Source organism: Euprymna scolopes, chromosome 10 (assembly GCF_053919585.1).
Source record: "Euprymna scolopes isolate OS-2025 chromosome 10, ASM5391958v1, whole genome shotgun sequence".
NCBI lineage: Eukaryota > Metazoa > Mollusca > Cephalopoda > Sepiida > Sepiolidae > Euprymna > Euprymna scolopes.
The window spans coordinates 16,338,485-16,410,573 of record NC_136491.1 but is presented as its reverse complement, the minus strand read 5'-3'; the positions used below and the strand labels follow the sequence as shown (position 1 = coordinate 16,410,573).

At 33.7% G+C, this 72,089-nt stretch overlaps 1 protein-coding gene across 1 annotated transcript; it reads right to left on the bottom strand.

Moving 5' to 3' along the window:
• Positions 1-26,548: 26,548 nt before the first annotated feature.
• LOC145285820 (NADH dehydrogenase [ubiquinone] 1 beta subcomplex subunit 8, mitochondrial-like) lies at positions 26,549-59,039 on the bottom strand. Its single transcript, XM_080134239.1, has 5 exons — positions 58,883-59,039; positions 50,576-50,796; positions 44,769-44,842; positions 30,110-30,200; positions 26,549-26,754 (listed from the first exon to the last, which is right to left on the bottom strand). The coding sequence occupies exons 1-5, from the start codon at positions 58,980-58,982 to the stop codon at positions 26,656-26,658; spliced, it is 585 nt and encodes a 194-aa protein (XP_079990365.1). The 5' UTR covers positions 58,983-59,039; the 3' UTR covers positions 26,549-26,655.
• Positions 59,040-72,089: the final 13,050 nt, after the last annotated feature.

Genomic DNA, 72,089 nt, shown 5'->3' with positions numbered 1-72,089 from the left:
CCATACACGCGCGGCTTGTTTTGTTCAGAAACTAATGAGTGCAACGTCTATTTTTAATTAACTTACACAGGGGGACAGATCTGCAAATGTCGTGATGGTAGATGTCAATGCTGCAAAAGTTAAATAATTCACAGGTGGACTTATGAACGACATTGCTGCTTAAAAAGACTTTTTTTTCTTTATAAACTTCCATGTGTCATTGGCCCTTATTGGTGGCAATACATCTTTATTATGCTGAGATATGTTTTGAATATCTCCAATGCAAATATGTCGTTTGCTTCCCTACAAGATGTTCAAATAAATCTTTCATATTTGGCTCAGTTCTATGCTGTTATTGGTATATCTGTTAAACGGGCATCCTTTCTCGTTAGCTTCAGTTGCCTCTGCGGGATTCTACTTATCTTACAAGCTTTATTTTGCCAAAACATAATTGCTACTTGCTGTTGTAGGGTCCTAGAATATAACACATGTATACGAATTTGATTGTGCAGTTATTCTAGACAAGTTCAGTGAACCTGAACGAATCCTTGTGTTACTAATGTTTACTTTGATAATCAAGTGATGATTACGACACAAGACTTATCAAATAAATGGATATGTTAATAACCAGAAAATACATCTACAAATAAAAACAAACTAAAAATTGTTTACAGACAAACGAAAATTTACTGTACTGTATCTTGGATGTTGAAATGAAATGTAAAGTTACCCAGAATAGTTGGATCAGAAGATCTTAGTAATTCGGAAGATGTACCTAGTAGCTTTGGGATAAAACGGGAACTTTGTACTTTCATCAAACCTTAAAATATTCTTGAAAATTGTAGTGGTTGGTTTCAGTAATAAAAAAGGTGTACCTAGAGATTTAGAGATAAACTTAGTCTTAAAAATGTGAATTGAGAGATGCAGACATGCAAAATTTCTAGGTAACATTCTACTTAGATTTCGTCAGTGAACTATGAAAAATAAATCATTGTCGAACGCATTTTGTCTGTATCGCTCTCCGACTGACACCGACTAGAAAATCTCTCTCTTTGAATACGTGACGTAATCTCCTCATATAATTAAAAACCTATTTTATTTAAGTAATCTAACCTTTGACATCCGTTTCAATCATGCCACGTTACTTCCTGTCGTAAGGTTCTAAAATATAATACATGCATATGAATTTGATTATGCATTGTTGAGCAGGTTATTGAATCTGAACTAATCTTTATGTTGCTGATGTATACTTTGAATTATAAAGTGCTGATTCCGACACAAGACTTATTGAATAGCCGGAACTAATATTAACCAGAAAATACCCCTAAAAATTTAAAAGATAAAAGAATAAAAATGGTTTTCAAAAAACAAAGAAAAACTTACTGAACTGTAACTTGGACTTTGAGATGAAATGTAAAGTTACCCATAGTTGGAGCAGAAGATCTTGGTAATTTGGAAGGTGTACCTAGAGACTTGAAAATTTGGCATGTCAATGACTTTTCTGGTTGAGGCGTTTTAGACCATTCTATTAAAGTTGAAAGTTTCAGTTTCTGATCGTCCGACAAATTTTCCATATTTTTATCTTCTAATGTTTTCACTTCCAAATTCGTAGTTCCGTTCTCACGATTATCACTGGCGCTACCCAGTTAAGAGTTCAAATTAAGATGAATCTTTTCTTTTCTCCTCATCTTCTACCATGATTAAATAGATGGCGGTCACGTATGTGACATGGGATTCCATTAGACAGGACAGATTGTTAAATAACCACGTCATTTGAATTTGAAGCTCTGGTATAAAACGGGAACTTTGTACTTTCGTCAAACCTGAAAATACCTGGAGTAATTGTAGCGGTAGATATCAGTAATAAAAATGGTGTACCTAGATATATTGAGATAAAACATGTTTTTGCTCACAAAACATGAAGGTATCCAGTGTAATTATTTGACGTGTTCATGATTTTTCTGGTCGGGGCATTTCAGGCTATTCTATTGGAGCTGAAAGATGATTACTAAAAGAAAACTTGGAAACTCATAAAGGAATTTTCGGATTCTAAATTTTTGGACAAAATTTCTGCTTTCGAATTTGCAGTTCAGTTCTCAATACGATCATTGGCACTACCCAATAGTCCAGCGTAAAATCTCTCACTTTTTCTCATTATCTTCTCCAATATTTAAATGGACGGCGATTTTTTTTACTTTTGTAACATTTTCAAAATTACACAAATAGTTTCCACATGCCATTACCAATAAACACGTAAGGTGCACATGCGTGTTTTTGTCAGTGAGCTATCAAGAAATAAATCAGTAAAACAAAGTCTTATTACATACGTGCACGGTTACTGGTCTTCATTCTTCGATCATCGTTTTTTCCATGTGTGGACTGTTAATTCCCTCGTTATCTCCTGATATTGTGTTTAACTGAAGACGAATCTATTCACGCATGGAAACAGAATGGAGATTCGTAGGTTTTCAAAGGTTTCATTTAGAGAAAGGTTGCTTATGGAAGAAGAGACCAATATCAAATTCTGATTACTTTTTTTCTAACTTAGTCTTAGTATAATCGATGCATAAGCAGAGTCTGGAGACAACATTCACTTAGATTCCCCCTATGTTGTTAGATGCATGTTGCTCAGTTTGCTGCCCGATTTTGCCGAACTATAAACTTTGTTCTTTTTTCTGAACATGTGACGTCCCTTCCATGAAATATCATTTGACACATGCATTTCTAGCACGTTTTGTCTAAGGAGCTAACCCTTTACTGCTTCCCTCTACTTCGATCATGTCAACTGCACAGGGTTTATTTCTGTTTATCCCACCCCCATCCGCTTCAATCACGTCAACTGTATCAGGTTTATTTCCATTTGTCGGCAGGTTATCCTGATATGTACTAATGTGACCTTCACCAAAATCCATACTAGTTAACAAAATCTTTAATTACTGGCGTAGGATCCACCTATATAACACCCTTTCTATACGAGAATTTGTTTTTTTTACAACACCCATGAATAAAATTTTGTTTATATTTCGAAATCCTGGGGATAAAGATTGGTTATTTGAATTATTTGGACTAGCGTCTACATCTTGGATGTTATTGTCAACCGATAACACGACAAGGGTTCACATCTTGGATATTATAATCGGCCAATAACATTAGAACAATCGTCTGATGCAAATAAAAGACAATTGTTTTGTTTTAGTAATGGCGGATGGCCGATGGCGAATGGCGGATGGCGGATGGCGGATGGCGAATGGCGGATGGCGGATGGCGAATGGCGGATGGCGGATGGCGAATGGTGGATGGCGCATGGTGAATGGCGAATGGCGAATGGCGGATGGCAAATGGTGGATAGCTTATGAGAAATATCTTTGAAAAAAAAAAAAATTCTCTGAAGATTGAATGTTAAATTAAGATTAAAGATTTTATGAAAGACTTTATTAATTTTTATTTGTGCCATTCGTTTGGTTTGGTTGTTTTTGTTTTACGGCATATCAACCCTTTTCAGGTTATTTAATGCCGAATCCAAAGATTTTGAAGAAAAATTTTTTAATAGAATATATTTGTTGTTTTCAATTCGGTTTCTATTTAACCCATAGTTGGGACCCTAACAGGTACTATCACTCCGGATCAGAGTGGACCTGGGAGCAATGGCAATTAAAGGGTGGCTCCACACTCCCCAAAGCCCACAAGCTGGGGCCTCACCACTGGGTATAGTTTAAGGTCATATCCAGGACCTATGCCATTCGTGTTAAATGCTTTGTATTATTATTATTATTATTATTATTATTATTATTATTATTATTATTATTATTATTATTATTATTATTATTATTATTATTTTTATTTATTTATTTTTATTTTTTTTTACTTGGAGGTCACCCCTTATCAAGGCCCAGTATTGGAGATTTGATAGAGTGTCTTACTTAAGAGGGTGGTTTGTCAGAAATTTGTTTATATTGGACTTGAAGACATCCAAGTTGTAGTCAGGAGGGAAACAGGCAACGGAAGAGAGTTCCACAGTCGTGCACTTCTGAGAAAGAAGCTCTGCTCATGGAATCTACGTTTGGATTTAGGCACAGATAAAGAGTGAGGAAAATTATTGACAGTAGTTTCAGCAAGATGGGTGTTTCTCATGAAAGATTGGCAAGGGGGGATGAGAGATTGGAGCTCAGACGAGCACTTGCCATGGAAATAACGATAAAACAAAGACAGGCTCGCAATGTCTCTTCTTTGGGGGAGAGGCTACAGGGAAGAGAAAAGGGCATCCCCCACTAAGCTACGAAGTCTATTTTGTACTATGTCAAGGCAGGATAGGCTGTTTTTAGCAGCTCCTGCCCAGATGTGGTAGCAGTACTCCATCCTTGGAGGTACTTGGCTTTTATACAGATATTATTATTATTATTATTATTATTATTATTATTATTATTATTATTATTATTATTATTATATGAAAATACAAGGCAAAATAGAAATATAAAATATACAATTAAATAAAAATACCTTTATTTTTTTGTTTTTTAGTTGTTATGAACTGCCATATTTTCATGTTATTTGTTTCAAGCTTATGACGGATTTTCATTCAGACAAAACTCTGTGAATTCAAGGCAAAATGAAGTCCATCATTAACACATGGAACCGTAAAAATATTATCAAAAGTTATTACTCGGAAATTGCATACCAGGTCTGTCTCGTTCTTGTGTTTCCATCTGAGAACTCACAGTCATTTGATCGATTTCTTTTGTTCAGAAACTAATGAGCGCAACGTCTGTTTTTAATTAAATTACACAACGAGGAAAGATCTGCAAATGTGATGACGGTAGATGTCAATGCTGTGTAGCTTGATTGCCATATATTTTCATACCCTCACTGTTTAGTTCTACTCAGCGTTAAATTAATTACTGAAAATCTATACATAAAATATTATATCTTATAAAATTTTATGTAGAAACATGAAATTATATAAACACAAACCGATTTAATATTCAAAGATATATTCTTATTATTATAACAGAACATGGGAAATAGTTTGATAATGGTCAATTAAATGTGTGTCAAAAAAGGTGATGATATGATCAATTACTGACAAGCTTAGTATTCTCTGTGCCATTTTTTTTGTGGACTCAGAATGATCAGGTTCCTGTACAGATCCGCGCTTTCTAGAACTTTCAAGAACAACAGTAAAATTGGCCATCATTGAAGGAATACAACATGGCAGAAAATGTGAAAAATGGACAAAAAACTTTTCAAAACTTTTCATTGAATTTTATTTTTCTTGTTTTGGATGAACTTTTAAATATATATTTTAATCACAAATTCATTTTTTATGAAAGAACTGCGAGGAACAATGCCATAAAAAATTTTTACAAATGAACTGCGAGGAACAATGCCAGAAAAATTTTTACGAAACAACTGCGAGGGACAATGCCAGAAAAATTTTTACAGAAGAACTGCGAAGAAAATTGCTAGAAAAAAATTTATAAAAAGACATGCGAGGAACATTGCTAGATAAATTTTTATAAAAGAACTGCGATGAACATTGCTAGAAAGAATTTTATAAAAGAACTGCAAGGAACAATCCCCGAAAAAATTTTATAAAAGGACTGCGAGGAACAATGCCAGAAAATTTTTTATGAAAGAACTGCGAGGAACAATAGCAGAAAAATCTTTATAAAAGAACGGCAAGGAACAATGGCAGATAAATTTTTATAAAAGAACTGCGAGTAACGATGACAGAAAAAATTTTACAAAAGAACTGCAAGGAATAATACCAGAAAAATTTTTATAAAAGAACTGCGAGGAACAATGCCAGAAAGAATTTTACAAAAGAACTGCGAGGAACAATGCTAGAAAAACTTTATAAAATAACTGCAAGGAACATTGCTAGAAAAATTTTGACAAAAGAACGTCGAGGAACAATGCCAGAAAATTTTTTAGGAAAGAACTGCGAGGAACAATGCCAGAAACAATTTTATAAAAGAACTGCGAGGAACAATGTCAGTAAAAATTTTACAAAAGAACTGCAAGGAACATTGCTAGAAAAAAATTTTATAAAAGAATTGCGAGGAACAATGCCAGATAAATTTTTACAAAAGAACTGCGAGGAACAATGCCAGAAATATGTTTATGAAAGAACTGCGAGGAACAATGCCAGAAAAATCTTTACAAAAGAACTGCGAGGAACATTGCTAGAAAAAAATATTACAAAAGAACTGCTAGGAACAATGCCAGAAAATGTTTTATAAAAGAACTGCGAGGAACAATGCCGGAAAATTTTTTACAAAAGAACTGCGAGGAACAATGGCAGAAAAATCTTTACAAAAGAACTGTGAGGAACAATGCCATAAAAATTTTTACAGAAGAACTGCGAGGAACATTGCTAGAAAAATTTTTGTAAAAGAATTGCGAGGAACAATGCCAGAAGAATCTTTACAAAAGAACTGCGAGGAACAATGCCAGAAATATGTTTATGAAAGAACTGCGAGGAACAATGACAGAAAAATCTTTACAAAAGAACTGCGAGGAACAATGTCAGTAAAAATTTTACAAAAGAACTGCAAGGAACATTGCTAGAAAAAAAATTTTATAAAAGAATTGCGAGGAACAATGCCAGAAAAATTTTTACAAAAGAACTGCGAGGAACAATGCCAGAAATATGTTTATGTAAGAACTTCGAGGAACAATGCCAGAAAAATCTTTACAAAAGAACTGCGAGGAACATTGCTAGAAAAAAATATTACAAAAGAACTGCTAGGAACAATGCCAGAAAATGTTTTATAAAAGAACTGCGAGGAACAATGGCAGAAAATTTTTTACAAAAGAACTGCGAGGAACAATGGCAGAAAAATCTTTACAAAAGAACTGTGAGGAACAATGTCATAAAAAATTTTACAGAAGAACTGCGAGGAACATTGCTAGAAAATTTTATGTAAAAGAATTGCGAGGAACAATGCCAGAAAAATCTTTACAAAAGAACTGCGAGGAAAAATGCCAGAAATATGTTTATGAAAGAACTGCGAGTAACAATGACAGAAAAATCTTTACAAAAGAACTGCGAGGAACATTGCTAGAAAATATTTACGAAAGAACTGCGAGGAACATTGCTGTAAAAAATTTTACAAAAGATCTGCGAGGAACATTGCTAGAAAAAAAATTTACAAAAGAACTGCGAGGAACAATGCCAGAAAGTTTTTATAAAAGAACTGCGAGGAACAATGGCAGAAAAATCTTTACAAAAGAACTGTGAGGAACAATGGCAGAAAACATTTTACAAAAGACCTGCCAGTGACAATGCCAGACAAAATTATACAAAAGAACTGCAAGGAACATTGCTAGAAAAAATTTTATAAAGTACTGTGAGGAACAATGCCAGAAAAATTTTTACAAAAGAACTGCGAGGAACAATGCCAGAAAAAATTTTACGAAACAACTGCGAGGGACAATGCCAGAAAAATTTTTATAAAAGAACTGCGAGGAGCATTGCTAGGAAAAATTTTATAAATGAACTGCGAGGGACAATGGCAGAGAAATTTTTATAAAAGAACTGCGAGGAACACTGTCAGAAAAAATTTTACAAAAGAACTGCGAGGAAAAATGCCAGAAAACATTTTACAAAAGAACTGCCAGGAACAATGCCAGAAAAATTTTTACAAAAGAACTGCGAGGGACATTGCTAGAAAAATTTTTATAAAAGAACCCCAAGGAACATTGCTAGAAAACTTTTACAAAATAACGTCGAGGAACAATGCAAGAAAATCTTTTAGGAAAGAACTGCGAAGAACAATGCCAGGAACAATTTTATAAAAGAACTGCTAGGAACAATGCCAGAAAAACTTTACTAAAGAACTGCAAGGAACATTGCTAGAAATATGTTTATGAAAGAACTGCGAGGAACAATGCCAGAAAAATCTTTACAAAGAACTGCGAGGAGCATTGCTAGAAAACATTTACGAAAGAACTGTGAGGAACAATGCCAGAAAAGTTTTTACAAAAGAACTGCGAAGAACAATGCCAGAAAAAATTTTATAAAAGAACTGCGAGGAACAATGCCAGAAAAATCTTTACAAAAGAACTGCGCGAAACAATGCCAGAAAAGTTTTTACAAAAGATTTGCGTTGAACAATGCCAGAAAAATATTTATAAAAGAACTGCGAGGAACAATGCCAGAAAAATTTTACAAAAGAACTGCTTTGAACAATGCCAGAAAAATTCTTACAAAAGAACTGTGAAGTACAATGCCAGAAAGATTTTTACAAAAGAACTGCGAGGGACAATGCCAGAAAAATTTTTATAAAAGAACTGCGAGGAACAATGCCAGAAAAAATTTTATTAAAGAACTGCGAGAAACAATGCCAGAAATATGTTTATGAAAGAACTGCGAGGAACAAAGCCAGATAATTTTTTTAAAAGAACTGCGAGGAACAATGCCAGAAAAATTTTTATAAAAGAACTGCGAGGAACAATGCCAGGAAAATCTTTACAAAAGAACTGCGAGGAACAATGCCAGAAAAATTCTTACAAAAGAACTGTGAGGAACAATGCCAGAAAAATTTTCACAAAAGAACTGCGATGAACAATGTCAGAAAAAAATTTATAAAAGAACTGCGAGGAACAATGCCAGAAAAATCTTTACAAAAGAACTGCGCGGTACAATGCCAGAAAAATTTTTACAAAAGAACAGCGAGGAACAATGCCAGAAAAATATTTATAAAAGAACTGCGAGGAACAATGCCAAACAAAATTTACAAAAGAACTGCATTGAACAATGCCAGAAAAATTCTTACAAAAGAACTGTGAAGTACAATGCCAGATAAATTTTTATAAAAGAACTGCGAGGGACAATGCCAGAAAATGTTTTATAAAAGAACTGCTAGGAACAATGCCAGAAAAAATTTTATTAAAGAACTGCGAGGAATAATGCTAGAAAAATCTTTACAAAAGAACTGCCAGGAACAATGCCAGAAAAATATTTACAAAAGTACTGTGAGGAAAAATGCCAGAAAAATCTTTACAAAAGAACGGCGAGGAACAATGCCAGAAAAAAATTTATAAAAGAACTGCTTTGAACAATGCCAGAAAATTTTTTATAAAAGAACTGCGAGGAACAATTGCAGAAACATTTTTACAAAAGAACTGCGAGGAACAATGCCAGAAAAATCTTAATAAAAGAACTGCGAGGACCAATGTCAGAAAAATCTTTACAAAAGAACTGCTTTGAACAATGCCAGAAAAATTCTTACAAAAGAACTGTTAATTACATTGCTTGAAAAAATTTTACAAAAGAACTGCAAGGGACAATGCCAGAAAAATTTTTATAAATGAACTGCGAGGAACAATGCCAGAAAAATTTTTACGAAACAACTGCGAGGGACAATGCCAGAAAAATTTTTACAGAAGAACTGCGAAGAAAATTGCTAGAAAAAATTTTATAAAAAGACATGCGAGGAACATTGCTAGATAAATTTTTATAAAAGAACTGCGATGAACATTGCTAGAAAGATTTTTATAAAAGAACTGCAAGGAACAATCCCCGAAAAAATTTTATAAAAGGACTGCGAGGAACAATGCCAGAAAATTTTTTATGAAAGAACTGCGAGGAACAATAGCAGAAAAATCTTTATAAAAGAACGGCAAGGAACAATGGCAGATAAACTTTTATAAAAGAACTGCGAGTAACGATGACAGAAAAAATTTTACAAAAGAACTGCAAGGAAGAATACCAGAAAAATTTTTATAAAAGAACTGCGAGGAACAATGCCAGAAAGAATTTTACAAAAGAACTGCGAGGAACAATGCTAGAAAAACTTTATAAAATAACTGCAAGGAACATTGCTAGAAAAATTTTGACAAAAGAACGTCGAGGAACAATGCCAGAAAATTTTTTAGGAAAGAACTGCGAGGAACAATGCCAGAAACAATTTTATAAAAGAACTGCGAGGAACAATGTCAGTAAAAATTTTACAAAAGAACTGCAAGGAACATTGCTAGAAAAAATTTTTACAAAAGAATTGCGAGGAACAATGCCAGAAAAATCTTTACAAAAGAACTGCGCGGAACAATGCCAGAAATATGTTTATGAAAGAACTGCGAGGAACAATGCCAGAAAAATCTTTACAAAAGAACTGCGAGGAACATTGCTAGAAAAAGATATTACAAAAGAACTGCTAGGAACAATGCCAGAAAATGTTTTATAAAAGAACTGCGAGGAACAATGCCGGAAAATTTTTTACAAAAGAACTGCGAGGAACAATGGCAGAAAAATCTTTACAAAAGAACTGTGAGGAACAATGCCATAAAAATCTTTACAGAAGAACTGCGAGGAACATTGCTAGAAAAATTTTTGTAAAAGAATTGCGAGGAACAATGCCAGAAAAATCTTTACAAAAGAACTGCGAGGAACAATGCCAGAAATATGTTTATAAAAGAACTGCGAGGAACAATGACAGAAAAATCTTTACAAAAGAACTGCGAGGAACAATGTCAGTAAAAATTTTACAAAAGAACTACAAGGAACATTGCTAGAAAAAATTTTTATAAAAGAATTGCGAGGAACAATGCCAGACAAATTTTTCCAAAAGAACTGCGAGGAACAATGCCAGAAATATGTTTATGTAAGAACTTCGAGGAACAATGCCAGAAAAATCTTTACAAAAGAACTGCGAGGAACATTGCTAGAAAAAATATTACAAAAGAACTGCTAGGACAATGCCAGAAAATGTTTTATAAAAGAACTGCGAGGAACAATGCCGGAAAATTTTTTACAAAAGAACTGCGAGGAACAATGGCAGAAAAATCTTTACAAAAGAACTGTGAGGAACAATGCCATAAAAATTTTTACAGAAGAACTGCGAGGAACATTGCTAGAAAAATTTTTGTAAAAGAATTGCGAGGAACAATGCCAGAAAAATCTTTACAAAAGAACTGCGAGGAAAAATGCCAGAAATATGTTTATGAAAGAACTGCGAGTAACAATGACAGAAAAATCTTTACAAAAGAACTGCGAGGAACATTGCTAGAAAAAATTTACGAAACAACTGCGAGGAGCATTGCTGTAAAAAATTTTACAAATGATCTGCGAGGAACATTGCTAGAAAAAACATTTACAAAAGAACTGCGAGGAACAATGCCAGAAAGTTTTTATAAAAGAACTGCGAGGAACAATGGCAGAAAAATCTTTACAAAAGAACTGTGAGGAACAATGGCAGAAAACATTTTACAAAAGACCTGCCAGTGACAATGCCAGAAAAAATTTTACAAAAGAACTGCAAGGAACATTGCTATAAAAAATTTTATAAAGTACTGGAGGGAACAATGCCAGAAAAATTTTTACAAAAGAACTGCGAGGAACAATGCCAGAAAAAATTTTACGAAACAACTGCGAGGGACAATGCCAGAAAAAATTTTATAAAAGAACTGCGAGGAGACATTGCTAGGAAAAATTTTATAAAAGAACTGCGAGGGACAATGGCAGAGAAATTTTTATAAAAGAACTGCGAGGAACAATGGCAGAATATTTTTTATAAAAGAACTGTGAGGAACAATGTCAGAAAATTTTTTATAAAAGAACTGCGAGGAGCATTGCTAGGAAAAATTTTCTAAAAGAACTGCGAGGGACAATGGCAGAGAAATTTTTATAAAAGAACTGGTAGGAACAATGGAAGAAAAGATTTTTATAAAAGAACTGCGAGGAACAATGTCAGAAAAATTTTTACAAAAGAACTGCGAGGAAAAATGCCAGAAAAATTTTTACAAAAGAACTGCTAGGAACAATGCCAGAAAAATTTTTACAAAAGAACTGCGACGAACATTGCTAGAAATATTTTTATAAAAGAACCCCAAGGAACATTGCTATAAAAAATTTTACAAAATAACGTCGAGGAACAATGCCAGAAAATCTTTTAGGAAAGAACTGCGAAGAACAATGCCAAGAACAATTTTATAAAAGAACTGCGAGGAACAATGCCAGAAAAACTTTACAAAAGAACTGCAAGGAACATTGCTAGAAATATGTTTATGAAAGAACTGCGAGGAACAATGCCAGAAAAATCTTTACAAAGAACTGCGAGGAACATTGCTAGAAAAAATTTACGAAAGAACTGTGAGGAACAATGCCAGAAAAATTTTTACAAAAGAACTGCCGAAGAACAATGCCAGAAAAAAATTTATAAAAGAACTGCGAGGAACAATGCCAGAAAAATATTTATAAAAGAACTGCGAGGAACAATGCCAGAAAAATTTTACAAAAGAACTGCTTTGAACAATGCCAGAAAAATTTTTACAAAAGAACTGTGAAGTACAATGCCAGAAAAAAATTTACAAAAGAACTGCGAGGGACAATGCCAGAAAAATTTTTATAAAAGAACTGCTAGGAACAATGCCAGAAAAATTTTTATTAAAGAACTGCGAGAAACAATGCCAGAAATATGTTTATGAAAGAACTGCGAGGAACAATGCCAGATAATTTTTTTAAAAGAACTGCGAGGAACAATGCCAGAAAAATTTTTTTAAAGAACTGCGAGGAACAATGCCAGGAAAATCTTTACAAAAGAACTGCGAGGAAATATGCCAGAAAAATTCTTACAAAAGAACTGTGAGGAATTATGCCAGAAAAAATTTTACAAAAGAACTGCGATGAACAATGCCAGAAAAAATTTTATAAAAGAACTGCGAGGAACAATGCCAGAAAAATCTTTACAAAAGAACTGCGCGGAACAATGCCAGAAAAATTTTTACAAAAGAACAGCGAGGAACAATGCCAGAAAAATATTTAAAGAAGAACTGCGAGGAACAATGCCAAAAAATGTTTACAAAAAAACTGCATTGAACAATGCCAGAAAAATTCTTACAAAAGAACTGTGAAGTACAATGCCAGAAAAATTTTTATAAAAGAACTGCGAGGGACAATGCCTGAAAAATTTTTATAAAAGAACTGCTAGGAACAATGCCAGAAAAATTTTTATTAAAGAACTGCGAGGAAAAATGCCAGAAAAATCTTTACAAAAGAACGGCGAGGAACAATGCCAGAAAAAATTTTATAAAAGAACTGCTTTGAACAATGCCAGAAAATTTTTTATAAAAGAACTGCGAGGAACAATTGCAGAAACATTTTTACAAAAGAACTGCGAGGAACAATGCCAGAAAAATCTTAATAAAAGAACTGGGAGGACCAATGTCAGAAAAATCTTTACAAAAGAACTGCGCGGAACAATGCCAGAAAAATTTTTACAAAAGGACTGCTTTGAACAATGCCAGAAAAATTCTTACAAAAGAAATGTGAATTACATTGCTTGAAAAATTTTTACAAAAGAACTGCAAGGGACAATGCCAGAAAAAATTTTATAAAAGAACTGCTAGGAACAATGCCAGAAAAAATTTTATTAAAGAACTGCGAGGAACAATGCCAGATAATTTTTTTTAAAAGAACTGCGAGGAACAATGCCAGAAAAATTTTTATTAAAGAACTGCGAGGAACAATGCCAGAAATATGTTTACAAAAGAACTGCGAGGAACAATGCCAGATAATTTTTTTTAAAAGAACTGCGAGGAACAATGCCAGAAAAAATTTTATAAAAGAACTGCGAGGAACAATGGCAGGAAAATTTTTATAAAAGAACTGCGAGGAACAATGCCAGAAAATTTCTTACAAAAGAACTGTGAGGAACAATGCCAGAAAATTTTTTACAAAAGAACTGCGATGAACAATGCCAGAAAAAATTTTATAAAAGAACTGCGAGGAACAATGCCAGAAAAATCTTTACAAAAGAACTGCGCGGAACAATGGCAGAAAAGTTTTTACAAAAGAACTGCGAGGAACAATACCAGAAAAATATTTATAAAAGAACTGCGAGGAACAATGCCAAAAGTATTTTACAAAAGAACTGCTTTGAACAATGCCAGAAAAATTCTTACAAAAGAACTGTGAGGAACAATGCCAGAAAAATTTTTACAAAAGGACTGCGAGGGACAATGCCAGAAAAATTTTTATAAAAGATCTGCGAGGAACAATGCCAGAAAAATCTTTACAAAAGAACTGCGAGGAACAATGCCATAAAAATTTTTACAAAAGAATTGTGAGGAACAATGCCAGAAAAAATTTTAGAAAAGAACTGCGAGGAACAATGCCAGAAAAATGTTTATAAAAGAACTGCGAGGAACAATGCCAGAAAAATATTCATAAAAGAACTGCGAGAAACAATGCCAGAAAAATTTTTATAAAAGATCTGCGAGGAACAATGCCAGAAAAATCTTTACAAAAGAACTGCAAGGAACAATGCCAGAGAAATTTTTACAAAAGAACTGTGAGGAACAATGCCAGAAAAATCTTTACAAAAGAACTGCGAGGAACAATGACAGAGAAATTTTTACAAAAGAACTGCGAGGAGCAATGCCAGAAAATTTTTTATAAAAGAACTGCGAGGAACAATGCCAGAAAAATCCTTACAAAAGAACTGCGAGGAACAATGCCAGAAAAATCTTTACAAAAGAACTGTGCGGAACAATGCCAGAAAATCTTTTACAAAAGAACTGCGAGGAACAATGCCAGAAAAATGTTTATAAAAGAACTGCAAGGAACAATGTCAGAAAAATCTTTACAAAAGAACTGCGAGAAACAATGCCAGAAAAATTTTATAAAAGAACTGCGAGGAACAATGCCAGAAAAATTTTTACAAAAGAACTGCGAGGAACAATGCCAGAAAAATTTTTACAAAAGAACTGTGAGGAACAATGCCAGGAAAATTTTTTATAAAAGAACTGCAAGGAACAATGTCAGAAAAATTTTTATAAAAGAACTGTGAGGAACAATGCCAGAAAAATTTTTACAAAAGAACTGCGAGGAACAATACCAGAAAAATTTTTACAAAAGAACTGCGAGGAACAATGCCAGAAAAAATTTTATAAAAGAACTGTGAGGAACAATGCCAGAAAAAATTTTATAAAAGAATTGCGAGGAACAATGCCAGAAAAATTTTTACAAAAGAACTGCAGGGAACAATGCCAGAAAAAATTTTTTCGCCAACATTTACACTTAGAGTAAAGTCAACATTTTGAGAGCCTATTGGTTTTCCTATGTATCAATTTGGTCAATAAAGCAAGTTAATTTAATATTAAGTTTTTCTTTTACTCCCACATAACATACATTATATCAGCCATTTGAATCCATTGTGCAGTAATAGGGGATTAAAATTTACTGCATTAAAATATAATAAATATTCAATATCAAATATTTTAAAAATGAAAATTTCGCAAGGATCCATGGCATAGTAAATAAAGTACTTGACAGAATTCAGTTGTAAAGTTACACTCTTCTGAAGATTGATGACCAATCCTCAGTGTGGGCAAAACTCAAAATACAATTGCGAATTACTTAGGGCTTCTACTCAGTAACGGCTGACGGAACGAGAGGATGCTACTCCTCCAATGATTAAATTAAGAGTTTCGTTCGAAATTCTGTGCACATTCCCGAATTCGACAGAAATATTCTGGAGTTCCACAAAAAATATTTTAAAAAATCAAAACGTTTGGAAAATAATACTTTTGACATTAGTCAGAATAAATTTATTTTTAAATCAAATATTTTTATAAAGCAATCTGTGAAGTATTGCGATTGTTTTTAACTTAATTTTAAAAGAAAATAAAACATAAAACTTTATACTTGACTACATGTTTTGTTTTTGTATTCAAGCGAGTTTACCGTTTTCCAATTTTATATCGTCCTGGAAGAAATGGATTTTTGATTCCAACGTGGCATTTCATCATCAGGTGAGTTGTGTTCTTAAAAAAAAAAACGTATATAAAAATCAACAATGATTGCAGCATTGAGTTGGAGGAAACGAAGACGGCAAAAAAACTTCTTTTTTTTTTTAATTCTTATTATTTAACACAGTTGCACCACTTATCAAGGCCGGAAACCACTCAAGGATAAGGGTTAATGAGTACACGGTAGTCAATGGGACAATAATCATTAGTATTGGAAATTTGGTGAATCGGATTACTAAAGGGGACGGCTCATCAAGAACTTGTTAACATTGGACTTGAAGACAACCAAATTGTAGTTAGCTGGAAAGCAGGCAAACAGAAGACAGTTCCATAGGCATGCAGTACGTTTAGGTACAGATAAAGAGTGAGGGAAATTATTGATAGTGATTCCAGCCAGACGAGTGTTTTTCATGAAAGTTTGGTGAGGGGGGACTATAGATTGGAGCTCAGACAAGTACTTGCCATGAAAATAAAGATAAAGTAGAGATAAGCTCACAACATCTCTTCTGTGGGAAAGAGACTGCATAGAAAAGAAAAGGGCATATCTCACTAGGCTACGAAGTCTATTTTGAACTCTGTCAAGGCAGGATAAGCTTTTCTAGCAACTCCTGCCCAAATGTGGCAACAATACTCCTTCTTTCGATGTACCTGGTTCTTATATAGATAGAGAATTGCATCAGCAGTGAGATATCTACTGGATTGATAGGAGCCCACCATTTTCCTAGCGACCTTTGCAATGGATTTGATGTATGTGTTTCATTTCAGACCGGTAGTAAAGGTCAAGCCCAGAAGCTTGTCAAAACATGAAACCTCCCCAAAACGTTTTCAGCTAGACAAGTGTTTCTCGTTAAAGTTTGGCAAGGGGGACCATAGATTGTAGTTCAAACGAGCACTTGTCATGAAAATAACAATAAAGCAGAGACAGGCTTACAACATCTCTTCTGTAGGAAAGATGTTGCAAAGAAGAGAAAAGGGCATCCTCCACTATGCTACAAAGTCTATTTGGAATTATGTCAAGGCAGCCTGCCCAGATGTGGCAACAGTACTCCATCCTTGAACATACTTGGCACTTATACAAGTAGTTAATTGCATCAGCAGTGAGATATCTACTGGAGCAGCATTTTTCCAGCAACCTTGGCAACAGATTTGATGTACATGTTCCATCTCAGATCAAGAGTAAAGGTTTGACCTAGAAGCTTGTCAAACATGGAACCTGACTTAGATATTGTCGTCATATAACGCATCTAAAGAAAATTCCTAGTGATTAAAATGCATCCCATTAATGTGCGTTTGAAAATAGGAATAATACAAAATATTTTGTGTTTAAAATGGGGAATATTTACTGCAGACAATTGAAAAATGTCATATTATATTATTTCCATTTTTTTACTTTGCATATCTGCACATCTTTTAAAATATAATTGTTATACATAATTTTAAAAGAAAATTTCTTCTGTTAAAATGAGTACCTTCTGATTGAAATGGGTATTACAAAAAAAATTTTAAAAAATCACTGCAGACTACTGAAAAATTGCAATTTTCATTTCTTACTCTGTCAACATAAAAATGTACACATTTCTACACAAATTATTGTAGTAGTTGTTCTCGGCCTTCGGGCCAAGATCAAAGTGTAGTATCTGTTCCGACAGATACTGCAAGCTATGACTAGCAAAGACCAGATGTGGGGGAAACCCCACATGCCTGACCTTTAACCAGTTCCCATTTCCCACCTCTCGGGAGCTGGTCCCCTTTTTCCCATCCCCCTCCCTTCACTCCTCACATTAAAAATTGGCCTTGTGCCTAATTTGCTCGGTGGGGGAGGAAATAAATACCATCTGTTCCGACAGATACTGCAAGCTAGGACTAGCTATGACTAGCAAAGACCAGATGTGGGAGCAACCCCACATGCCTGACCTTTAACCAGTTCCCATTTCCCACCTCTCGGGAGCTGGTCCCCTTTTTCCCATCCCCCTCCCTTCACTCCTCACATTAAAAATTGGCCTTGTGCCTAATTTGCTCGGTGGGGGAGCAAATAAATACCATCTGTTCCGACAGATACTGCAAGCTAGGACTAGCTATGACTAGCAAAGACCAGATGTGGGGGCAACCCCACATGTCTGACCTTTAACCAGCTCCCATTTCCCACCTCTCAGGAGCTGGTCCCCTTTTCCCCTTCCCCCTCCCTTAACTCCTCACATTAAAAATTGGCCTTGTGCCTAATTTGCTCGGTGGGGGAGCAAATAAATACCATCTGTTCCGGCAGATACTGCAAGCTATGACTAGCTATGACTAGCAAAGACCAGATGTGGGGGAAACCCCACATGCCTGACCTTTAACCAGTTCCCATTTCCCACCTCTCGGGAGCTGGTCCCCTTTTTCCCTTTCCCCTCCCTTCACTCCTCACATTAAAAATCGGCCTTGTGCCTAATTTGCTCGGTGGGGGAGCAAATAAATACCATCTGTTCCGGCAGATACTGCAAGTTATGACTAGCTATGACTAGCTATGACTAGCAAAGACCAGATGTGGGGGCAACCCCACATGCCTGACCTTTAACCAGCTCCCATTTCCCACCTCTCGGGAGCTGGTCCCTTTTTTCCCTTCCCCCTCCCTTCACTCCTCACATTAAAAATCGGCCTTGTGCCTAATTTGCTCGGTGGGGGAGCAAATAAATACCATCTGTTCCGGCAGATACTGCAAGCTATGACTAGCTATGACTAGCTATGACTAGCAAAGACCAGATGTGGGGGCAACCCCACATGCCTGACCTTTAACCAGCTCCCATTTCCCACCTCTCGGGAGCTGGTCCCTTTTTTCCCTTCCCCCTCCCTTCACTCCTCACATTAAAAATCGGCCTTGTGCCTAATTTGCTCGGTGGGGAGCAAATAAATACCATCTGTTCCGGCAGATACTGCAAGCAAAGACCATATGTGGGGGCGACCCCACATATAAGACCTTGGTCAATGTAGGGGCAACCCTTCATACCAATTGTCACTATCCAGCTCCCCTACTCCCCGGGGAGTTAATCCCCATTTCCCCTTCACTCCTCACATTAAAAATCGGCCTTGTGCCTAATTTGCTCGGTGGGGGAGCAAATAAATACCATCTGTTCCGGCAGATACTGCAAGCAAATACCAGATGTGGGGGAAACCCCACATACCTGACCTTTAACCAGTTCCCATTTCCCACCTCTCGGGAGCTGGTCCCCTTTTTCCCTTCCCCCTCCCTTCACTCCTCACATTAAAAATTGGCCTTGTGCCTAATTTGCTCGGTGGGGGAGCAAATAAATACCATCTGCAAGCAAAGACCATATGTGGGGGCAACCCCACATATAAGACTGTGGTCAATGTAGGGGCAACCCTTCATACCAATTGTCACTATCCAGCTCCCATACTCCCTGGGGAGTTGGTCCCCATTTCCCCTTCACTCCTCACTTTAAAAATCGGCCTTGTGCCTAATTTGCTCAGTGGGGGAGAAAATAAATACCTCAAAGTGTAGTATCTGTTCTGCAGATGCTGCACTTAAGATAATTTGTACCAGTCAATGGAGGGGAAACCCTCTATACTGGGGCAATTATTATTTTTGGTAACCAGAGTGCCCCATTTTTGCCTACTTTTAGGGGAGCTGGTTTTTACCCCACATTAAAAACGGCCTTGCACCTAATTTGCTTCGGTGGTGAAGCAAATAAATATATATATAATTTACAATTTCCATTCAACAAAAATGAGAACAATTATTATGTGTTTAAAATTGGGAATAATAAGAAAAATCATAAGCTCTGTCTAATGCAAACAGAAAAATATTACTTTTGATTATTTAATCAATGTTTGTTGACATAAATATGCACAGATTTTTATAAAAATCTAATTGTCATACATCAATTTTAAAGAATATCCCGTTCTAATTACAAAAAAATCAAAATAAGCTCTCTTTAAAAATTTGATAAGAATACCCCCCTCCCCATCTTAAGTTTATGGGGGGGGGGCATTCAAGGGAACATGAACTCCCATACTAAACATTTTGTCTCTACTTTAACAAGATTTAAGCCAATGATACCAAATCACAGATTTACAGGATCTTATATAGAAGTTTTGTTGTCCAGCAACAATTTCGTCAGTCACAATTTTTCAATTAGTGACGTTTTTTTTTTAAACATAATAAAAAATTTTCACTTCAAAGGAACCTTAACTATTTTTAGAAATGGAGAATATTGCATTAATAATAAATAATAAATTTCCAACAAATAAAGTGGTTGTCATGCTTGGAAATTGAAACCTTCATATCTTCAGTCTGACAGCTTTTTGAACTTTCATATTATTTAGACTACTGTTCATCATCTTGAGTGCAGTGAAAATAACATTCAAGATGATCTAAATAATATGAATTATCAATTGTTTCAAATATTCAGAAACATAATATTTGGACTTTCTTATAAATATAACGTAAAGCATTACCTTAAAATAATTATAGCTTTGGCCTGACATAATATTTAATTTACTAGAATTAATGGGCCCTACAGACCCATTAATTCTAGTTTGATCAAATTCTGACCAATTTTAAAATTAATGGGATTTTAATTGCACAAGATTAAATTTTTTTCTGTGTTATTCAGTTGTACGAGTTCTTTTCATGAGAGTAGTGTGTCCACGTGTATTTATTAAAAGATTTAGTACTTGTGCAGTTTATGAACCATGGTGAAATAATGTTATTTAGAAAGCCATTCTAACAATTTTAATGAACAAAAGATACCATGAAAATGCTGCCAATCAGCTGGGGTGAATCTGGCTACCGGGATGACTTTAAAGCTATTAAAAAATAAATAAAATAAAAATAATAATGTGTAAATAATATATCTCTGCTTTTTTTTTTTTTCGCATGGGAGGCACCACTTATCAAGGCCTGAAAGCCACTCGAGGATAAGGGTTAATGAATGTAAGGTGGTAGTTTAGTAATCATTAATGGTGTCAATTCGGTGATTGTAAGGTGGTTGTTTAGTAATCATTAATGGTGTCAATTCGGTAGAATTTGAGGAGACGGCTCAACAATTCGGTAGAATTTGAGGGGACGGCTCAACAAGAACTTGTTTACATTGGATTTGAAGACTACCATATTGTATTCAACCGGGAAGCAGGCTGAAAACTTCTAGTAAAGAAGCTTTGTTCATGTAATCTGCATTTAGATTTAGGCACAGATAGAGAGTGGGGGAAATTGTTGATAGTGGTTATAACTAGTCGAGAGTTTTTGTGAAAGTTTGGCAAAGGGGGAACCATAAATTGAAGTTCAGTCAAGCACTTGCCATGAAAATAATGATAGAGCAGAGACAGGCTTGCAACGTCTCTTCTGTGGGGAAAAAAAGTTACAGGGAAGAGAAAAGGGCATCATCTACTAGGTTTTAAAACCAGTTTTGAACTCTATCAAGGCTGGATAAGGTGCACCATGCAGATCCTGCCCCGATGTGGCTACAGTACTCCATTTTAGGATGTACCGGGCTCTTATACAGATAGGGGATTGTGTAAGCAGTGAGATACCTACTGGAGCAGTAGAGTCATCCAACCATTTTTCCAGTGATCTTAGCATTTTAAACATAATTTTCAGGTCCTATATGATTTAATAATTTTAGACATATTATGATGCAGTATCAAATATTTACTGCAGAGTTATTTACGCATTATTAAAAGGTTGGAACGATAAATTTGTTGCCATAAAGAAAACGACATTACAGCTTTATTTTAAAACTTTTATTGAAAAAAATCAATTCAGGTAACTTGATTATGTAGTAGAGCTGACATCTATTGAATGTAGCCGCCTTCAGCTCAAATCACCACCTCGATACACGTCCGGTTCCACAAGCGTCGGCGATGATCAGGCTGGCTTTGGTGGTGTGGGAGGTCATGTTGGTGATGTTCTTGATGTATAACCAAACAAAGTCGTTCCAGCAGGTTCAGCTTGGGAGAGGAGGGAGGGCAATGAGAGAAAGGTATAAAGTCATAGCACTCCTTTTGAAGCAAAGTCTGCGTTTCTTTGGACTTGTAGGCCAGCATTGAGTTCTGTTGCCACACCCGGGATCAGTCAGTGACTACCTGATTGCATCAGGGAATCACCATACTCTTATGTACATCCAGGTACACTTTGGTGTTGACTTTCAAGCCGACTTTGAAGATGTGAGGTGGTATGATGTGGCCCTCACTTGAAACCACACCAAAGACCATAAGTGTGGTCAGAAACTTTGTTTTCATTACCCTGGGCACGTCCCTGTTATTCATGGCAATCCAGCAATGCATGTTGAAGGTGTTGGCAATTGTCCTGTTCTCATAACTTGGATCAATAGAGAGCATGAGTTGTACAGTGGCGCATCTCCAATCTTGCTCGTTGAACATTGTGTCACTTTTAGACATAATAGAAGGCTCCTATCACTCTTGGGATTTGTACACAACTGGCCAACTAGTTAGATGGTCTGCAGCAAAAAAAGAAAACTGGTTTTTATCAAATGGAAATGGAATCATGTCTTTTCTAGGATGACAATTTTATCGTTCTGTAATGTATTTTTTTTTTTTTTGTAATGGCTCAAAGTAATCCTGAGTGGCCAGAGTCACCCCAGCTTACAGTACTTATGCAGAATACAGATCGTGCTGAAAAAATCATATTTAGAAACGCATTCTTAATAAATGTGGTGGGAAGCTATTTTAACTATTTAACTGTACTTTCACCTAAGAATTTAATACACAAAAGATACCTTAAAACCGAATTTGACTTGAAAATCCTATGTAAAAAAATTGCATGGCCCGTGTTCGACAGGAGTAACAAAGATTTAAGGGTTTCTTTGGATTATTCCACCTTCATCCATTCATAGACTTTTTCTGTTACTAGAATCATGCAGAATGTGTATGGTTTTCTTTTTTAAGAGAAAAATTTTGATAAACTCAATCCTGTTTTTAAAAATGCATATTTGCATTGAAGTTTCGCAGTTTTATTTAGATGTTAGTTTCATATATATCAAATAAATGACAAAAGCCTATATTCCAAATTTCAAAATGGTAACCATCTTACTATTTATTCCTTTAAGTATGTTTGACATGCACAATTCTTAACAGCACCCGTTTCGTAGTGAAAAATCATTCAATTATTATATAAATCAATGAATTCATTTTGCCCTTGACTCATCAGAAAAAAAGCACATAAATTTTCAAAGAAAATTGATATATATATATCTACAATTATATAAATGCAATTTTTTCTGTGTGTATATGTGCATGAGTTCATTCCATATAGAGTCCGAAACGGGTGAACAGATTTTCTTTAAAATTTACAGAACTTTACCGTATAAGTCTGGGAGTGATTTTAGTTAAGTTTTGTCTCAGAATACCCCCCGATAATTACCAATAATTAATAATCGAAACCGCTATTTTAATTTATCTATCATCAGTAAAACCATTTTTTCCATGTCGTTGCTTAGCAACAATGATAGAACAACGGGCAACAAAAATTCTACTGTGGGTAAGTTGGTAGCGTGTTTTTTTTTTATTTATTTATTTTTTTATATATTTTTTTTTTTATGTGTGATGTGGTCCGTAGGTTCAAACTGCTCACGTAAATTTCTTAATTTTTTTTTTTTTTATTAACTGCAAAGAATTTTATAAGACTTGAAAACTTACTTTTTTTTTTTTTTGCATGATATAGTCTGCAGGTTCAAACACGCACATAAATTTCTTAATGTTTTTTTGTTAACAAAAAAGTTTATATAAAATAATTTTATAAAAGAAACAGTAGGTTCTCTAGAGTGAAATGTAGAATAACATATATTTTGGACTAAGTTACTGCACATGGAGGCATGTGAAGCTTCCTTCTGGGCGATTTCACGAATTTCGATGACAATAAAAATATAGGAGTGTGAAATATTCGTTAATCATCATTCAATCCCAGGAAATGTCGGGTCTTCCTGCTAGTATACTATATATAAAACTGTGGCAAGATATTGATTCTGTTCTTCATTCATTTCATATGAATCAGAGTATTCTATTGTTGGCATTAGTTTCCCAGAATTTTTTCTAGAAAAACACTGGGTACTTGCAGACTATGGAATTGTTGGAATCTGCATGGATCAATTTCATTCACTTACATTGTAATCTGACAAAAAAAGGCATGAACTCTTCTTCCCAGCTTAAAACAAATAAGTCCTGTGTTAGGAATCTTTCATAAAATGTACTGTTTTGGAATTAAAGAACCTCATAAAAAGGGTTCATATGTCTGTAAAACAGAAAATGCATGCAGAATGCCTTTATAATCTTCACTGATTTAAAAATCTTCTACCAAACACTATTTAAAATGTGTAAATAAAAAACAAAAAATAAGTGAAGCATGATCCTCCGGGAGTGCACATTGAACGAGGCATAAAAAAATGACAAACTTTAGCATTTGCTCCCTCCCCATTTTAGCCCTCAAAGTGTCAAATATTGTTGAAAATGAACAAACTGTGCAGTTTTTGGACTTAACATGTAAATTTGAGTTCTGCACCATGCAAAAAAAGAAATGACTAAGTCCATCTTACCCCCCCCCCAATTAGCCCCAAAAGTCCCCAAAGCCTTAACATATTTAAATTGAGTACAGCACCATTCAAAACTGCTAAATAGACATATACAGAAAATTTTGGACAAATATGGTAAAATATTCCCAAAAATGGAGTGTTTTTATTAATCCTAAAAGAGCCCTTGGGGCACACCCAAGAGTTACTGCGAAGTATAGACAAAATTATATAGAAATCAGTTACAACTTTTCAGAAAGTCCAAGGAATCAATTTTTTTTAATAAGCACAAAAGTGTCAATTTCAGGCATTTTATCCCGAAAGGCACCCGGGGGGGCGGGGGGGGGACAACCGGAGTTTTCCCAGAAAATCCATTCTGTTACTTTTTTTTACTCATATCATGTTTAATGCTTGTGCAAAATTTCAAAACATTCCAAGGCGTTGTTATTGAGAAAAATGCGGACAGATGAACGGACGAACAGACAAAGGTTTACCCTCCTTTTGTCGGGGGACCAAAAAATAAACAAACTCAATCATGTATGTAAATATGTTTTCAATTTTTTTTCCTTTTTTTAGAAAAATAAATCCAGAACACTAACATGGAAAGAACAGAGTAAAATATTTCATTGAATTAAAAAAATATTTGATTTTATTGGTTGGTCAAGAGCAAGTCATATTTGTAGAAGTTTGAAGTCAGGGTTGAACTTTTTAAACCTGCTGCAAAGGTTAGATTTTCTTACCTCAGGGATGGAGTCAGCATATTTTTCAGGGGTCAGATTTTTCACCTGACTTCTACTTTCTGGGATGAGGAAGTCTAACTCAGAATTTTTTTTTTAAGAAAACGGAACAAAGTTTTCTTTTTTAAACAATGGGAGTCGGATTTTTACAGTTTATTCTTCATCTGTGTAGTAAATTGATATTTCATAAACAAATTCACTGTTAACTACGGTGAAAGGGAGATAACTCAATTGAGAATACTTGGCACTTTTATATTAGGACGAAATTTTAGAAATCGTAAAACTAAATTTCACATGAAAAAAATGGTATCTACATATTGCTCATATTTTTAAGATGATTATATCCAAAAATTATGAAAATCAATAAAGTAGAAAATTATTTATTAAAGAAAATAAAAAATAGAATTTAATGAAAACGATCATAAGATACAGGAGAGTTAAAAAAGGTCATTTTCAGTTTCAATTTAAACAAGATGGTGGCAGTTTTTCACCTGCTAACACAATTAAAGTTGTTTTTTTAATAATTCAGTAATATTCAGGTAATTTCGACTGCATAATTTGGAAGGTAACATTGTAATTTATTAGAAATGACAAAAAAAAAAAAAATCAGTAGAAACTATAGTTTTTTTTATCTGAAAACTGTTTATTGACTACAAAATTTCGTCCTCTAATAGTGAAGAAGCGCCGAATATTTCAAATTTTAAAATGACGCTGAATCTGATTATATTGTTTACCTCACCTCAAAAAATGGCAGAACACATCACCGTGTTCTTCGCCTAAATTCATGTGAAATTTGGAACTAATTTTTGTCTTCTTTCCAAGAAGAACGCTACAAATTCCAATATAAATACAAAGGAGGATCAAAACAGCAAGAAAAATCTTTCTCTCTGCTCCATCATGCAAGATACATAAAAATCTTTGTTCAGCACAAATGTCTCAAAACTTAACATATTTACTGTATGAGATGAACAAATCTAGATGAATGTTTAATTTCTCTACTAGATCTTGAGTTATTTATAGAGCAGGTGACTTAGAATTGTTTGAAATGTTTACAGTTGAAGAAAAATTCATTTTTTTAATACTATTAGCAATAGCACAATTAGTTTCACTATTAAAGATTGCCTTTTTAAGCCGATCTATGCTGTGTTGTGTTGTGTCCGCCATTAATATCAATCACAAAATACTTAGAACATTTTCTCAGCACTTTGTAAGGACCGGAATCCGGTAGCTGAAGGCAAGCAGATACTCCATCATCTCCATAAAAATACGTGTCCATAAATTTACACCCTGGGGGATGTGAGCAGTTATATTTTGAGACCAAAGCATGTATAATTTCTTAATACATTTTTCTGACAGAACTCATTCAATTTTATTCTTGTCAATGCAATGTGAATTTTTATAATGCATCAATAACTGACCAAAATGTAACGTTTTTCTTTACTTTTCTAAAGTTGTCGAATTCATCTCAAACACTCTGTATACTGTACTTTGACAACAAAAGTTAAAAGCAATTTCACAACTTTTTTTTTTTAAGACTTGATATTTAAGAAACACAAAACAAACCAATATTTTTATTAATTATTTTAATATCTAAACTGTCATTTACTTCTGCAAGGTTTTCTAACAGAAATACAATGGCACCTGTACAAAATAAGCATCTAAAACAAAACCTTTCATTCTGCGGGTTCAAATGTGTAGTGGACAATAGGTTTGCCTTCATCTTTCAACCCTTTTTCTACACGCAAGTCATTAAACGGATACTGCTTCGGCATCTGAAATTATAAAGATAAACATTTTATCATTTTTAATTATCAAAGTGACAATTATTATTCTATCAATATCCAATTGCTGAGAGATTAAGTAAAAACGGTGCATCTCGCAAACAATGCATAAAGGGAAAACATTCAAATGTTTGTCAATAAGTTTGTCTCATATTTATACAGCCAACAACTAATATGCAATATACGAAAGGCAGTTCAAAAGTAATGTCTCCTATTTTTTTTTTTATTCTGCTCAAATGAGTCAGAGGAGATTACAAATTGCATTCTTATGATAACTTATGCATTCATGGCCTGAAAGGTTCATCTCTGTTGCAGATATTAACGGTGTGAGACCCTAAGAAAGCAACCCTGTCATGGACATGTGTCAGAAGCAGAAATGTATTGAATTCCTCCATGCAGAAAAAAATTTAACCAATCACCATACATCAGCACCTGTTGAACATTTACACAGCCGATGCAGTTGATGTCAGCAAAGTTAGGAGATGGGTTCATCCATTTTAAAATGGCAACAAAGATGTGATTGGCAAAGTGCACTCCAGACCTCCATGCACAGCCACCACACCATTGCTGGCAAAAGTGCATTGAGAATAGTGATAACTATGTAGAAAAATAAATTATGGAACACAAAAGGTTGCTCGTTTTAATGGTACCACTCTAACTTTCATAGATCTTCCAACTTTTCTTTTAGTTAAAAAATAGAATGCATTACTTTTGGAACGACCCTCATATGTACAAATAATAATAGATAACACATATACAATTAAAAGTAGTCAGGTTGCAGTTATATCTTAAGGTGTATGATTGAGGGGTATGACTGAAATGTATGATTGAGGGGTATGACTGAAAAGTATAATTGAGGGGTATGATTGAGGGGTATGATTGAAATGTATGATTGAGGGGTATGATTGAAATGTATGATTGAGGGGTATGACTGAAATGTATGATTGAGGGGTATGACTGAAATGTATGATTGAGGGGTATGACTGAAATGTATGATTGAGGGGTATGACTGAAATGTATGATTGAGGGGTATGATTGAAGTGTATGACAATATACATTGTTCTGACAAACCCCTGTACAGAGAGACCTTAGACATTCGAGGATAGTGTCTAGCAGGCATTTCATCTAGAGATCATCAGGTGACTAGAAACTGACTTCTCAGCATATGTGAATGCACAGAGAAGGATGAATTGTGAAACGAGTGTAAATCCCATAAAGGAAGGTGAGATAAGTCAGTTTGTCATTTAATCAAGTAACAATAAATGATCGACAAAATGCGAAAAGTGATTTTTATCTTTAATTAAAATTCTTCTCAATAACTTTTCATAATTTTTAGTAAGCATATTTATTTTTGCTGGATACATAACTAGATCAAAGAGTTTTTATTTAAAATGCGATTTTCATATGCATCCCATACTGCATGAGCACCACTTTACATTTTCCTCCAAACTTAAACCACAATAATTTAAGGTTAGGATTAAAATAGTATTATTGAATATTTTTTTTAAATAATCAAATTCAAAATAGTTCATCTTAATTGTACTATTAAACCTGATTTTTCTTACATCAGACATCTTTTCCCTCTGCAACTTAAACTCTAGAAGACAATGGCTGAGTGTTAATTGTGCTATGGAAGAAACTGAAGTCTAAACCACTGCTCCACGTTACTAAATATCAGTTTGGGGATATTAATTATAAAACTAACAGATACTTAAAACTATATTCTGTATAAGTATATTAGTTGTGGTACTTTTGCACTTTATGCACCGGATTTCCATAAATATTGGATTGGGCTCAACTAGCAGCTGATGTAATTCACTGGAATATGCCAAGCACATATCAAGTTGATCAGCAAATGAAAAAGTGATAATAAATGTGCTTAGTTAATAAAAACCGAAGCAGACGACTTAATAAAATTGGAAGAAAAAAATTTAGTTTCACATACAAATTTAATCGGTTTAACCCTAAAAAAAAAAAAAATTTCAACAGTTTTCCTAAAAGTTCTTACAATTTAAAAAATAAAAAATAAATTCAAAAGTTTGCTTAACAATAAACATTAAAACTTACTAATCCAGTGTGTAAAATGCTAATGTACCCTAGTTGTGCATACCCGTTTCAACCAAGACGCTTTGAATTCCCCCTTGATATATTCTCAACATTGGATTCTGCAGTAAGTGGCACAGTACAGAACCAGTTAATATATTTGTAAATCAATAGAGCATGTGAAGCACTGTAACAAGAGCGCATATGAGTGCATGTGAAAATATCAGATGGCTAGCGAAGGTATGAGCAGCAGTCGTTTGAGCATTATGCAAATCAGCAAGTGTGCGCAAACTTGCGTGATGCAAAAGAAAAAAAGGACAAAGGAGAGAACATTGGCTGAAGAGAAGAAAAGTGTGCATCAGGCAAAATGGACGTGTGGCCCCATGGTGGCGGTGTGAAACTTTTAAGCTGGTGTTGAGACGGCAGGGTTTTGTTAATCTCATGGCAGACGTAATGTGACAGAAAAAAAAAAAACAAGAATCAGGCATTGTTTGGAAACAATGGTAATAGATGCCTTTTGCTAAAAGAGAAAGAAAAAAAAGCAGAGTTGGATTTATTTATTTAATTTTGTTTGTTCCTGTGACAGTACCTACGTTAAGCAATTACCTAGAAATGATGTCTCAATAAAAAAACATTGGTTTCACCTCACTGACATTAGAAAAAGTGTGTGCAGCCTATAAAAACTTTGCCTCACTTAAGATAATGACTTCCAAAGTGGTCAAACATGATTACGGAGAAAATGTTTTTTCTTTTAAAACAAACTAAGAATGCGAGTCCCCCTCTACAAGTGAAAAATTTACTTTCACCATGATTAATGTTTGTGCAAAATTTCAAAAACACTCATATTATTGAGAAAAATGCAAACAGACGAACAATTTGGCAGCAATTTCACTCCTATAATCCCCCTAGGGAGGCAACCAGTTATCCGAAAAATTCATTCAAGCAAAAATTCACTTTCACCATGACTAATGTTTGTGCAAAATTTCAAAAAAGAATTCAAGACGTGGTTATTTAGAAAAGTGCGAACAGACGAACAGGAGTGAATTACTAGGTTCAATCCCTCCTTTGTCGGGGGCCAACAAACATTAAAAAGCTTAAATTTTAAAAGTTGTATTGTTGAAACATGTTTTTCACAATCAAAACCGTTTACAAAGCCTCACTGGAACAAAAAGAAATATGAGACATTAGATTAATATGGAATGGGTGAAATAGCATTGCAAAACTAATAAATACCACCAAACACGATAAAAGCAATTTTTTTACTAAAGAATAAAAAAAAAGAGATAAAATAAAATTTACTTACCACTGCCATATGTAGTTTAATTGGTGAGACAAGATATGCTCCAAGGGCTACACCTCCCATGATTCCAATAAACATTAAAAATTGTTGCCATCTACAATAAATATAAATAGTTATATGAAATTTCATGGTCACAGGCAAACACAATATTTTAAAAATGCAGGGGAGATAATCCAATTTTCATGAAATGTTTAGCAATGCACTAATAAAAATGCAATGGTTATTTTATTAGAAAACTTATTTGAAATATTTTTACATTAATACAATATTTTATCATCAAAACAGCTCATTCATTAAAGTTGTGTGACACAAAATATGGGAAGATGATACCATCGTGAAAGGAGGAGGTAATACATGAGAGAGCAATATCATGACGAACAAACACTACCCCGCCCTCTAAAAAAAGAATTAGTTAATGCTAGGGAGGAGGATATTACGAAAACAAAATAGATAGTACATTAACCTCCCTTCACCTATAAAAATAGAAAAAGGTAGTTTCTTTGGAATATGGTCTGATGACAACAGAAGGACTGTAAAATATGTACAAAATGTCAATGCTGTGACCAGGATTCGAACCTAGGTTAGCATGGCCATAACGTGGGGTCCTAACCTCTAGACGATCACGGCTAACACTGACGTCTGTCGCTCTTGGCAGAAAGACACATGACTACTGTCAAACTATTGAAAAATAAGGAGGAAACTTGAAATTCTCACGCATGCGCAAAAATACACTATAGCAACCATTGTTAAATGCAGCTGAATCTCTTCGCTCGCTAAGAAAAGTAGATCAGACCAGTTCTTCTAAGAACTCACCAAACGCCAAAGGAAATAAGTTAAATTAACCGCAAAAGAAACTGCAAGAAAGTCATCTTCTAAGAACTCACTGGAAGCTGACCAAAAAGAATCAAAATCCAAGCTCTAGCCACAAAAATAACTAGATATTGTGGCTACTATACACAATCTACTAATAAAAACAAGTAAGTTTTCTAAAATAAACTACAATAAATTAACCAAGTAACCTCACACTGTCACTGATTAGGACTTCATATAAAGATAACAACTACACTATTGGTGTATATACCATTCCACACTTTAACTATTAGTGACGGGGCAGTATCTCAATTCTATGAGAGTTGTCTTGCTATAATATAAGTGATATCATAGTAAGATACACATAAGTGTTATATGTTTACATTTAATAAAAAATGCCAAAGTCAGCACGTAGTAAAAAAGCTCAGAGAAATATAGACTATGAAAAAAACAAAGTCAAGGTATTATCTGAGCAAAAAGAATACTATCAGAAAAATGCTGAAATAATAAAAATTAAGTATCATGCAAATCCTGAGGCAAAGAAGGCTGCCTCACGTGCTGACTCAAAAGCACGGTATAACAGGGATCCCGAGGGGAAAAAAACTGCCTCACGTGCTCTTTATAACAAAGAACCAGAAAAAAAGAAGGCTGTCTCACGTGCTGACTCAAAAGCACGGTATAACAGGGATTCTGAGGAGAAAAAAGCTGCCTCACATGCTCTTTATAACAAAGAACCAGAAAAAAAAGAAGGCTGCCTCACGTGCTCTTTATAACAAAGAACCAGAAAAAAAGAAGGCTGCCTCACGTGCTGACTCAAAAGCACGGTATAACAGGGATTCCGAGGGAAAAAAAGCTGCCTCACGTGCTCTTTATAACAAAGAACCAGAAAAAAAGAAGGCTGCCTCACGTGCTGACTCAAAAGCACGGTATAACAGGGATCCCAAGGGGAAAAAAGCTGCCTCATGCACAAACTATTATAAATATAAATATCAAAAACTGCCAAATCTTTGCCAAAACGCCAAAGAATGAACCAAGAAAAATTTAATAGTGAAGGTATGAACATTTTAGAACTTTATAATACTCTAACTGTTTTATCAGAGAGGCGGTAGCACTCTCTATGTAATATAGAACCGATGGACGACCAAGAGGCAACTCCTAAGGCCCAAAACCCAAAGACCTAAAACCCAGCAGGAAGTGACCTGCTACTAATGAACCGCCTCCTAAAAAAGACAATACTATCATGAATGTAAGTTTAAAAATAAGACTGTAAGTAAAAATACTAATTAACAAGAATAAAAAAGCATTGGAAATGCAAAAGGATATAGGGATGGTATGCCAAAAAGTATACAAACAAGATAGCTATGAATGGCTAGGCACATGGAAATAGAATTGCATCCAAAGTATAGCCCTATAGCTTTTTACAATCGTAATGATGGCACGGAATGAAGATTGGAGAAAAGCTATAGGGCTATACTTTGGATGCAATTCTATTTCCATGTGCCGAGCCATTCATAGCTATCTTGTTTGTATACTTTTTAGCATACCATCCCTATATCCTTTTACATTTCCAATGCTTTTTTATTCTTGTATATATATATATATATACATAACATATATGTATGTGATACATATATATATATACATAACATATATGTGATACATATATATATATACATGTCATATATACATATATATATATATACATGTCATATATACATATATATATATACATGTCATATATATATATATATATATACATAACATATGTATGTGATACATATATATATACATGTCATATATATATATATACATAACATATGTATGTGATACATATATATATACATGTCATATATATATATATACATAACATATGTATGTGATACATATATATATACATGTCATATATATATATATACATAACATATGTATGTGATACATATATATATACATGTCATATATATATATATATATATATATATATAACATATGTATGTGATACATATATATATACATATACATAACATATATGTATGTGATATATATACATATACATAACATATGTATGTGATACATATATATATACATGTCATATATATATATATAACATATATGTATGTGATACATATATATATATATACATAACATATATGTATGTGATACATATATATATATACTAGCTGTACTTTGCCACGCGTTGCTGTGGCTCAATTTGGTGTAATGGAAAATTCTAATAAAGAGAAAATGCACGTTTCTTATATTCTAAAAAAAAAAAAAAAAAAAAAAAAGGGCAAAAAAAATGGTACTCACTCTACGGCTCCAGTACGTATATCACTGATACATACTTGAGCCGTAGAGTATGACCCCGATCCTCGGGATTACCGTCAATCATGACTTGGGCTCGACCAACAATCAGTGGATAAAGCTGAACGTAGCAAAAATGTTGAAACGCTAAATGTTTTTTTTTTTTGTTTTCTGTATACAAAAATGTGAGTTAGTAATTAATATTTGAGTGATTAGGGGGGGGGGGGGGGGTACTATACACAGATTCGAAAAAGTCGTCCAAAAACAAATAAATGAAAGCAAAGGTAAGGTAAGTTTACGTTTCTGGATAATTGTTTAGTGTTTTTATGTAATGTAAAATGTTTAATCGGCTGGAAAAACAGATAGGGTTACAGACTGTTGAATACGTTAAGTTTGGGAAAGTAAGTTAAAAACTAAAAACTATACAATACAGTGTCAAAAACCCACCAAATATATGTTACCATGACATAGGCTGACATAATCGGTGGGTTTGTGACAGTATTTTGTATAGTTTTTTAGTTTTAACTCACTTTCTCTAACTTAACGTAATCAACAGTGTCCGCCACCATTTGTATCTTTCAAATACACCGATAAAAACTGTTTTTCGAGCCAACTAAACGTTACATTAAATGAAAAGGGTTTGTATTACTAAACACAGATACAAAGAAGTTGTCAAAAAATAAATATATAACAAATAAATCTTATCAAAGGCAAGAAAAGTAAATGTTCTACCTAACTGGATAAGATTGTAGTGTTTTTATGTAATGTATAATGTTTAATCGGTTCAAAAACATGCAGTGTTTATCGGTATATTTGAAAAATACAAATGGCGGCAGACTGTATCGAACATGTTAAGTTTGGGGAAATTTTGGGAAAATGAGTTTAAACTAAAAACTATACAAAATAATGTTAGGAACCCACTCAATATATGTTACTGTGACGTAGGCTGACATATAATCAGTGGTTTTAAACTTTTGCTCGATACAGGTGACGACTTTTAAGAGTCCCTTTTAGTGATTACCTGGTTTGAGGATATTATACAACTAAACGGCAAATCTGCCCCCAAAATCCGGTATTATTTTACTTTAAGGTCCGTCTCATGTTCGTATATAACGAAATATTTTATTGTAGACTTCAGTGTACTAAAAACGAATCTGCAAACCGTTTCCGTCGCAAAAAGAAAGTTTTCATGATATGAAGAAACTACTTTTTCGAAAAGTGGGTGATCACTTTTCAATCTAAATTTAACTTAGAATGAGCACCCACTTTCTGGCCACCTGAGAGAGGGGCATTTTTCTGTGTGTGGGGGGTGTTTTGGCGTAATACAAACATTAGGCGATATAGTAGTATTTAAATCGGATTTTCCGTAACCACAACAAAGGTAGATGTTTCTCGCATGTCTTTCTAGCTAGGAATTTCCCCTTTCTTCCTTCCTTCTCTTCAAAAAATGCTCCATTGCCAAAAGTGTGTTTATTCATAAAGTCTGAAGAAATGCTGGTTTTGAAAATTTTCAAACGACATAATGCTTGAAATTGTCGAACTAGAGATGGAAACAATTGTAACGTAAACTGAAATACACTTTTTGTTGCCACCAACACCTTGTTTTAAAGTCTTGTTTTTGCTTACACAGTATATTAATGCTCAATTATAAAATTTGATAATTTTGTAGCTTACTCTTTAAGTCAACCATTTTTGGCTTAAAACTCATTGAAAATTTACTGAATTTCACGAACTCAGTATAATTACATATAAGTTTATATATATATATATATATATATATATATGTACCTATTTACAATGCCTCCCCACGGGACAGAGTTAAACACCAGGGCCGTTTTTTAACGTGGAGAAAAGGTACAAAAATAAAAATTGTCTCAGTCGTGAAGGACTGCTCCTCCACCGAAAGAGAACAAGAAATGGAAGTGCAGTATCCGAAGAACAGATACTACACTTTAAGATATTAAATCTTTTATTCATGTTAAAAAAATACAGTCAAAATTAACGATGAACAAAAAACTTAGGCACATGGCCAACTCAAAAGGGGGCTTTTTGGGGGTCGTTGGTCATCCTTGTCACTCCAGAACTAAACAAAGTCAAAAGTTTCTCCCAGCTAGTATCTTCTTTCACCATAATACCGCATTCACCCTTTCATATTGGGGGACGTCCTAGTAACTCCCAATTTTTAAAACATTTTTTATTGACGACACTTTGATCTTGGCCAAAAGGCCAAGTAAGGTTACTTCTTAATATATATATATATATATATATATGTATCACATACATGGTATGTGTGTGTATATATATATATATATATATATATATATATATATATATATATATATATATATAAACACATGTATACCATACATATATATATATATATATATATATATCACATACATATATATGGTGCGTATACATATATATATATATGTATCATATACATATATACATGTATCATATACATATATACATGTATCATATACATATATACATGTATCATATACATATATATATGAATCACATATATATATACATATATCTGTATCACATACATATATATATGAATCACATATATACATATATCTGTATCACATACATATATCTGTATCACATACATATATACATATATCTGTATCACATACATATATACATATATCTGTATCACATACATATATATACATATATCTGTATCACATACATATATATACATATATCTGTATCACATACATATATATACATATATCTGTATCACATACATATATATACATATATCTGTATCACATACATATATATACATATATCTGTATCACATACATATATATACATATATCTGTATCACATACATATATACACATATATCTGTATCACATACATATATACACATATATCTGTATCACATACATATATACACATATATCTGTATCACATACATATATACATATATATATGTATCACATACATATATACATATATATATGTATCACATACATATATACATATATATATGTATCACATACATATATACATATATATGTATCACATACATATATACATATATATGTATCACATACATATATACATATATATGTATCACATACATATATACATATATATGTATCACATACATATATACATATATATGTATCACATACATATATACATATATATGTATCACATACATATATACATATATATGTATCACATACATATATACATATATATGTATCACATACATATATACATATATATGTATCACATACATATATACATATATATGTATCACATACATATATACATATATATGTATCACATACATATATACATATATATGTATCACATACATATATACATATATATGTATCACATACATATATACATATATATGTATCACATACATATATACATATATATGTATCACATACATATATACATATATATGTATCACATACATATATACATATATATGTATCACATACATATATACATATATATGTATCACATACATATATACATATATATGTATCACATACATATATACATATATATGTATCACATACATATATACATATATATGTATCACATACATATATACATATATATGTATCACATACATATATATATGTATCACATACATATATATATATATGTATCACATACATATATATATGTATCACATACATATATATATGTATCACATACATATATATATATGTATCACATACATATATATATGTATCACATACATATATATATATGTATCACATACATATATATATGTATCACATACATATATATGCATATATATATATGTATCACATACACATATATATATATATATATATATATATATATATGTATCACATACATATATATATGCATATATATATATATGTATCATATATATATATATATATATGTATCACATACATATATATATGCATATATATATATATATATATATGTATCACATACATATATATATGCATATATATATATATATATATATGTATCACATACATATATATATGCATATATATATATATATATATATGTATCACATACATATATATATGCATATATATATATATATATGTATCACATACATATATATATGCATATATATATATATATATGTATCATATGCATATATATATATATATGTATCACATACATATATATATGCATATATATATGTATCACATACATATATGCATATATATATATATATGTATCACATACATATATGCATATATATATATGTATCACATACATATATGCATATATATATATATCACATACATATATGCATATATATATATATGTATCACATACATATATGCATATATATATATATGTATCACATACATATATGCATATATATATATATGTATCACATACATATATGCATATATATATATATGTATCACATACATATATGCATATATATATATATGTATCACATACATATATGCATATATATATATATGTATCACATACATATATGCATATATATATATATATATATATATATATATATATACAGTGATGATCATATTTATTGGCACGGTAAAATAAAAGTTAAATTTTGTCTAATAAATTCTAAAAAAGGGATTAAATTAAAGAAAATAACAAAGTATATTATGTATTTTTAACTGGCCTTTCCGATGCAGCAATCGGATTTTAGAAAAAATAAATAACAAAGGAACAACAAACATAATTGCAAAAAACCCTTGTTCAAAATTATTGGCACGGCTTTGTTTTTCTTTTAGTATCAGTATAATATCAATCAATTTCCGGTTTACGTGCTTTCTGAACTTTTTTATAGCCATATTATGCTTGTTTAACGCTAATTCAGTGAATAATTTTTTTCAGATAATTTTTAGATAGCGATTTATTTAAACTATTATAAGTGACTAAATTATAATTTTCAATCGCCATGGTTAAAACTAAGGAACACAGCGAAGACGTCAGGAAGCTTGTTGTAGCATGCCATACCAATGGGGAGGGCTATGATAAGATTTCAAAGAAGCTAAACCTTCCCAAATCCACTGTTAGAGCCATAATAAACAAGTTCAAATCGCAAGGCCACGTTATGAGTTTAGAGGGTAGAGGGAGAAAAAGGATTCTTTCCCCAAGAGATGAACGGAAAATTGTTCGACAAGTAAAACAAAACCCAAGGATCTCTGTTGGGGAGATTGTTGATGAACAGAGCACCTCTGGAGTGAATGTATCTCGACATACAGTTGGTAGAGTTTTGAAGAGAGCTGGTTTAAAAGCATGTCGTCCGAGAAAGACTCCCTTATTGAAGCCTATGCACCTGAAAGCAAGGCTAGCCTTTGCAAAACGTCATATTGATAAAGATGTTGCATTCTGGAAACGTGTTCTATGGACTGACGAAACGAAAATAGAGTTATTTGGCCATAATAAAGTGTCTTATATTTACAGAAAATCTGGCGAAGCTTTCCTGCCTAAGAACACCATACCCACAGTGAAGCACGGTGGAGGCAGTTTGATGTTTTGGGGATCCTTTGCTGCCTCTGGACCAGGGCGACTTGTTAAGGTCACAGGTAGCATAAAAAAGGAAGATTATGTTAAAATATTGGATGAAAACCTGAAAGACTCTGCTAAAGAGCTCTCACTTGGTCGTCGTTGGTGGTTCATGCAAGATAATGACCCAAAGCATTCGGCTAAACTGACTAAGAAATGGCTTGAGGACAATCATATTAATGTTTTGGAGTGGCCATCACAAAGCCCAGACCTTAATCCAATTGAAAATTTATGGAGAACATTAAAATTGAGGGTAATGCAAAGGAAGCCTAAGAATCTTATTCAATTGGAGGATTATTGTCAGGAAGAGTGGGCTAAAATTACTACTGAAGAGTGCAACAACTTGGTTGTAAACTATGAAAAGCGACTGAGGAAGGTAATCAAGGCCAAAGGCTATACAATTGATTATTAAATAAATCGTGCCAATAATTTTGAACAAGCGTTTTTTGCAATTATGTTTGTTGTTCCTTTGTTATTTATTTTTTCTAAAATCCGATTGCTGCATCGGAAAGGCCAGTTAAAAATACATAATATACTTTGTTATTTTCTTTAATTTAATCTCTTTTTTAGAATTTATTAGACAAAATTTAACTTTTATTTTACCGTGCCAATAAATATGATCATCACTGTATATACATATATATATATATATATATATATATATATATATATATATGTATGTATCACATACATATATATATGTATATATAAAATGCACGGTGAGATGGGGTAACTCTTTCCAAAATCTTTACATTTTCCCGAATGTTTTCTTTCTTTATCCTCTCATACACATGGCATGTGTATGTGTGTGCGTATTATGTACGCATATTTGTATGTATTTGTGCGAGTGTATGTGTACACGTACCTGAAAGTGTATATACACGTCAGTATATGTATATACATGTATATGTATGTATATATATGTATGTATATTTGGATATATTTTTTTTTTATATTTTCCTTCCTTTGAAGATTGTAATGCCGGGTATGGGGCAGCCAAACCAGCTGCCAACATTGCCCCGCTTTTTTATTGAAACCAACCGAGAGCTCTTGTGTATGTGTGCGCATATATGTGTGCATGTTTTCAAAACACATTTTCTTTAAGAGTTAATTTTCTTCATATTACCGTATATGTATATGTGTATGTATTTCTCGCACACCTATACTTCTTTTCCCGTCACTCTCTTCTCCTCTTCCTCTCTCTCTCCCTACATTTGCTTATGTAAACTTATATGTATATATGTACAGCTGTCTCTACGTGTAAATGTATGCGCAAGCATTTATGTATGTACATGTATGTCTGTTAATATATGTATATGTGTATATATGCATGCATTTATGTATGCATATGTGCATATATATATATATATATATATATATCAATGAACACAAAAAAGATATAAAAAATAGCAATTCTCTAAGTGCATTATTCTCTCATTCATTGCAACATAACCACACCTTTCACCTTTGACTTTAAACAAGCAAAAGTAGTTAAATTTATTTCAAATAAACCGCGCCGGAGACTTCTTGAATCTGCGCTTATCGCAATTTCAACACTATTAAACAACGTGGTTTCTATAACATAGCGCCATTAATAAGTAAACTGTTATTAAAAGAACATTATTTAACTGTGGACATAGGTTAACTTTCTCACACCATTCAAACACCCCCTGTAATAATTAACACTCAATCAATAAATTACATAAAAAACACTCATTTCATTTGTTTACAAACTTATATTTGAATTTCAACAGATATATCTTTTTCCCAATAGAATATAAACTTGCGTTCATAGTTTAAAATTAAATTAACGATTATATGACGTCACTAAAATTTCCTTCTCTTTAACAGCGCCAGTCCCCCTCCTTTTTGAATTTCCAACATCAATTTTCCATTTCTCTGAAATAGAACTGCGTCACACTGTGCACGTGAAACATTTTCAAATATTTTGTACTGGTATATTTTTTGGTTTCTTAATCTCATTCATCCAGAGGAAGTCTCGAAATAAAGACGAAACGTTGATGAACACATAATACGGTTTGTTCCTTTTTATTTTCTCTATATATATGTGTATATATTTGTACATGTGAGTATTTGTTTGTATACGTATGTATATGTACATATTAATATACAAATTAATAAAAAGTAGCGTTTCGTTTTTGTCTTAAAACGGTTGAATTTAGAAACGACGTTTTCGTTCTTTTTCGAATGAGAAATAGCCGTTAAATTACAAATGAGCATCATAGCGTTTCTCCTCATAACGTCTTATATCCTTTGAATTCTTATTCTCTCTTAGAATAAATAATATCGTTAGAAAAAAATTCAAAGGATTAGACAGTTAAAGACGCGTTTCTCATTTTTATTTACTGTTTAATTTTTAATTTTTCGTTTGTATGTGTATATGTACTGTGTGCATGCGTGTATGTGCGTACTTATATGTTTATATATTTAAAACTGACGTGGCACCTTCTCATTGGCTATACCTCCTTCTCCTTCTCCTCCTCCTCTACCTTACTTCCTTTTCCATTCCCCTTTTCCCCGTGCATCCTCATACTTTCACTACACCGATGAAGACTGAAGGATCGGTCGAAAATTATGTACTTATAAAAAAAGTTTTTTAATTTTTTTTCATAATATTATTTTGTATTCCTGCATGTCACCAATTGAAAACGAATAAAGAAAAGTTATAAGCTTTTATACTTTTCGTATTCTTTTTTATTCATATATATATATATATATATATATATATGTATCACATACATATACATGGTATGTATATATATGTATCACATACATATATATGGTATGTATATATATATATATATATATATGTATCACATACATGTATATATATGGTATGTGTATATATATGTGTATCACATACATATATATGGTATATATATATATATTATATATATATATATATATATATATATATATGTATGCATACCATTAACTTTAACCCTTATCCTTGAGTGGCCTCTGGGCCTTGATAATGTGGTGATGCCTTTGTAAAAAAAAAAAAAAAAAAAAAAAAAAACATATATATGTATGTGATACATATATATACATACCATATATATGTATGCGATATATATATATATATACACACATACCATATATATGTATGTGATATGGTATCACATACCATATATATGTATGTGATATATATATATACATACCATATATATGTATGTGATATATACACATACCATATATATGTGATATATATATATATATATATACATACCATATATATATACGAGACATATATATACATACTATATATAAATATATATATATACGAGACATATATGTATGTGATACCATATATATGGTATGTATATATATATATATATATATATATATATATATATATATATATATATATATATACATACCATATGTATGTGATACATATATATATATATATATATATATATATATATATATATACATACATACCATACATATGTATGTGATACATGCATGCATATATATATATATACATACCATACATATGTCATACATATATATATATATTAGTGATGGGACAATTCCAAAATTTTTCCCAATTCCAATTCAATTTTCGAATCTAATTCTTTTAAAATTTATAAATATTTAATTAGAGATTTGATGGGTTTTTTTTTGTAAATTTTCAAACTATTACATAAGCCCCCCCCCCCCCGAGTAATTTCCACATATATTTTTTCTCAAATGTTACCACTAAATTTTTCAAGCTGTTTACATGTAATCACGTACAAATTGGAGAAACATGTTTTTCTTTTGTAGTTTTATTAGAATATAAGTTGGATTTTTGAAAATAATGAACATGGTTTTTCATAAGTAATTTTATGTTTATTGGCAAGATAAATGAATAAAGATTCTTATAAAAATAAATTTTATTAACTTTTATTCCTTAGAAAAAATATTTTCCCAGTACTGCACAAAGATTTATCACAAAAGTTTATTTTTTATTTTTAGAAGCAAAACATCAACTTCAGCTCTGTTGTTGGATTTTTAAAAATAAAAAACATGGTTTTTCATGTACTTTTATGTTTATTCGCTAGATAAAAATGTACAAATAAGTTTTTTTTCTGTAGAAATTTGTTTTTATGATGGAATTAAATTTCGCGCACTGGTATACTTTTTGGCAGCCGAAAATGTCGAATTGAAATCTGGCGTGCTGGCATCCCCAAAAAGAATTACCTGATGATTGGTATGCAAAATAAGAAAACAGTGTAGGGACAGAATAGTTAAGAAAGCCCGTTCCATGTAAAGAAATAGTTTCTACATAATAACATACTATTTAGAAAAGTATTCTTAACATTAAGAGAGATTTCTGTTAACTATTCTGTACCTTCCCTCTTTGAAAAAAAATGTCCATATTTTCTTCATACAATTATACGCATTTGGTCGATTATTAGATTGATTTATGTTACTGTAAAAGAAAAACAAATTACAGATGATACTACTACTAATAATAATAATAATAGCAGCAAATATATTAATCCGTTTAGCTAAATCACTCCCCCAAAATGAGATTCTACATTTTTACAGTATTATGTGGCAAAAAGAAAAAAATAATAATTTTAAAATTTTACATAGGAAAACTTTTGCACATAAAATTAACATAAAATGATACTCATTTCCAGCCCATTCTTGCTAAATTGCTCCAAAACCAAAAACTAAACAAAATACTCATATTGCATAAGATTTTCAATCAATTGTTAACATTTATTTTAGTGTTTCTACTGGTGTTTGTTTAATTTTCAATTTTGAACAGTTATCAATGGTTCTTCTGCCAGGGTTATTGGGCAGCCATTTTTTAAATTCTAACTCAAAGAGGAGATACTAAGTTTGTTTTGAATCAAAAACACTCTTTAAAATAAGTTTAAACACAAATAAATTTATTCAAGTATGGAGAAGAGTCCTGCCTTTGGTAACATTTATTTGTTGCATATTTGTTTATCATTTATTTTATTTTTCTGTTAATTACAGTAATAAATGTCCCAATTCTATCTTCTTTTTGAAGTGCATATGTATAAGTTTAAAGATATAATTTCCTTTTTAATTAAGAAAATCAGAATGTTTTCTCTTTATGTATCTTTATCAGAGATTTTCATCTATATTTTTCACAAACATCCAAAGAGAAGTGCCATAAAACTTTAATTCAGAAGAAGCCGATGACAGACACTGTATAGCTGGCGCCAATGAAAATAAAATTTAAAAACTCTGTCCAGAGCATTTACAACGTTTTAATAATCAAGTAACCTCCCTTGGATGGGGACATGTAGACATTTAGCGAATAGATGCAAAAAGTTTACAAAGGGAATAGGCAACTTATCTCTCGATAAATGACCAATAAATAAAATAAATTAAACTGTGAATCAATGTTAAATCTGTAAATGAAATTTATAACCCATTCTGTGGTCCTTCTCAGTCTTATGTTGTAAATGAATAACTTCTAATAAAAAACACAACTTGTGCTGGTTTCATTTTTTATTGTCAAAAAAAATTAAAAGAATCGGTTTGGAATCGGAAATTAGGCTATAATTTTTCTGATTCCGATATCGATTCAAATACCCCAAAAAGTTCTGATTTTTCCGATTCCTATTAATCGGAATATATATATATATATATATATAGAATAAATGACAAAAGTCTATATTCCAAATTTCATGACGTTAACCATCTTACAATTTATTCCTTTATTTCAGTTGACACTTACAATGCTTGACAGTATCTATTTCATAGCACAAAATCATTCACTTAATTATTATATCAATCAGTGAATCTATTTTGCCCTTAACTCATCAGAAGAAATAGCAACAATCAATGCACCAAAAGGAAATAAAAAGCATTTCGACATGATTAAAAAGTCCAAAAATTGGAAAAGAAGCTGTAAATACCTTATAGTTTGCTTACATTACGCCATTTTGAAGTTCAAAATGGCGTAATGTAAGCAAAATATGAAAAAAAAAAAAAGAAAGAAACTTACATAGGGTAACGCATTGTTGCTACTACATCGGGACTCATTCGATCTTCTTTGAACCAGTTTGCTTCAGCATGAACCTAAGAGAGAAAGGAAAATTCAACAAAACGGGAATGAAATGAATAGGGGAAAATAAAAAAACATTAATGCAATGAAGCGAAATCATTTCTCATGTGTTGAATGATTCTACACGGTGGAACAATAAAAGTGTTGCCCTAAAGAAAACAACGCTACAGCTTTATTTTAAAATTTTCATTGTAAAAATCAATTCAGGTAATTTGATTATGTAGCAGAGATGACATCTATTAAATGCAGCTGCCTTAAGCCTCAATCACTGCCTCGATACAGGTCCGTAATTGGGATTATGCCTTTTCCAGAAGAGCCGGTAGAAGCTCAGCAAATACTCAGTAGATGGCGGCGATCAGGCTGGCTTTGCTGTTGTGGGAGGTCATGTTGGTGACGTCCTCAACATATGACGAAGTAGTCCAGTGGGTTCAGATCAGGGGAGGAGAGGGGGTAGTGAGAGAAGGATACAAAGTTGTAGCATTTGTTCTGAAGCCAAGCCTGGATCTCTTTGAATTTGTGGCCCAGTGCCGAGTCCTACTGCCACACCTATGGTCTGCCAGCGGCCACCTGATTGCACCAGGGGATCACCGCACTCTTCAGCACATCCAGGTACACTTTGGTGTTGACTTTCAAGCCAATTTTGAAGATGTGAGGTGGCATGATGTGGCCCTCACTTGAAACCACACCAAAGACCATAACCGTGGCTGGAAATTTTGTTGAGAGTTGTGCCCTCAAGCATTGAACTATTTGGATTTGCATTTTGAGGGTGCTGGCAATGGTCCTGTTGTCATAACATGGATCAGTACAGAGGTGCATCTCTGATCTCGCTCATTGAACATTGTGTCAATTTCAGACATGATAGAATGCTCTTATGGCTCTTCAGATTTGAAAACAACTGGCAAACTAGTAGAAACTGCAAAATAAGAAAACCGGTTTTCATCAAATGGAAATGGAATCATGTCGTCTTTTCTGGGGCGACAATTTTATCGTTCCATCCTGTAATATACAAATCAATAAATTATATCTTCATTTCTAGAATGACTTACGGAAAGCCAATAATTGCTTGTGAAATGTATGTCAAGATGCAGCTCAGTACAGATATTTTGCATCCTCAATGTATAAAACTCATAAAGTAAATTCCTTATCTGTAAGCCACAGCAAGACATTTCAGTCAATTATATTTTACATAACCTTTAACATTACATTTTGGAATTTTTAAGATGAGGATTGATTATTTATATTATTTTCATTATTCGGACTACTGTTCTCATCTTGAATGTTATTCTTACATTGACCCAGGGCACAACGGATAAAGTGCAAAGTATTAACCAGTTCTAAGTGATAGTCTTCTAGGATGTTGAAGGTGCAATCCTCAGTATAGGTGATACTAAGAATTAAAAATTACTTCAGACTTCCACCTGATCATAACTGATGAAACAAGAACAGTCTGTGGATTAACTAAAAAATTCTGTTCCAAGTTCCAAACAGATTCCCGAGTTTAACAAAGATTCTCAGATTTCAACATGATGTACCTGAAGAATGCTGGAAGGGGGGGGGGGGTTATTAACAAAATCATCAAAATCATTTCATTCATACTTTTCCATGAACTAAATGTGCCTCTAGGTTTCCACACAAATCGCATTCGATGTTTTTATAACTAAATTTATGAGAGTACTAGCAGGCCAACCAGCATTGCCCAGACATAAAATACACTTAAATATGATATTTTCATTAATGCAGATTTCATATTTATTATTACACTAGCCTGGGTGCCCAGCGTTGCCCGGGTGTTTGGAGGTGTGTGTTGAGCAAAAAAAAAAAAAAAAAAAAAGTGTTGCCAGGTAGGCTTGAACCTGTGACGCGAAGGCAGAAAAGAAAGTGAAAGAAAATCTGATGTCTTACCGCTACTCCATGAAACGACTGGAAGTCTAAAGCGTTCAAATTTAACGTAGTCAATCAAAAACAAAAGATGGTGTTGCTTTTTAACCTCCCACGAAAGCAAATTAGTTTAATGTGGGGGGGGGAAACCAGCTCCCCCCCAAAAGGGGGGGGGGGCACTCTGACAGTATCCAAATAAATAGTAATTGTCTCAGTATGAAAGGTTTCCCCTAAATTGATCAAGGGCCAATTACAGAACAGATACTACCTGGCCCAAAGGCCAGGCGGTTGTGTTCCAATAGTTTCACTTTATACAAAAGACAAACAAACACTGGAGATGACGGCACAGTGGGAATTTTGTTTAACACGATAAAAAAAAAGATAGAGACAATGTCTGTTTGCAAATGCGAGATATTACAATCTAGGAAGTATACAAAAACTTCTCACAGAATCTAACCGACGCGAGAAGCCCAATGCAAAAAGCCTTTCGTGGGCGTACACAAACGCTCGCGCCCATTTTGCCTTTTATATATTAGGCTAGCGGGGTGGTACCCGGCAATGCCCGGGTGTTTTGAAGTAAATCAAAACTCTGGGGGGTGTTAAATAATTTAAAAAAATGTTTTGGTAGGTGAGTATGAGAATTGAACCCGTACCCTTGAGTTGGAAATTAATGTGTGAAAAAAAAAAAAAAAAAAAACGTGCTACGCTAACCATTGAGCCACGGCGACAGACAACGTTAAGCAGGTTTTAATTTATTTATTTAACTATAAAAAAGGCATGCGCAATAAAAGTTAATTCTGCTGCTCCCATTTGACCTAATTAAGAAGCTCAAATGGAAATCACGCAGCATTTGGGTTCAACACGCGAGAAGCCAAAATAGCAATAATTTTGTAAAAGTTGACGTAAATAAATCTATACGCTACGCGCTTTCCTAATTCCTAGATATTATATAGGACCTATATAAACAGTTTTAAGCGATAGTAACGACCCCGGGAGCGTGTGCTCGAAAAGCCTTTTGAAGACATACACAAAATGGTCACACACATTTTGCCTTTTATATATATAGATTTTATCGAACCCAATATATAGTAATGATTTAAAAAGTTTAAAAAAAAAAAAAAAAAAAAAAAAAATGAATTGTGCGCCATCACCGATAATCGAAACCAAAACATTTACTTTACAATTTACTTTTTCCTTTAAAGCCTGACCTATGAAAAGATGTTTGCTGCAAGGTTAAAAATTTAAACATGAACAAATAGCTATTACTTTACGCATGCATATTCATAATGCCGCCATTTGACCTTCACCTGGCAAATTCCATTTTTTTTTTAATTTTCACACTTTTTCACTAATTTTCCTTTGCTAAAACCCAAATATAAAGTTTTGCATGGGTTTGAATAGCCTATATATTAAGTTTCATGTCTGTAGATCAAAAACTGACAGAAGAGTTTGGAAGACAAACTGTTTTAAACAAATATATATATATACGCATGCATAATATATATATATACGCATGCATAAATATATATAGAAAGAGGTTTGTTTACTATGACCTTTTCACGCAAATATTACGCATGTAGAATATCTGCATGAATATAATTACACATAATAGTTAACTAAAGATGATCATCCCATTAGAAAACGGAAAAAATTAATAGACAATTAGTTAAAATGAATGTTCAAAAGAATATGCAAATTAGCTAGATCTTTTGCAGATGAATGCATTTCCATGATCCATATATAACAAAATCGTATTTTCTTTTTAAATAGAAAAAAGCGTTTTTAATATGAATATCAAACAAAATTTACAAGAGTATAAATATTTAGTTCTTTTTTAAAACTTTTTCTTGTGTTTCTATTTATTAACAACAATTTATTTTCACTCCCTAAAGAATTTCTTTAAGTTTTTGTTGCTTACTAAGATATAATTGAAAAATCGATTTTTTAAGTAAATCGTTTTAAAAAACAATATTACATACTTGATCATCATGTCGAAAATAGTAATATATCTAAAAATTATGCTAATTCATCGAACAGAACAACTGCTGTTGTTTCTTTAGTAAAAAAAAAAAAAAACATCTATCGCTATTGACAACAATATTGCATATAAATTATTTAATTGCAATTCATTATTGAAATGAATATTATTTATTAATTTATTTATTGCAGACTATTATCCCCATGTTTCTTAGATGTTGTTTCACTAGACATTTCGGCCAATTATTCCTGTGGCCTTCGTCAGGTGGTAACCGCAACGGGATAGGAACACCAAATCTCCTAACTGCATTCTCAGCAATTACTGCCATCCATAGTTGTTGTCGTCTCACCACGTTTTTGGCCAAGTAAGCCTATGGCCAGTTTTGGGTAGGATTGAAACCGCTATCTTCAGAAAATTCTCACCTGGAACTATAGCGATTCAATATCTATCCACTGCACGGGCGATCAAGGTTGAAATTTTTGGTCTTATAAATCCACGTTTATTTATTATCTGATCTTCCATGGTTGGGTCCGTACCAAATTATATATATATATATATATATATATATATTATTCAATTGGAATTCATTATTAAGATGAGTATTATTTATTAATTTATTTATTGCGGACTATTATCCTCATCTTTTTCTTAGTTGTTGTTTCACAGCGTTTCAACCAACTATTCCTCTGGCCTTCGAAACGTCATAAACCAACAACTAAGAAAGATGAGGATAATATTCTGCAATAAATAAATTAACAATATTGCAGTCACAAAAAAATAATCTAAAATATTTGTTTCAAAATTATATCCCCTGCATGTAGACTCCTACTCTCTACTTTATGATGTCTAAGAAAAATGCAATTTTATCCAATTTTTTGTAAAAATTACTTTTAACTATAAATAACTTTCTACTTGATTTTTCGTAAGTTTTGGATATATTACTATTTTCGGTGTGATAAAAATTAATGAAAATATCATATTTAAGTGTATTTCATGTCTGGGCAATGCTGGTTGGCCTGCTAGTACTCTCATAAATTTAGTTATAAAAACATCGGATGCGATTTGTGTGGAAACTTAGAGGCACATTTAGTTCATGGAAAAGTATGAATGAAATAATTTTGATGATTTTGTTAATAACCCCCCCCCCATTCAAACATTCTTCAGGTACATCATGTTGAAATCTGAGAATCTTTATGTTAAACTCGGGAATCTGTATGGAACTTGGAACAGAATTTTCAGTTAATCCACAGTGGAAGTATGTAGCATAGTTTTTGCTTAAAACAATTTTTTTTTTTTAAATCGATTTGTTGACTGCATCTTAACAAGCACCAACTTTTTTAATGTCTTACTTTTTTAGTATTGTTTTATAGGCTTTCATTATCTCATCACCATCTGCTTCTTAAGAGTTATGCTACAATAGAGGCAGAATAAATAGAAATAGTAATTTTAGAGACAGAGACAGGGGGGGGGAGATAGGGTAAAGAAAAGAGAGAAAGTAAGAAAAAAGAGGGAGAGAGAAAGATATGGAAATGACGGAAGAGAGGGGAAACAAAAGAGAAGAAGTGTGAGAGTGAGATAGAGTTGGAAGTAGTTGTTGCAATATTTCTAGCACAGTGAAGAGTGTAGAACCACAAACATTTGGATGATTATAGGCCGATAAGAACAAACCAATCAGATGCCAGAATCGCTTCATAAAAAAATCCTGAATATCTTTGAATTTTTCAGTTATAGTTTTCTGTTTTTACACAAAAAGGGAACTATGCCCTGCTGATGCTCGCTGGATTAATTTTTTTTACCTGGAAAAGCTTCTTTGATTGAATTGATGCTGCCTTGTTTTTTCTATTATGAGAATGGTTCTACACTCAAGAGTAATTGTGTTAAGAGAACTTACAGGTTCACCATAATTCCTTTTCAACGCTGGAATATCCCAGTTTCCATAAAGGTCTTTGCCTTCCATTGAGATCTCAGGTAATTTGGGATAGTCCCCAAGTCCAGTCCCATCATCTGGATAGGGTTCATAATCTTCTACTCTCAGGCCATACTTCTTGGCAGCAGCCTCCCTTTCCTCTTGTGTTTTTGGGTAAGGTCCAGGAGCCCAGTCTTTATTCCAATCTGTAATCAGAAATGACAATGTTTTATAGAGTAATAATTAACTTCAAGAGAAACATTTAGTGGTTGGAGTTTGAAAAAAATAAATAAATAAATTTGAAAGGAGAGTAAGTGTCAACAACAAATCAGATTAAACATTCATGTGTCATCTTTTATTCTTTTTTGTTTGATTCAAATATGAATTAAAATATATATATATATATATATATATATATATATATATATATATATATATATATATATATACTAGCGAGTATATCCAGCATTGCCCATGTGGTGAGGGAGTATATATATATACTAGCATGGGTGCTTGGCGTTGCCTAGGTGTTTGTAGGCGTGTGTTGAGAAAAAAAAAAGTTTTAGTAGGCAGGTAGGCTCGAACGCGAACTCTTGATGCGAAGGTGGAAAAGAAAGTGTGAAAAAACCTGATACCTGATATCTTACCGCTCGGCCACGACGGGACAAGAACTGAAAAGCATTCTAATTTAACCAATAAAAATTTGAATGACAGCTGCATAAATTTAATGAGGTCAAACATCACGCCATAGGGGAATGAATGCAACCCAGTTTTCCAAAGATGTTGGGGAAAACCAGTTCCTCATAAAAAGGGGAGTGTCCAAATGAATAGCAATTGTCTGATATAAGGGATTTCCCCTGCACTGATCAAAGCTGATTGCTTTTCTGGACGTCCGTGCCACGAATGCCAGGGAGAAGTATTTCCTACGTATTTAGTTTTTCTTTTATACTGAAAAGCCAAACAAACATGTGGAGAGTAAAAAATATCGCAAAAATAGCGTATAAAAGTTGTCGAAATAAAAGATACACATGACCTCATTTCGTGGATTGTAGATATTATAATCTAGGGAGCATATAAAATGTTCTAAGAAACAGTACCCCCCGCCAAGCACCTCCTCCCAAAAACCTTTGCCAGATATACACAATATGTGCACACACTAATACACATTTTGCCTATTATATATATATATATATATATATATATATATATATATATATATATAATAGCGGTGGGTACCCGGCGTTGCCCGGGTGTTTGGAGGTGTGTGTGCTCAGGCGGGGCTGTTAATCAAAACATAAGAATAAGCAAAGTAAATAAAATTTTAAAAATTGAAAAAAAAAAAAACCACATCTCACACCACAATTCGATATTAAATGTAAAAAATGGGAAAAACAAAAAAAGAAAACACGAAAAAGAAAACAGAAAAACGAACGTTAAAACTTCTTTAAAAAATCTGAAAAATAAAAACAAAAAAAAAACATGTGAAAAATGGCTTGAATAACCCCGGGGGGTACCTGGCGTTGCCCTGGTGTTTTTGGGTGTGTGTGGTCGGTCGGAGGTGGGGGCATTAATGAAAACCTAAGAATAAGCAAAGTAAAAAAAAACAAAAAAACAGAAAAACGAACATTAAAAAATCTGAAAAACACGTGAAAAATGGCTTAAATAAGCCTGCTTCATTATTAAAATTTAAAAATTCGGAAAAAAAAAAAAAGACATCTCACACCACGATTTGAACCCAAAACATTTAGATAATGAAGCCACGCTCTAAGCAACTGAGCTAAGACGACGTCCACGAAATTCTGTCACTTTTTCAAATATTTAAAGTAAATCAGGTTATGACATCATATGACGCATGCGTAGAAGCGAACTTGTCATGAGAGGACGATTTTTGCTGACCCCCCCCCCACCCCTGTAGAAAACTACTGATTTCAGGGTGAAGGAATTAACGTTTTTGGCCAATTTTTCGATATTTGTCGGGCGAAGGTTGGAAGTTTAAAATAATACTGATCTGGCGAAAATCCGTGACCCATGTGAAAAGTTTTTGCGAGACATACAAACACACATACATACATACATACAAACAAACACATATACATACCAACACACAGTTTCGCTTTTATATATATACTAGCGAGGGGTACCCAGCATTGCCCGGGTGTTTGGAGGTATGTGTGGAAACTCGGGGGGGGGGGGTAAAAAAAAATGCAAGTATGAGGATCGAACCCGAACCCTTGAGGCAAAGTTGTAAATTAAAGTGTGAAAAAAAACATGCGACGTTAACCATTGCCCCACCGCGAGATGCTCACGGAAACACGTTTGAATTTATTTAATTAGTTGGATTTGGCAGGTGCCCGTTTTAATGAGTTAATGAGGTCAAGTTTGACTGCGGGATTTTTATTTTCCCCAAGATGTTATAGGAAAAAGACTAACCCACATGCGGCGAGCGACAAATGTTGAATATTTATCTTCCCGAAATCAAGCAAATTAAATAGACAGGCGAGCTTTGTTGTTAACTGTGAGATATTACGATTTATATGTGATATAAAAAAAGTTTTAAAAAGTTGTGAAGCGACCGACCGCTTCTCTGAAAAAAGCCTTTTGTAGACATACAGAAAAAGCGAACACACATGCATACATACGTACGTATATACATTTTCACTTTTATATTTATAGACTAGCGGGAGCACCCAGCATTGCCCGGGTGTTTGGAGGTGTGTGTGCACTTAAATAAAAAAAGAAACCGGGGGGGGATCGAACCCGAAGCCCTGAGGCGAAGTTTGAAAATAAAATGTGAAAAAAAACATGAACCGTTCAGCCAGCCGGAATGAGTTACTGAAAGATGTTTGAATTTATTTAAGTAAGAACCAAATTGACAGGTGCCCGCACGGAAGTCGTAGAGTGTTACGACGACAACGTAAGCAATAGCTATTCAGCAAATGAGGTCAATAACCAGGTTTGTTTGTTATAAGCGAAGTAAAAAAAGAAAACATAAAAACGAACGTTAAAACTTAAGCGGGGGGGGTAATAAAAACATCGAAAAAAAACACAAAAAAAACTAACGTACGGCAAACGAACGATGTTAAATGTAAAAATCGAAAAAAAAAAAAAGAAAACAGAAAAACGAACGTTAAAACCAAAAAAAAACACGTGAAAAATGGCTTAAATAAGCCTGTTTCGATATTAAAATTTTAAAAATCGGTGGGTACCCAGGTGTTTTTGGGTGTCGCTAAGAATAAGCGAATTAAAAAGAAAAATAGAAAAACGAATGTTACATGAAAAATGGCTTAAATAACACTGGTTCAATATTTAAATTTAAAAAATCGAAAAAAGAAAAAGACATCTCACACCACGATTCGAACCCAAAACGTTTAGATAACGTACCAACGCGCTAACCAACTGAGCTAACACGACGTACATGAAATTTAGTCAGTTCTTCAACTATTTAAACTAAATCAGGTCATGACGTCATCTGACACATGTGTAGAACCGGTTGTCGTCACGAGGGGACGGTTTTTGTTGACCTCCCCCCCCCCCCTGTCGAATATTGTCGATTTCGCGGTGAAAAAATTAACGTTTTTGGACAATTTTTCGATATTTTTGGAGCGAAGGATGGGGGCTTCAATATGATACCGAGTTTGTGAATTTTCGTCATGTCTGTTGAAAGTTTTTAGCGGAGACACAAACAAACATACATACATACATACATACACACATTTTCGCTTTTATATATATATATATAGACTAGCGGGGTGTACCCGGCGATGCCCGGGTGTTTTGAGGTGTGTGTGGTTTTGGGTAAATCAAAACTCCGGGGGGTGGGTGGGGGTTAAAATAAAAAAAAAAGGTAAAAATGCACTTTCAAAACATATCGCTAAAACCAAAACAAACAACATCTAAGTAAATCGCGATATATCCAAATAGTCGTGCGAGATGGGTCAGCGGTTAGGGGTTTCGGCTCATTACCGTGGGGTCCCGATTTCGAATCTCGCTAGATTCAGCCACTCTGATGAGTCGTAAATGACGAAACACATGTCAGTGGATAATTATATTTTAAAAATTATATATATATATATATATATATATATTTATAAGACTCGATAGAAAATTAACTGTAATGATATATATGAAATCTGCATAAATTAAAATATTATATTTAAGCATATTTTACGACTGGGCTATGCCAGGCATCCCTACTAGTTTAAATAAATACTTTTGCAGTTTTAAAAAAGAGCTACAATAATATCAGGGCGTCTCCATTTACGCTAAACATCTACAAATTGCCAACATCAATATATTACATATGAAAGAGTCTGCTGTAGAATTTCCACAGTTCCTGCTAATATATATTACCAAGTGATACTCCGTACTCATCAGCTACCAGCAGTTTGGGTGGCTTAGGCAATACTGTTATACAGTGGTGCCAAAAAGAAAGTTTGCACTTGTTATTTTTTTCAAAAACCGCAAATTTTAGCTAACTTAAATGTAACTGTTTAAACAACCTATACCTCAGTTGATTCGCCTTTTATTTCTCTATAATTTTACCTGTTCATATTTGACTTTTAATTAAAGTATCCTAATGTTCACGGCAATTTAAAAAATTAACTTCAAATCGAGAAGGCAAAAAGAAACTCCGCAGAATGGAAAACTTATTTAAATGTAACTTTAGAATATTAATACAACAGGAACACAACGAACTAGTTAATATTTAGTAGCATTTATTTACTGCAATTTGACAGCCTTCAATTTTTTTAGCATTCTTGAATTAGTTTGCAGCAATATTCCGGTGAAAGAGCATCCTACTTCTCTTTAATTTTTGTCCAAAATTCTTCCAGATTTGAAATTTTATCATTGCGTAGCTGTTGCTTGATGTAATTCCATATGTTTTTGATAGGATTGAGGTCTGGAGATTGTGCAGGCCAATCCAAACACGGAATATCATGCTCTTGAAGAAACCTCTTGACATTGCCAGGTGTGTAAATGGAAGCATTGTCCTTCATGAAGATGAGATTATCATCCAAATTCCAGTCAAAGTAGGGTAGAAAATGCTCAGTCAACACATTAATGTACTTAGTCGATTAAATTCTTTATCCTTCCTTCGATGGACATACTGTCTACCATCACTGCCTAGCCTATTGAACTTGCTTTTATTGCTAAAAATCACTTTTGACCAATATGAAGAGTCAAGATCTTCATTGCATCTGACAAAGTCCAGACGGCGCTTTCTGTTCTTTACAGAAATCATTGGCTTGCATCTTGCAACACAGTCTCACAAATTAAATTCCTTCAATCTGTTCTTAAATGTTGAAAAAGAGCACTTTTTAACAAGATTACACTGTTGATGGATTTGGGGAGCCGTTTCAAATCTGTTTCTGAGGCTGCAGATCTTGATAGCATGGTCTTCTTTGTAAAAAATAATGCTAGGACAATCAGATTTAGGAGCATCACGAACACAGCCAATGTTTTGGTGCTTTTGCACAGTCATTTGTTCCATTTTCTTATCACATTTCAATCTGCAGCCGATTTCTCGATTGGATAAACCAGAAAGGTGGAAATTAATGAGCTCCTGACGATCACTAAGAGAAAGTTAAGGCTAAATGTTGCGTTGTATAATCTGGAACAACAACAATTATGCTTAGATGATGCTTTATTGCCTACAAGATGATGTTTAAAGCTGGTTTTAAGCTCATTTGTTGCTGTGGAGTTTCTTTCTGTCTTCTTCATTTGAAGTTAATTTTTTAAATTAACGTAAACACTAGGATACTTCAATTAAAAGTCAAATATGAACTGGTAAAATTATAGAGGAATAAAAGGTAAATCAAATGTGCTCTAGGTTGTTTAAACAGTTACATTCAATTTAGCTTAAATTTGTGTTTTTGAAAAAATAACAAGTGCTGATTTTCTTTTTGACACCACTGTATATTTTATTGTTTATATATATATATATAAAGAGAGAGAGAGAGAGAGAGAGAGAGAGAGAGAGAGAGAGAGAGAGAGAGGTGCATTCAATAAGTTTTCAGACTTTTTTGTACAAACATTTAAAATTTTTGTGGACTCTTTAAAATTCAGTATGTTATTGTTCTACATCTTATGATTTCAGGTTCAAATGAACAGCTACAGCAGGAATTGGAATACATCCTACTAAAGCCGGATTGTCACAGCTGGTGAATTTCAAAAATGAAATCTGGACGTGAGGACACTTTAGAAGAACGATATGCAATAAAATTCTCTTTAAAACTTGGAAAAAAATGCCACAAAAAACCGTATGGAATGCTTCAGACTGTTTTGGACCATTCTGCATGAACCGAGCATCAGTTTTTGAGTGGCATAAGAGATTCAAGGAAGGCAGGGAGTCTGTGAGGGATGATGAGAAGTGGGAAGAATAAAGAAGTCATTGGCCAAATAAAGAATCTCATGGATAAGGACCGTAAGAGACAATAAGCGCACAGTTTGATGTCAGTGTGGGAACTGTACACACAATTATTTGTGAGGAATTGAAGATGTAGAAGATTTACACAAAGTTTGTTCAAGGGTGCTCAGAGAAGATCAGAAAGAAAGACATTATCACGGGCATCAAGACAGTTCCTTCCTCACCCTCCCTATAGTCCAGACCTTGCTCCCACTGACTTTTGGTTATTGCCTAAGCTCAAGGGAAACCTTAGCGGTAGTCGTTATGAGACAACTGGGGAGATGAAAGCGGCTGTGACGCAAGTCATTGACACACTTACACAAGAGAAATTCTGTGGAGCATTCCAGAAGTTGTTGAAACGGTACAGGAAGTGCACTGCAGTCAGAGGAGATTACTTTGAAGGGAGCTAGAGTTTCATATGCGTACGCTTAATAAAAATGCTCATACGAAAAAAGTCTGGCAACTTATTGAAGGCACCTTATATATATTTTCAAATATTTATTCATGGAATTTACTTTCATTATTTGTTTGGGATAAAAATTTGTATATTGTTGATCACAGTTTCATGTAATTGTTGGGACAGATTCTATATTTAATCCGCATATAGGACTATGATATATTATCATTTCAGGCTAGATTGCACTTGAGAGCAGTGGTAACTTAGGTGACTCCACACTTGCCAAAAATTCTCAAATTGGGGTTTCCGGTTTCACCACTCACCACTGGGTGCAATTTAATGTCTTTCTCAATATATATATATATATATATATATATATATATATATATATTGTACCCAGTATATAGAAGTGATTTCGAAACATCAAAAATATGCGCACTTATATGTATAGAAATGGCCACCACTGATAACATAGGGAATGGCATTACTTAATATCCGGAAATCTACTCGTTTGCAGCAAATTTCAATACAACATTCGTTTTCAGCATACCCGAAAACCCATTTCAGTCGTCATTTTAAAGGTGATTGTTAAAGTGGAAAGTAACAAATTTACCAGTCATTTTTAACATGGGAGGGGAGGGGGTTTTGTAACTATTCTGTACTTTCACCTAACAATTTAATTTAAAAAAAATACATCGTACAACTGGAATTTAACTTGAAAATACGATTTTTAAAATAACACGGTAACATAAATGCATAAGTATCTAAATTTTTCAAAGTTCTGTTCGGTCTTGTCAGCGGATAAGAAATCTTTCCAAAACGGGTCAATTTTACTTTTTATCCCAATCCAGAGGGTCCTTTTTGGTGGAAGCTTGATTTTCTTCACATTAATAATCAGCCTTGTGTCTCATCGTCTAACTCTGCCCTCGTGGTTTGAATTAGAATTAAACCCAGTACAATACCTCACAATAAGTAATTTGTGCCCAATTTTCAAAAAAAATATACACTAAGGGGAGATAACTGAATCTTTTAATCGTCGAGTTTTGACATTGACGATAATCTCATGGCCGTAAAAGCTTTATTCAAGTTAAATAAATTTAGGGTTTTATTTTCTATGCTTCTTTATATAACAGTCCTTCGTAACTTCAGTAAAATAAGATTCTAATTTTATCCGATACTGTTGTTTTTATTCAACTGTGTAGAAAAGAAAATTAAAAAATAGTATTTTTTTATTCTAACAGTTTCATACTTTTACGAACTTTTGAAAATGAGTTTGTTGAAAATTAACAATTTCAATGTTTACACGAGACGCAGACGCGTTTAAATAGGAATATTCAAGAAAATTAACATTTTTAATAAAATCAAAACAACTAATTCATTTCCATTCCTATTCGTGCTAAACCAACAAGGTTATGGAATCGACCCCAACTATATATTTCTGCAACAACTTATAATATTAGGAAAGCTATGATCATAAAAATTAACTTACATGCTGCTAATGGTCTGCTTGTATGGACTTTTTTTGCATGGGCAACAGATATAATCCTTAAGGCAGACGCCATACGCCCAATGCTGCGTACGGATGCCATGTTTTACTATATTCGTTTTTTGGCGAACGAGGAGAGTTCTTACAAAGGGAGATTACTCACATTAAAAGTCACCTTGCACGTTCTTCATCTCGCTGCCCATTTTTCATCATTAAAATCGTAATTAAAAGTTACTATTTTAAATTATATTTGCATAAAATAAAATAATATTTCTTATGAGTTCTAAATAACCGAAAATCTAGAACATGGGATTAAACATTTTTTTTTAAGTTTTCTATTTTTTGTTGTTTTTTTTATTATATTTTTTAATTTTAGATTGATAAATTTTTCCTTTAAATTTTTTATATATATATATATATATTTTTTAATATGTTATTTTGTATTACCAAAAATGAGAAAATGCGTGTGAAGAGAGGGAGGTGGTGGTGGTGAGGGGGGGTCTCTATTCTATCTATTATTTAGATAGAGCTGCAATCTGCATTATCTCCCTGTTCTCCTACTGCAAATTTGGCGCTGTTAAGGAATGAGCACCGAGGGGATTTATGGTTTTATGATGTCAGTTCAAAGTATTGACGGAAAATTCCGAGTCGGTCCCGGAAATGAAAGTCGGGGAAAAAAATTTGTAAGTCATGGAAAAAGAAGTAAAAAAACAGATGACACTAAGCAAGCATAGAGTTAGATTTTGGGCCTGAAATTTTTTAGCCCCTTAAAAAATATAAAGTTGTAAAGACTTCCTCCAAAAAAAAAAAAAAATTGCTTTGACCATTTTTGGAACTTACTTCGCAAGAACTGAAATCTTCTAGTTGCTCATTCCTTGCAGGTACTGGAAGGAAAGTAGAAAGGCGACATTGGGTTTATTTTCAGCAACTTTGTATTTTGTGCTTTAGTCCTTACATTTCATGAGTGATGTGTCTGACAAAGGGGGAAGAATTGCTGCTTTCTAGTGTAGAAATTTTATCCTCTTTCAGATAACTTCGATGCGAAAGTAACTAGCCTGAAAAAAAATAAAAGCATGAAATAAAAAGGGGGGGTAAAGAATAAAATATAAAGGTCTTGTTTCAAAATGAACAGGAGATTTTATTTATAAGAAAGTTAGTTGCAAATTTTTCCCTTTGTGGGCATTAAACTCGAAAACAAAGAACGCCAAGGTAACATATAACGAAAAAAATAACACTGGTTCTTATAATGAAGATGTCGTATCCATGAATTATGATTCAAAATAGTAGTCCCTAATCACACTCTCATATGTAATAAATTTTAGGAACATACTCACAAATTGAAAGCCTGTCAGGCACATGCCTTTTTTTCTTGTTTAAAGTCCTTTTAGTAATTTTGTCTCCTTCCATTTACGTGCAAACCGTAGCCACGTAAAATAAAGACTTTTTAAAAAATTACACTCCTTCCAAATACATGCAGACCGTAGCCACGTAGATAGTTTTCAGAAGTCACATGTCCGGGGTATTCTTGAGGGGTTCTCTTTTTTGAAGGAGGCTCCAAAATTCCTTGTCTGCATTGGGCAATGAATCTGTGTCCACTCTTCACGTCGCTGGAACCAAAAAGAGAGCGAATTTCGCGCTGGGCTCGTGACGTCATCAAGGAGCTAGCATTTCCCTTTTCTTCAAATTAAAGGGAGTTTTGTACAAACCAAAAACATACGAAACTAAAAATCATAAAAGATACGAAATACAAAAAATCAAATATAAGAACCAGAAAAAAATATAATAAATGTATAAACAGTGGAGATGCACTATTGGTACAAAAAAAAATCTAATACCAGGTCACAATCTATCTATGTAACACTTATTACTGGCTAGTTTTTAACTTTGACATAATTTTTTTTTCTTTAGCTATATATCAGGTGGCCTTATGCCTTATCAGGGGCAATTTCCATTAAAAAAAACAATAAATTTATTAAAAGAAAATCAATCTTCAGCAAAATGTAAAATTGCTAACTGAGCTGTGTTCATGTTCTGTTCTATCTCCTCTGGGATCCTCTGACCACTCTGTTGTATCAGTTAAGATAAAAATTAAATGTAATAAGTCTTCAGACGTACCTCTCCACTGTACTATATATCGATACTCTATGGCTGACTGGGATAGCTTCCGTACATTCATATCTGACCTACCTCTGCATTCCATGTTTAAAAAGGATGTGTCCTCTATAGTATCAGACCTGACCGAATGGTTAATTGTAGGCATAGATCGATTCATACCATCCAAAAAATTCCAACAAAAACCTAACAGCCAGCCATGGTTCTCCCCAGAATGTGCTGCTGCCATCGTGCACAGAAATCACTTTTTCCATAGCTACCAACATAATAAATGTACTGAGACTAAAGCTGCTTTCAGGACTGCCAGCAACCACTGTAAAAGAGTAATAAAACATGCAAGAGAGCTATATGCTCAATCTGTTAAATCCAAAGTAGCTGAGCAGCAGCTTGGTTCCTACCAGTTCTGGCAAATAGCAAACAGGATCTTGAACAGAAGTGTGCGTTCTATCCCAACTATCATCAATGGACCTGAGGTCATCTCGTCAGCATCAGACAAGGCCAAACTATTTGCCAAGAACTTTGCAGCTAATTCTACCCTATGCGACAATGACCATCAACTCCCTGTATTTCCTCCTATAACAGACAACACACTATGCAGCATACAAATATCTGTGCGTGAGGTCGCCAAGCTAATCAAGAACCTTGATTCCAGTAAAGCAATTGGCCCTGACGGCTTTCCAATTATAGTGCTGAAAAAGCTCGAACCAGAACTTGCCCCCATACTTACAAAACTGTTTAAGCATTGCCTTAAGGAGAAGTGCTTTCCAACACCCTGGAAAACCTCATCAGTATGCCCTGTATTTAAGAATTCAGATGATAAGTCATCTCCCTCTCAGTACAGACCAATAAGTCTCCTGTGTGTCATGAGTAAGTTGTTCGAATCCATATTAAATAAAGAAGTAGTCAACCACCTCAACAGAAACAACCTTCTTAGTGACATGCAATATGGTTTCCGCTCTGCAAGATCTACAGCAGATGTGCTAACGGTTATATCACATAGGATTAGTGAATCTCTTGACAAAGGTTTCCTTTCCAGGGCAATTGCTCTTGACATATCGAAGGCCTTCGATAAGGTATGGCATAAGGGCCTACTTCACAAGATTTCCAGCTACGGTATTACTGGAAATGTTTTCTCCATCATTAAATCATTTCTCTCTGATAGGCTCATAAGAGTAGTGGTTGATGGGCAAAAATCAGAGGGCCGCAGTATTAATGCTGGAGTCCCTCAGGGGTCCATCCTGGGCCCAACTCTCTTCCTGATCTATATCAATGAACTCCCAAAACACATGCTTAAATCATTCGTTGACATTTATGCGGATGACACGACTATCTATGGCAACACATCAAAGGCCGTAAATGACAAAGTTCTCTCTAATTCTCTCTCCTCTAATCTTGAGTGCGTGGTACAATGGGGGAAGAGGTGGCTGGTAACTTTTAATGCATCCAAAACCAAGCTTCTATCTTTACATCATAAACGCTCTGATCCCCATCTGGCATCAATTGAAATGGATGGCTCTCGTTTTGGAGAGGCTCTATGTTTTGACAAGCTTTTGGGTTTGACCTTTACTCCTGATCTGAAATGAAACACGTACATCAAATCTGTTGCCAGGGAAAATGGTGGGATCCTTCTACTGCTCCAAAAGATATCTCACTACTGATGCAATTCTCTATCTGTATAAAAGCCAAGTACGTCCAAGGATGGAGTACTGCTGCCATATCTGGGCAGGAGCTGCTAAAAACAGCCTATCCTGCCTTGACAGAGTACAAAATAGACTTCGTGGTTTAGTGGGGGATGCCTGCAACCTCTCTCCCACAGAAGAGACATTGCGAGCCTGTCTTTGTTTTATCGTTGTTTCCATGGCAGGTGCTCGTCTGAGCTCCAATCCCTCGTCCCCCCTCGCCAATCTTTCACGAGAAACACCCGTCTGGCTGAAACTACTCTCAATAATTTTCCCCACTCTTTATTGGTGCCTAAATCCAAATGTAGATTCCATGAGTAAAGCTTCTTTCTAAGAACTGCACGCCAGTGGAACTCTCTGCCGCTTGCCTGTTTCCCACCTGACTACAACTTGGACGTCTTCAAGTCCAACATAAACAAACTCCTGACAAACCGCCCCCTTAAGTAAGATACTCTATCAAAACCCCCAATACTTATGATTACTACAATACTATCTTATTGATTACTGTACACGCAATAACCCTTATCCCTGAGTGGCCTTCGGGCCTTGATAAGTGGTGACCCCCATCTAAAAAAAAAACGTGATGAGACTCATACAAAATATTCTGGAAATTTGATAGAGAAACTAAAGAATCAAAAATCGATAAAACACTGGATTTAATTTTTCAATAAATTATAATTAAATTCAAAATGTGCTGATAGAGTCCTTTCTAAATCAATACGTACTGAAATCAATAAAAGGTGTCTTTAAAAAAACATATTTTTAAATCGTATATCGCGAGGAGAGAACCCATGTTCAAAATAAAGAAGTCAAACAAATATTAAAAAAAAAAACAATTTAATAATCTCCATATATAAAACAGTAGATGTATGGGTGTATGTGTGGTAATATTTAACCGATAAAGTCTTAAACTACTGCTGTCATATGACACTGAAATTAACAGGAAATCGTAATCATACACGAAGGATGGTTTATAACGAGTAAAATCTTTGGTTGGTTGGATGAATAACACATACAGAAATATGCCAGAAAGTTGAAATGCAAAATGCTCATTTCAATTTGCAAGTATAGTTCTATTACTTTTGTGCAAAATTCATTCATAGCTTGAAGTACTTTTATTTTAAATCTTTCTTATCTATCTGGTGATAGCTCAAATTGTAGAGAATGCGGCTGGAGTTGTAAATGTTTTACTTTCAATTCTAGCTGATGGCACCAAAGTCATTTTTTCTTTCTTTAACTTTTGAAAGCAGTACTATATATAATATTCAATAGAGAATGATGTAAGCTCTGGTCTTCTTCAAGTATATCTCATTGAACTTGGGAATTTTCCTGTCAGATTCGGAAATCTGCATGGAATTTCAAACAGAACCCTTTATTTAATCCACAAGAGTAGCTTCCTCTCGTTCTTTCAGCCATGACCGGGTAGAAGTCTGAAGTAATTTGCAACTGTATTCTTAGTATCGCCCACACTGAGGATTGAACTTTCAACCCTCAGAAGAGTGTCACTTAGAACTCAATTTTACCTAGTACTTTGTCTGCAAAGACCAGTGATGTAACATTGATTGAAACGTTGTGAGAATAACACCCAATATGAAAATAGTAGTTTGAATAATCCAAATCCAAATTGGTTACAAGGTCCATATTACATTTCTGGTTTTCATGTCTGGCAATGGTACGCTTGTTGCTATTTGACTAATTACAGTAATTCATATTTCGTCTGGCTGTTTACTATCTCATTAGTCCAACTATTAATATGATTACTTGTTACAGTCATAAATTCTGTGACTTTGTCTGACTCTTTGACTGACTTCACTAGTTTATCTACAGTGGTAGTATGCTCTTGATCTGTCAGCCAAGATTTGTCAGTTTTATTATCTACTCCCATTAATGTTCTGGCAACCTCCATCCAACTGTTGACTAATTCTGCTTGTTCAGTCATTGACTTGATCAGCCCCTTGAGATTACACTGTCATTTTAAAGATAACAAGTGAAGCATGCATGGTCCCCTGTGAGTGCACAGTGAACAAGGCATAAAAAAATGACGAAGTTCAGCATTTGCCCCCCCTCCCATTCAGCCCCAAAAGTCCCCATGGGATGTCAAATCCTAGTGAAAATGAAGAAACTGTGCAGTTTAGGCCTTAACATATTTAAATTTGAGTTCAGCACCATGCAAAATTGCTAAATAGGCATACAATGAAAATTTTGGACAAATATGGTAAAATAGTGTTTTTATTACCCCTAAAAGAGTCCCTGGGGCACACACAAGAGTTATCGCAAAGTATAGACAAACAAAATTATATAGAAATCAGTTACAACTTTTCAGAAAGTTTTATAAAAATCCAAGGCATCAATTTTTTTTTTAATAAGCACAAAAGTGTCAATTTTAGCCATTTTAACTCGAAAGGCACCCCTAGGAGGGCAACTGGAGTTTTCCCGGAAAATCAGTTCTGTTACTTTTTACTCATATCATGTTTAATTTTTGTGCAAAATTACAAAAACTTTCAAGGCGTAGTTATTGAGAAAAGTGCGGACAGACCAGATGAATGGACGAGGGTGAATTTACAGGTCCACCCTCCTTTTGTTGGTGAACCAATAACAAATTATGGCACTTGTGAATAACTCTTCCCTTTTCAAAATGATTTCTCTTTCATTCTGCTATTCTTCAACTTTACTGTGTATCACACCTGAACATTAACATTGTAGAAGTGACCAGACTTGCTAAGATGTTTCTTCAACTGAATTGAGGCATCAATATTTGATCTTTGGAAAGCAAACTAATTAAATTTTCAATACCAACATTCCTGCAACAGATTCTAACCATTTGTAGTTTTACCTGTTTATGTCCGAATAAAATAATTATATTTATAAAATTTAAAAGAAACAGATAAACTGTTAAAAAAAAGACACATGAAGGTGCAAACATTTTATTAAATGAGAAAAAATAAAAAAAATAAAAAAATCATTTGATCTTTTTTTTCCTTTTTGGTTCTTTCAAGATCTTCGTTTTGTATTTTTTTCTCTTCTTGCAATTGAAATGTATCTTATTAATTTCAGATCTTAGAAAATCCATTATCATAGACTAAAGGGTTCTTTTTTCCTTTTTTTTTTTTTTCATAAGTTGAATATCCGTGCCCTCATGCTGGTATTTCAAGGATATGTGCTGCTGTTGTTATTAGCATGCGAGAGAACTCTTCAATGTGAGCTGCTTAGGTGTGTGGTAATCCAATGTTGATAAAATTGTCAGAAGCTTTTAAAAGCAGCATTTATAAAATTAAACATGTAAAATAAACAGATAAACTGTTCTAAAAAAAACACTTGAATGTGCAAACATTATATTTGAGGGAATTGCATTTCCACACATAGTGGATACATGGACACAAAACCTGTGACATTAAGGTAATTATCGCCCTTTAATTCCAGCAATACTATTTTTAGCCACAAGTGGCATTAGTACCTTACAGCCATTTCCACTTTACCTTTCTCTGTCTCTTTTTTCGTGGACACGGTGCAATGCAGACGTATGACTACAGCACTTCCATATTTGCTACAAAGACTCGCATGCTGCACTCACGCAAAGAGACTCATGCAACTTACTGATTTTTATACATTTTATGGGATCAAACTTTTTCTCACTACCTATGTAATTTTACTGTAAATAAATATTATATTGGTTGTATAATATAATTTCAGCAATCTTGTGTATTCATTCTTCGTTAAGAGGACCAAGAATCCTTTTATCCGTTTATCTATTTATTTAAAATTTTTATTTTTATCAATTGTGCTTTTAAGAGCTTCTACCAATTTTATTTATATTTTGCACATTCCTGTGATTGTCTTTATTCTTTGTTCAGCGTTGTATTGCCTTTGCATCTCTAAACTTTTAAGAATGATCTTGAATAAATCAACCCTCCTAAAACATTTCAAAGTATCAACATGGGAAGAGGTAACAGTGATAATGTCAAGAGTAAAAATATTTTCCAAGTTTGATTGTTCAAAAGGATTCTGGTAGCTCCAAAAAAGCTCCAAGTTATGCACCTTTATAATCCTGTAAGGTAAATAAAGCTATGAAAGATTATCATGTGGGATATTGTCAGTTACAAAAATATATCATACAAAGATATAGTAAACGTTTGAGGGTATGCAGAAGCCTTCATGAACAATATATTCGTGTAAGAAATGATTTATCTCCCTTAGACTTGTGAATTATCTCCCTTGTTAGATTTCCCTTTATTATTGGTATTTCCTTTTATTATGGTGGTAGAGTTTAGTTTCCTAGAGGTAAATCCAATGAAACAACATGTGTTTACCAAAAAGTGCTCAATGAGTAAACAGAGCAGGTATAATAAGTTTATTTATACAAACATTAATGGCTGCATATGTGCATACATGTTTCTGTAATCACCCGTGCTAAGGGAGATTATGTCTTCAGGCCATGAATTATCTTCTTTTATTATATGAATTCTTCAATGACCTCATCATGTGAACGCCATGTGTGTTCTAATCTCTGATTTTAGCAATTGCCTCAATATTTTACAGTTGTCTGATTTTAGCCTATAGTGTAATGAAGATGGAAGAAGAAAAACTTTATTCAAGGTTTTAGTCAAATGAATTTTACAGTAATAACCACAAAAGGCAACAGATCAAACGCATATAAATAAGAATAAAAAAAAAGGACATGTGTGAATAAGAAAATCATGTAATCATATGAACAAAAATTATAACAAAGTGTTTTTTCTTTTTCTTTTTTAATGGAAGTATAACACTCTCCCCCACTTTCATAAATCCAGCCGCTGGACCGGTTTGTGAATCCTACTAGACCAGCGGGGAAGTAGCTCACCTCTGGAAGAGCCAGAATACATTTCAGATCTTTGAGAAGAATGAATCTCAGGATTCTGATTCACGACATCATCTTCTGTAAAACTGACATCAGGTGAAGAGGTCAGATTTGCAGAAAGAATGTTTGGCAGTAGAATCTTGAGGTCGATCCAAACATGGAAAACATGCCAAATGTCTCAGTGCTACTGAATCTTCCCGACCATCATGATTTCTCGCACGTGTAGGATTGGCTTGAAAGAGTTCCACTACTTCAACGATCAAGCTATACTTGCTTCTGCCACCAAACTATTTTAATAAAACTTCCCCAGGCTCACAGACACCAAACAGGTAATGCAGTGCCAGTGGAAGATCATCTTTAAAAATTAAACATGCGATTGTGAGGAGTGGCATATATGGTGGTGCATAACAGAGAGAGAATCGCATGTAAAACATCTTGTAGAACGTCATGTAAAGCATTAATGGGTAACCATTGCGATTCCAAAGCTAATATAATGCTGTTATAACGCTCACATTAATTGTTACCTCTTGGGTTATAAGCTGTAGTATTACTGGATACAATCTCAAACCACAGCAGAAATTGTTTGAATTCTCCAGCATAAACAAAGTATCTCAGTTGAAATGGACAAATAAGAGAAGCCTGTAGATAGAAAAAATAGTCATCAGGCACTAGATCACAGTTTGAGAGGAGTAATCACGACAACAGAAAGCAAAAGGAAATCGACTGTATTCATCGACGACAGTAAGTGTGTCATGGCAACCTGACGAAGATGCTAGAATAGGTCCTTTGAAATCAACAGAAAGATGCTGAAATGGAACAGTAGAATGGTATAAGAATATTATTAGGTGAATTAAAGAACTGGGGGTTTATTTTTGCAAAAGTAGTACATTTTAATTTCCAGAAGGGTGTTGTATGTCATATGAAAAAGGAAGAAGCTCATTTTTCCACTATATAATTTTATCATTTTTAATTTTTCCATGATTAGCAGGTTCAAACGTACAAAATACGACTCACTGATCCATAATAATATATGGTCCAAAATGTAATTGAAAAAATTAATTACATGGTGAAAGGAATAAAGTAACTGACATAAACGTGCGCCTCTCTCTCTCTCTCTCTCTCTCTCTCTCTCTCTCTCTCTCTCTCTTGTTGGATGGTGGAATGAGGGAAGGAAAGAGAAAGGAAAAAAAATCTTCACTTGTAGAAGGCTCGGTAATATATATGTGGCATAGATTTGCATAAGAGGACAGAAACTGTTATGAAAAGGACAAGTTGGAAGCACAACGGCAGTTTGTTTTTGTTTTTTTGGACAGCGGGAGAGATAACAGACGGTGGAAAATTGTAGTTGAATTTAGTCGTGGGAAAGCCGGAGTTTGAACAAATCTTTTTTTCTTCATTTAATTTATCGTTTTTCTTCCATTTCATATGGATGTATTTTATTGAATATTGGTTTTCTTTCTGGACATATTTATTTGGTAGAAGAAAACTTGCATAGTGGAGACGTTTTTAAATATTCATAATGCCAACGTATTTATTGTATAATAGTAAAGTGTTTCCCAGTTATGAGATCTCTCCATTTACAAGCACATTCGACTGTGGCATGCACTTCTTTTTTGACCATATAAAATCGCATTTCAGAAAGGTTTAACGACCGAGAAAAGAAAAGAATGCTACTCATCTCCCAACTTGTAATAGAATGCCTCTGATAGCCTTCTTTGAAGGTCCAGTTTCAATAACAAATGTCAATTCATCATGGATAACCTTTACAAAAAATTCAGTAATGTCTTTCTGGAGTCTTTCGAAACAGTTTACAAACATGGAAGGCATCAGAAATTGTTTCAGAGTAAATAGAATTTTGGATGAATAATTTAGTATCCATTTTGCATAACATACCAAGACAACTTTTTAATGATTTCAAGTTAATAGGGGGAGGCATTTAAAAAAGAGGTCTCGAATGCTCAGGATCAGGTTGAAGAGTTCCATCATAAATTCTATAACCAAGCACATTAATATAATGAAGCGAAAATTTTTCCCTGTTTATTTCAAGGTTGCATATCGAAGTAGCCTTTAAGAAACACTCCAAATTGATGCCAGTTTTGGAATAATTTAGCAGAACAATTGATTTTAGTTAAAGCACAGATTTTTATAATATCCTGAGCCCCTCACCTCCAAAAGAAATAGACCTATAGATCTTGCCAGATTATCCATCTAGGAGAAGGAAAACTATGATATTAAACTTGTGTTACTAGTTATTTATGCCATGGCACCAAATAAATGGGGGAGGGAGGCCTCCTTAGTCCTGATCAACATCCTTCCTAATGTTAGTGACTCAAAGAAATTACCAGTTTGCAAACCTAAAATGCTAAAGGAGTAGGTAAGCGCTGCCTATCGCTAGGCTTTCATACTCCTTTGTTATTTAGTCAGGCACAGGTGTGATCAGAGGGATTCAACAGACACTCAGTGCTCAGTCTTGTTTCCTAATTAAGGCAATGAACGCCATCCATTACTTTCCGTACAATTCTCTTCCCTCTAAAATTTGGCATCTTGGAGGTGCTTGATGTGCTAGATATATTTATGTGATTAGACTGGGCTGCTTTTGTCTGACAGGTTTGAGGGTACCAGTTTGTCTGGCTGATTTATTCTGACTGACAGTACAAGAGCTCTAACTATTTGGTAGTGCTTAGAGCAGCTGCTCTATCATCAATTGTATAATATTGGAGTGTAGTGCTATGTCATGCATGCGAAAGGGGCCTTGTATCTATCTCTGGTGGGCTTTCATGAGGTCACAATCCTGTGGATGAAGAGTCGGCTGATGGTCTTTTTGTGTTGCGTGTTTGGTATTATTGCACATCCATTTTGTCCAGCATCTCTCACTCTAAACTGAAACAAATAAAATGACGGCTTAAACAAAAAATGTAATCAAACCAGATACACACTCAAACAAAATTAATTCACCTCCTCTCTTGAGACTTGCATTCACAATTATCTGTGGATTTCAAACTAACTTTTTTTTTTTTTACATAGGCATCACCACATTATCAAGGCCAAGAGGCCACTCAAGGATAAGGGTTAAAGAGTGTACATTAGAAATTGGACAATATAGTAATCATTAGTAATGAAAATTTGGTAAATTTGATAACTTATATGGAACGGCTCATCAAGAACTTATTTACGTTAGACTTGAACACAACCATATTGTAGTCAGCCGGAAAGCAGGAAAACGGAAGACAATTCCACAGGCGTGCAGTTCTAAGAAAGAAGCTTTGTTCATGGAATCTACGTTTAGGTTTAGGCACAGATAAAGAGTGGGGGGAATTATTGATAGTGTTTACAGCTAGACGGGTGTTTCTTATGAAAGTTTGGCGAGGGGGGACCATAGATTGAAGCTCAGTCGAACACTTTCCATGAAAATAACGATACATCAGAGACAAACTCGCAACATCTCTTCTGTGAGATAGAGGTTGCAAGGACGAGAAAAGGACATCTCCTACGAGGCTACGAAGTCTATTTTGAACTCTATCAAGGCAGAACAAGTCCTTTCTAGCAGCTCCTGCCCAGATGTGGCAACAGTATTCCATCCTTGGACGTACCTGGCTCTTATATAGATAGAGAATAGCATCAGCAGTGAGATATTTACCGGATCGATAGAAAGATCCCACCATTTTTCCAGCGGCCTTGGCAACAGATTTGATGTACGTATTCCATTTCAGATCAGGAGTAATGGTCAAGCCCAGAAGCTTGTCAAAACTTGAAGCCTCCTGAAGACGAGAGCCATTCATTTCAATTGATGCCAGATGTGGATCAGAATGTTGATGATGTAAAGAGAGAAGCTTGGTTTTAGATGCATTAAAAGTAACCAGCCACTCCTTTCCCCATTGTACTACGTGCTCAAGATCAGAGGAGAGAATTGGAGAGAACTTGGTCGTTTACTGACTTAGATGTGCTACCATAAATGGTAGTGTCATCAGCATAAATGTCTACAAATGATGTAAGGATGTGATTTGGAAGATCATTAATGTAGGTCAGGAAAAGAGTTGGGCCCAGGATGGACCCCTGAGGGACACCGGCATTAATACTGTGAGCTTCTGATTTTTGCCCCTCAACCACTATTCTTATGAACCTATCAGAAAGAAATGATTTAATAATTAAGAAGACTTTTCCAGCTATACCATAGCTAGCGATCTTATGAAGTAAACCTTTATGCCATACCCTATCAAAGGCTTTAGATATGTCAAGAGCAATTGCCCTAGAAAGATTGCCACCGTTGAGAGATTTGCTAATCCTATGCGATATAACTGTAAGCACATCTGCTGTAGATCTAGCAGAACGGAAACCATATTGAGTGTCACTAAGAAGGTTATTTTTGTTGAGATGGTTGATTACTTCTGTATTTAACACAGATTCCAGCAACTTACTCATGACGCACTTAGATGATGTAGAATCATTTCTCCTGGCGAACTCCCTGGAAATCTTTGCATTAAGTGAAATTAACCTACACTCCTTCATCTCTTCAAACTTTTAACATGTTTGGCCATTTCCCACTCTGCCATAAGGATTCAGACAGAAACATGTATGGACTTGGAGT

Bases quoted from the DNA above. Each gene is read 5' to 3' on its own strand.
- LOC145285820 (XM_080134239.1), bottom strand. From the start codon at position 58,982: ATGGCATCCGTACGCAGCATTGGGCGTATGGCGTCTGCCTTAAGGATT. The intron at 50,797-58,882 runs GTAAGTTAATTT...TTCTGATTACAG, and splicing joins AAGCAGACCATTAGCAGCAT to ATTGGAATAAAGACTGGGCT. The intron at 30,201-44,768 runs GTAAGTTTCTTT...TATTTATTGTAG, and splicing joins GCAACAATGCGTTACCCTAT to ATGGCAACAATTTTTAATGT.